At 42.3% G+C, this 71,650-nt stretch overlaps 2 protein-coding genes across 2 annotated transcripts; both read right to left on the reverse strand.

Moving 5' to 3' along the window:
• Positions 1 to 8,475: 8,475 nt before the first annotated feature.
• On the reverse strand, positions 8,476 to 24,035 carry LOC122731806 (membrane-spanning 4-domains subfamily A member 15-like). The gene is made up of 6 exons (XM_043972078.1): positions 23,877 to 24,035; positions 18,486 to 18,623; positions 17,401 to 17,454; positions 14,967 to 15,119; positions 9,216 to 9,371; positions 8,476 to 8,532 (listed from the first exon to the last, which is right to left on the reverse strand). The coding sequence occupies exons 1-6, from the start codon at positions 24,033 to 24,035 to the stop codon at positions 8,476 to 8,478; spliced, it is 717 nt and encodes a 238-aa protein (XP_043828013.1).
• An 18,203-nt stretch (positions 24,036 to 42,238) lies between these two features.
• On the reverse strand, positions 42,239 to 58,082 carry LOC122731807 (membrane-spanning 4-domains subfamily A member 14-like). Its single transcript, XM_043972079.1, has 6 exons — positions 57,939 to 58,082; positions 55,463 to 55,597; positions 54,536 to 54,589; positions 48,239 to 48,391; positions 45,266 to 45,367; positions 42,239 to 42,382 (listed from the first exon to the last, which is right to left on the reverse strand). Exons 1-6 carry the CDS (start codon positions 58,080 to 58,082, stop codon positions 42,239 to 42,241), a joined length of 732 nt encoding a protein of 243 aa, XP_043828014.1.
• Positions 58,083 to 71,650: the final 13,568 nt, after the last annotated feature.

Genomic DNA, 71,650 nt, shown 5'->3' on the forward strand with positions numbered 1-71,650 from the left:
GGATCTCGTTTCAATTCTCCGGATTGAGTTGAGCTGAAGACAGACAGAACTTCTTTCGAGTCATTCACTAAAACTATTTCACATATAGAAGGAATTTGGATAGCTTTATTTGAAAAACCTCTCTCAACACAAGGAGCCTGCACAGCTTTGTTTTCTGAAATTAGGCTATATGAAGAATGAGCCCCTATGAATTCTTTTGATAAAACTGGAATAGAGGGAGGATGATCCTTTTTTATTTTTAACCCTGAATTTGATCTGGACAAAGGTGGACTTTCTATGTGTTCTTTGGCTAAACTTGGAACTAAGAAAGAAGGGACTTGTGAAGATTTGCTTATTGTAATAGGTCCAGAAAAAGGAATATTTATGGGTTTCCTTGATGAACTTGAGCCAGGGGAAAAGGGACCTATCACCAATTCACTTGCTGGAATAGAATCTGAGAAAGAAGGGAATTGTATAGATTTATTTGCAGAAATTAGAACTTTTGTGGATTCCCTTGATGAACTTAGTGCAGAGAAAGAGGGAACTTCAGTGACAGCTATTGTTGCATTTGGGCCTGGGAAAGAGGGAAAATGCACAGATTTGCTCAAGACAATTGGGACTGAGGGAATGGGAGCTTCCATAGACTCCTTGGGTGAACTTGATTTGGAAAGAGAAGGGAGAATTTCTTTGATTTCATTTGATTTACTTGGCCCTGAGAAAGAGGGAAATTGCACAGATTTATTTAGGGCAAGTGGGGCTGAAATTGTTGCTTCTTCCATAGATTGAATCTTTGAACTTAAATTGGATGGAAGAGGATTTCCTGAGACTTCCGTTGAGGTAGCCGAGCCTGAGATAGAAGGAAATTGCACAGATTTGGTCAGCACATGTGGACTCGAAGGTGTGGCATCTTCCATAGATTGAGTCATTGAACTTAAATTGGATGGAGGAGGATTTCCTGAGGCTTCTGTTGAGGTAGCCGAGCCTGAGATAGAAGGAAATTGCACAGATTTGGTCAGCACATGTGGACTTGAAGGTGTGGCATCTTCCATAGATTGAGTCATTAAACTTACATTGGATGGAGGAGGATTTCCTGAGACTTCTGTTGAAGCAGCCGAGCCTGAGATAGAAGGAAATTGCACAGATTTGGTCAGCAAATGTGGGCTTGAAGTTGTGGCATCTTCCATAGATTGAGTCATTGAATTGAGATTGGATGGAGGATTTTCTGAGACTTCTGTTGAGGTAGGTGTGCCTGAGATAGAAGGAAATTGTATAGCTTTGGTTAATGAAAGTGGGTCTGGAGACATGGTATCTTCGATGCATTGAGTCATTGAACTGATACTGGATGGAGGAGGATTTCCTGGGATTTCTGTTGAGGTAGCTGTGCCGGAGATAGAAGGAAACTGCATAGATTTGCTCAGCGACAGTGGGCCTGAAGACGTGGTATCTTCTATGTGTTGAGTTATTGAACTGAAATTTGATGGAGGATTATTTTCTGAGACTTCTGTTGAGGTAGCTGTGCCTGAGATAGAAGGAAATTGCACAGATTTAGTCAGTAAAAATGGACTGGAAGGTGTGTCAACTTCAATATATTCAGTCTCTGGACTTAAATTGGATGAAGGGATATTTTCTGAAACTTCTGTTAGTGTAGTCAGGACAGAGGAACATGGAGATTGCACCAATGTGATCAGGTCAAATAAGTTAAAAGGTGTGGCAATTTCAGTAGATTGAGCTGATGAGCTTAAAATGGATGAATGAAGATTTTCTGTGACTTCTTTTGGAGTAGCTGGGGCAGAGGAAAATAGAGATTGCACAGATGTGGTCAGGTCAAGTAAGTTGGGAGGTGTGACATCTTCTATGCCTTGATTCACTGAACTCAGAGTGGATGCAGGATTTTCTGTGACTTCCCTTGCTGTGGCTGGGACAGAGGAAAATGGAGATTGCATAGGTGGGGTCAAGTTAAGTATGGCAAAAGGTGTGACATCTTCCATGTACTGAGTCATTGAACTGAAATTGGATAGAGTGTTTTCTGTAACTTCCATTGGTGTAGCCTGGGTAGAGGAATATGGAGATTGTGCAGATAGGGTCAGGTCAAGTAAGTGTAAAGGTGTAGCAATTTCAGTGGAATAAGTCACTGAACTTAAATTGGATGGAGGAAGATTTTGTGTTATTTCTCTTGGTGTAGCTGGGATAGAGGAAGATTGCACAGATGGGGTCAGGTCAAGTAAGCCAAAAGGTGTGGCATTTTTCAGAGATTGAGTCACTGAACTGACATTGGATGATGGAGGATTTTCTGTGATTTCTGTTGCTGTAACCCTTCGTGTAGGTGGGGCAGAGACAGATGGAGATCTCACAGATGTAATTCGGTCATGCAAGCTGCCAGGCAGGGCATCTTTCAGAGATTGAGTCACTGGAGTGACATTGGATGGTGGAAGATTTTCTATGATTTCTGCTGTAGCCCTTCGTGTAGGTGGGGCAGAGACAGATGGCGCTCTCACATATATAATTCGGTCAAGGAAGCCGAAAGGTGTGGCATCTTTTATAGATTGAATCACTGAACTAACATTGGATGAGGGAGGATTTTCTGTGATTTCTGCTATTGTAGCCCTTCGTGTAGATGGGACAGAGACAGATGGAGATGTCACAGATGCAATTCGGTCACGGAGGCTGCCAGGCAGGGCATCTTTCAGAGACTGAGTCACTGAAGTGACATTGGATGGTGGAAGATTTTCTGTGATTTCTGCTGTTGTAGTTCTTCTTGTAGATGGGACAGAGACAGATGGAGATGTCACAGATGTAATTCGGTCACGCAAGCTGCCAGGCAGGGCATCTTTCAGAGACTGAGTCACTAAACTGAAATTGGAGGGAGGAGGATTTTCTGTGATTTCTGCTATTGTAGTCCTTCTTGTAGATGGGACAGAGACAGGTGGAGATGTCACAGATGTAATTCGGTCACGCAAGCTGCCAGGCAGGGCATCTTTCAGAGACTGAGTCACTAAACTGAAATTGGAGGGAGGAGGATTTTCTGTGATTTCTGCTGTTGTAGTTCTTCTTGTAGATGGGACAGAGACAGATGGAGATGTCACAGATGCAATTCGGTCACGGAGGCTGCCAGGCAGGGCATCTTTCAGAGACTGAGTCACTGAAGTGATGTTGGAGGGAGGAGGATTTTCTGTGATTTCTGCTGTTGTAGTTCTTCTTGTAGATGGGACAGAGACAGGTGGAGATGTCACAGATGCAATTCGGTCACGGAGGCTGCCAGGCAGGGCATCTTTCAGAGACTGAGTCACTGAAGTGATGTTGGAGGGAGGAGGATTTTCTGTGATTTCTGCTGTTGTAGTTCTTCTTGTAGATGGGACAGAGACAGGTGGAGATGTCACAGATGCAATTCGGTCACGGAGGCTGCCAGGCAGGGCATCTTTCAGAGACTGAGTCACTGAAGTGATGTTGGAGGGAGGAGGATTTTCTGTGATTTCTGCTGTTGTAGTTCTTCTTGTAGATGGGACAGAGACAGGTGGAGATGTCACAGATGCAATTCGGTCACGGAGGCTGCCAGGCAGGGCATCTTTCAGAGACTGAGTCACTGAAGTGATGTTGGATGGTGGAAGATTTTCTGTGATTTCTGCTCTTGTAGTCCTTCTTGTGGATGGGACAGAGACAGGTGGAGATGTCACAGATGTAATTCGGTCACGCAAGCTGCCAGGCAGGGCATCTTTCAGAGACTGAGTCACTAAACTGAAATTGGAGGGAGGAGGATTTTCTGTGATTTCTGCTATTGTAGTCCTTCTTGTAGATGGGACAGAGACAGGTGGAGATGTCACAGATGTAATTCGGTCACGCAAGCTGCCAGGCAGGGCATCTTTCAGAGACTGAGTCACTAAACTGAAATTGGAGGGAGGAGGATTTTCTGTGATTTCTGCTGTTGTAGTTCTTCTTGTAGATGGGACAGAGACAGATGGAGATGTCACAGATGCAATTCGGTCACGGAGGCTGCCAGGCAGGGCATCTTTCAGAGACTGAGTCACTGAAGTGATGTTGGAGGGAGGAGGATTTTCTGTGATTTCTGCTGTTGTAGTTCTTCTTGTAGATGGGACAGAGACAGGTGGAGATGTCACAGATGCAATTCGGTCACGGAGGCTGCCAGGCAGGGCATCTTTCAGAGACTGAGTCACTGAAGTGATGTTGGATGGTGGAAGATTTTCTGTGATTTCTGCTCTTGTAGTCCTTCTTGTGGATGGGACAGAGACAGATGGAGATGTCACAGATGTAATTCGGTCACGGAGGCTGCCAGGCAGGGCATCTTTCAGAGACTGAGTCACTAAACTGAAATTGGAGGGAGGAGGATTTTCTGTGATTTCTGCTGTTGTAGTCCTTCTTGTGGATGGGACAGAGACAGATGGAGATGTCACAGATGTAATTCGGTCACGCAAGCTGCCAGGCAGGGCATCTTTCAGAGACTGAGTCACTAAACTGAAATTGGAGGGAGGAGGATTTTCTGTGATTTCTGCTGTTGTAGTCCTTCTTGTGGATGGGACAGAGACAGATGGAGATGTCACAGATGTAATTCGGTCACGGAAGCTGCCAGGCAGGGCATCTTTCAGAGACTGAGTCACTGAAGTGATGTTGGATGGTGGAAGATTTTCTGTGATTTCTGCTCTTGTAGTCCTTCTTGTGGATGGGACAGAGACAGATGGAGATGTCACAGATATAATTAGGTCATGTAAGTTGCCAGGAAGGGCATCTTTCTTAGACTGAGTCACTGAAGTGACATTGGATGGTGGAAGATTTTCTGTGATTTCTGCTCTCGTAGTCCTTCTTGTGGATGGGACAGAGACAGATGGAGATGTCACAGATGTAATTCGGTCACGGAAGCTGCCAGGCAGGGCATCTTTCAGAGACTGAGTCACTGAAGTGATGTTGGAGGGAGGAGGATTTTCTGTGATTTCTGCTATTGTAGTCCTTCTTGTAGATGGGACAGAGACAGATGGAGATGTCACAGATGCAATTCGGTCACGGAGGCTGCCAGGCAGGGCATCTTTCAGAGACTGAGTCACTAAACTGAAATTGGAGGGAGGAGGATTTTCTGTGATTTCTGCTGTTGTAGTCCTTCTTGTGGATGGGACAGAAACAGATGGAGATGTCACAGATGTAATTCGGTCACGGAAGCTGCCAGGCAGGGCATCTTTCAGAGACTGAGTCACTGAAGTGATGTTGGAGGGAGGAGGATTTTCTGTGATTTCTGCTGTTGTAGTTCTTCTTGTAGATGGGACAGAGACAGATGGAGATGTCACAGATGCAATTCGGTCACGGAGGCTGCCAGGCAGGGCATCTTTCATAGACTGAGTCACTGAAGTCACATTGGATGGTGGAAGATTTTCTGTGATTTCTGCTCTTGTAGTCCTTCTTGTGGATGGGACAGAGACAGATGGAGATGTCACAGATGTAATTCGGTCACGCAAGCTGCCAGGCAGGGCATCTTTCAGAGACTGAGTCACTGAACTGAAATTGGAGGGAGGAGGATTTTCTGTGATTTCTGCTGTTGTAGTCCTTCTTGTGGATGGGACAGAGACAGATGGAGATGTCACAGATGTAATTCGGTCACGCAAGCTGCCAGGCAGGGCATCTTTCAGAGACTGAGTCACTAAACTGAAATTGGAGGGAGGAGGATTTTCTGTGATTTCTGCTATTGTAGTCCTTCTTGTAGATGGGACAGAGACAGATGGAGATGTCACAGATGTAATTCGGTCACGTAAGCTGATAGGTAGGGTATCTTTCATAGATTGAGTCACTGAAGTGATGTTGGAGGGAGGAGGATTTTCTGGGACTTCTGATGGTGTAGGCATGCCTGAGATAGAAGGAAATTGCACAGATTTGGACAGTACAAATAGGCCTGAAGCTATGGAATCTTCCATGGATGGATTTTCTGGGACTTCTGGTGTAGCCATGCCTGAGATAGAAGGATATTGGATAGACTTGTTCAGTGCAAAGAGGCCTGAAGGTGTGGAATCTTCCATGGATTGATTTTCTGAGACTTCTGATGGTGTAGCCATGACTGAGATAGAAGGATATTGAATAGACTTGGTCAGTGCAAGGAGACCTGAAATTGTGGCATCTTCTATGGATTGATTTTCTGGGACTTCTGATGGTGTAGGTGTGACTGAGATAGAAGGATATTGCACAGATTTGTTCAGTGCAAAGAGGCCTGAAGGTGTGGCATCTTCCATGGATTGATTTTCTGGGACTTCTGATGGTGTAGGCATGACTGAGATAGAAGGATATTGAATAGACTTGTTCAGTGCAAAGAGGCCTGAAGATATGGCATCTGTGACTTCTATTGATGTAGCTGTGCCTGAGACAGAGGGAAATTGTATAGATTTGGTCAGTGCAGCATGGCTTGAAGGTATGGAGTCTTCTATATGTTGATTTTCTAGGACTTCTGTTGGTGTAATCATGCTTGAGATAGAAGGAAATTGCGTATACTTGGTCAGTACAAATAGGCCTGAAGTTGTTGTGTCTTCCATGGACTGATTTTCTGGGACTTCTGTTGGTGTAGCCATGCCCGAGATAGAAGGAAATTGCACAGCTTTGGTCAGTGAAAAAAGACTTGAGGATGTGGCATCTATGACTTCTATGGATGTAGCTGTGCCTGAGACAGAAGGATATTGTATAGATTTGTTCAGTTCAAGGAGGTCTGAAAGTGTGGCATCTTCCATGGATTGACTTTCTGTTGCTTCTGTTTGTGTAGCTGTTCCTGAGATAGAAGGATATTGCACAGATTTGGTCAGTGCAAAGAGGCCTGAAGTAGTGGCATCTGTGACTTCTGCTGATGTAGCCGTGCATGAGACAGAAGGAAACTGCACAGATTTGGTCAGTGCAAAGAGGCCTGAAGTAGAGGCATCTGTGACTTCTGCTGATGTAGCCGTGCATGAGACAGAAGGAAATTGCACAGCTACGCTCATCGCTGCTAGTTTGGAAGAAATGGGATCTTCTGAGCTGGAGGTAGAGAGGCATTTTGTGGATTCGCTAACTGAGCTTGTGCTGGAGGAAGGAGGAAATTCTGTCAATTCTCCTCCTGAACTTAGGTCTGAATATGAGGAAACTTGCACAGATTTGTCCATTGAAAATGGTTCTAAGAAAGATGATCCTTGTGTCAATGCATTTGATGAACTTGGGGTAGAGAAATATGAAACCTGCATGGATTCACTTGGGGAAGTTGGAGTATTGCATCGTGGACCTTGTATTGAAACTGAAAATTGAATCATTTCTTCTGGCACTTTTGGGGAAGGTGGAGGAGGAGGAGGAGGAGGAGGAGGAGGGGGAGGGGGTGGAGGAGGGGGAGGGGGAGGAGGGGAAGAAGTAGGAGGTGGGTGGGTTACAGGACTTCCTAAAGGTCTTAGTTTAAAGAACGTGTAGCTCCTAATTAAGGAGGCCGATGTTTTTTCCTCATTTTTGTCTGAAGGATTTTTCTCAATCTGGATCTGCAACTGGTTTTCCATATTCTCTGTTTGTTTGGGCTCCTTGACTTCAGAAGACCAGCAATCCTCATTCTATAAAGCCAACCAGAAATGATAGATATTAATCTCTCCATAGTCACTTCCTGTGAGAATTATCTTCTTTCCCACATTTCCGCCTCAAAGCCATCTACCTCTTTCTAAGGATTCCCAACCTTCCCTAAGGTGCTCTGTCATCATCATTAAATCTCCCTCTCCCTCCGTTCTTCTTGAGGCATTTCTACTGCCTACTCTGATCATATTTCATCCTATTTCCTGTCCTAACCATAGGGTAAAATACATTGCTCAATAGGGGATTCAGGAAGTGACCATTATGTACTTACTCTACTAGGAAAACAAAAAAAAAAACCCAAAATTAAATCTAGCAAAGTAAAACAATACATCCATTCTCTCAAACAGCTTAAACTCTAATTGTTTTAGAGTAACCCAAAGGAAGAAATGGCTACCTCTCCTCTCACCAAGGCAGAAATTGTTTTGGTGCTACAAATCAAAGTGTAACTTAGGGCTGTATTAGTGAATGATACATAGTTTCTTCAGGAGAATGTGCTGTTTCTATGGGTTTAATATGTATTTTTTTTTGCAGGCAATAGGGGGTTAAGTGACTTGCCCAGGGTCACACAGCTAGTAAGTGTCAAGTGTCTGAGGCCGGATTTGAACTCAGGTCCTCCTGAATCCAGGGCCGGTGCTTTAATCACTGCACCATCTAGCTGCCCCCTGGTTTAATATGTATTTTTAAACAGAACAACAAATAAAATACAACCAGACAGCTGGTGTTGATCATTTTTATTCCTTCCTATGGCACCCTTGGATGGGAGTGTCTCAGAAGGAAGTGATATTGGACTTAAGAGGGACTCAGTGGATGTGGGTTGCCCTTAATATAGAATGATAGAATGTGGCCAGTACTCTACTAGTCCTGTAAATCTTTCCCAGAGACACAAATGACCCAGCTTTTCAAAGGTTAGACCAATGGTATGTAACGTACAGCTGTTTATGCCATGCTGGAAAAGATCCCTTGTGAAGCTGAGCTATCTAGGAACTGGTGCAGCTGAAGGGACAGGGGGCCATTAAAGGGATGAATTTCTTGGGCAATGCTCATGTCAAAATATTTTCTCATTTACCTTTCAACTCCTATTTATCTTTTAGGAGGATTGTGATCTTATGTGTACAGAATAATTGAATCCTTAGGTAGTAATTACGAATGTTCAGTTAGCATTTCAAACAAGTATCCAGACATCTCAAGGGAAGTGTGAGATTTTTCCCTTCCCTGAAAGATCAAGGTTGCAATAATATTGGGCACTCATCTTGTCCTTTGTTTTATAGGGGGCTTTGTCTATATTATACTGCTTGCACACACACATACACACAAGACAAGCCCTCTGAAGTATGTCCAAGAAAATCTCACCTGGTTCTCCACCACCCAAGTTGCATAAAGGATATTCAGGCAAGTTCAATGATGTGTCCATGGTCACAAAGCCATGACTCTCATAATGCCAAGCTTAGGCCTAAAACCTTAGGGTTTTTAGTGGCAAGTAGGGATGGGGGCTCAGCCCAGTAAAAGAAGCACAGAAGGAGCAGAGACCTTTATAGACATTGTAAGGACGAGGGCATCTCTGAGCCCCAGAAGGCGGGGAATTTCTTCTTGGTGGAAAGTGACTGACTACTTACTCAATTCACCCAATTAACCCACTGCCCCCAGTCCCTCCCTCTCCTCCTCAAAGCGTCACTCACCTTCCAGGATGTCGCAGTCTGCCTCGGTTCTCCTGGTGGTGTTGAGCGCACCTCAGCTGCAGGGCCTTCTCCTGTTCTTTTACACTTCAAGGCTAAGGTGATTGCAGTGATGGAGAATTGGGTGATGGTGAGGATCAGCAAGATGGACAGAATACCCTGCAAGAGACAGAGGTGAACAAAGAGTGGAGCTGCCCAAATTTCAGAAGGCTTGAGGTGATGGGAACCCGAAGCAAACAGTCTGGATGCTGTCAGCGGGGTCATGAAGCAGGGCAGGGACCCCACCCTTCACATGCTTCTGCAGTCATGAGATACGGTACATTACAGCTTGGTATCACATCATCATCACTGTAACAACAACGATGACGACTAGAATCCAGGCAGCATTTTCAAGGTTCACAAAGCACTTACCATTTATTATCTCAGTTGAAACACACAACAAGCCTATGAGGTAGATGCCATTTTTATGGATGAGGAAACTGAAGATAAGAGAGGTTAACTGACTTGTATAAGACTCTTAAGAGGTTAAGACACAGTTTGAGGTGTCCAAGGTAGAATTCGAACTCAGGCCCTTCTACTCCACCACTTAGCTGCCTCTAAGCCAATTTAATTTTGCAATTAGGCTTTTTTTGTGTGCCATGGACCTCTGGCATTTTGGTGAAATCCTGTGGACTCCTTCTCAGAATAATGTTTTCACATGTGTAAAATAAAATATGTAATTTTAAAAAGGCAACCAATTCTTTTGAAGTACATATAGTTATAAAAAAAGTTGCCAGAGCCCAAGTTAAGAGCTGCTGCCAGCAGGCAGCATCACAGGTTCATCACTGCAAAGGAAATGCCACGGGTGGTTTTGGTCTCTTCCCACTCAAACCCGTTCTGGGGTTGGAATATGACTGGATTTCTATGGAGTCCGTCTTTGGAGGAACCTCCTGGGAATGACTATGAATGGGGAGATAAGATTTGTGGGAACAGTTCCTGGTTCTCCCCTAGAATTCCGATACGGCATCTAGGATAGCAGGTCAGCAGGGAGGGAATGGAAGTATGGGGAGTTGAAGAGAAGGACTCCTTGTTTGTTGTCTTTGCAGGTCATTAACTAGGCTTCCTATACCTGGATTCTCTGCCACAGAGAGCAACAAAGCAAGTACTGCTTCTTTCACATTTCCCTATCCTGGTGAAATTCCTTTCTGGCATATACTAACACTGAGTACTGTAGACTATGGGAGTCCATCTCCCAAGGCAGTACATTTCATTGTTATTTACCTCTAAGTATTAGAACTTCTTTTATTGGGGCAGCTAGGTGGCGCAGTAGATAGACCACCGGCCCTGGATTCAGGAGGACCTGAGTTCAAATCCGGCCTCAGACACTTAAGCTGTGTGACTGTGGGCAAGTCACTTAACCCCAATTGCCCTGCAAAAAAAAATGGAAAAAAAAATAGAACTTCTTTTATTAAAGAATATCTTTTGAATTCTCTTGGCTCTAATCTCTTCCAGGTGAGAACACTTCAGGTAATCTGAAGAAAGCAATCCTGGCTGCCCCTTGTTTTCTCCTGTCCAGGATAAACATCCCCAATTTTTTCAACTTTTTCTTATCATATTAGGTTTTGAGTTCTCTCGTTGCCTTGGTTCTTCAATTCCTGAAGTATCTCTGGTTTGTCAGTGACAAACCTTTTAAAACGTCACGCTCAGTGGAGCACAGTTGTCTACATATGGTCTATAGGCTGACCAGACCATGAACCTTTCCTTTTTCCTAGAATCTCCACTTCTATCAATGACCACCTATGACCATTCTAGCTCTTTTAACATCAGCATTCCTATTTTTGATGGAGGTTGCAATGAACCAAAATCCCAAGTCTTTGTTATGAAAGACAAGACAGGGGGGCAGTTAGGTGGCGCAGTGGATAGAGCACCAGCCCTGGAGTCAGGAGTACCTGAGTTCAAATCCTGCATCAGACACTTAATACTTACTAGCTGTGTGACCCTGGGCAAGTCACTTAACCCCAATTGCCTCACTAAAAAAAAAAAAAGAAAAGAAAAAGAAAGACAAGACAGGCCTTCCCCAGCAAATCTTTGTTCAGTGGACTTTTTAAAAACACGACTTTAAACAGATTCTTAAAATTTGGTCAAGTTGCCTTCATTTCCAAGTATGTCCCTCCTTTCCCCTCCACTCTCAAAAGAGCCATCCCTCATAACAAAGAATAAAAAAGAGACATATAAAAAAAGACATTCCCCAAAAGTAACCAGTATATTAACCAAGTGTGACAATATATGTGATGTTTCCATCCATAGTCTTTTTCTTTTGCAGACAAGAAAAGGAGGTACCTTTTCTCATCCCCTTTTAGGGGTCAAGCTTGTTAATTACTATTATTCAGGGTTATGTAGACATTCTTTTCGATTATTGTTAAATTCTTATGATGTAATTTGGCTTCCTTCAAATCCTCTTCCAAGTTATTCAAATACAATTATTGAGTCAAACTGTCCCCAGAACCAACCTCTGAGGGACCTGCATTTTCAGAAAAATGTCCATTTAATCTCATACTTTCTTTCCTGCCTTCCAACTAGTTCTCAAACCTTGAAAACAGTTTTCATCAGATAGTGACTAAACTATTGGTTTCACTGGTACAGGAATCTCCCGGTGAGAAGATTCCCTCTACCAATACAGTTTGGCAGCTTTGTTGCAACTTATGGTCTTAGAGAGTTGTTTATAGTACTGAGGGCTTAAGTGATGAATCAGGCATAGCCCAAGGACTGAGATAAATAAAGTCACTGAGGCAATAAGACAAACCCTTAATATCTATGATGCATGGACCTAGAATTGAAACAGATCTCAGCTCATTTCCAAAGAGAGGGATTATCCTATGCGCTCAAGCCATACCGACTGCACTGGATGTCCCAAGGTGGTTCCATGATAATTTTTCCCCTCAAGAATTAGTGTTTGGGGTGGGTCCCCTTGATGCTATTTAGGAAGCATTATGGCAAAGAGGTTATTAACTCACAAAGGGTTTAGAGTCAGGAAGACTTGCTTTAGAGCCTGCTTCTCACCCTTAGAAGTCCTCACTTTATTTCTATGTAAATCAGCCTTCTATTAAGTCACAGGAAGGTTGAGGTTAGGATAGAAGTGGTTTCCCAGACTCAGTCATAAAATTGAGGACCCTCTGGTTTTCCTCTGGTAACCTCTGAACTAGGGCTTTGACGAGCCACAGAACTCAATCAATTCAGTTATTTGACTAAATAACATGTAACTTTTTGCTGCATAGACATTTGTTTGATGGAGAAAAGCAAGAATTTTTTTTTTTTCCACTCATACTGTGGGTCAGTGAAAATAGAAGAAACTGACATCTCCTGGTGCATACTGAGTTACCTCAGTTTCTTTCCTTCTTCCAATTCAAAAAAGGTTAAGTCTGAGGAACTGAGATCCATGGGCAGAATCATGAAGTATTAGTCAGTGGCAACTGGAGCCCTGGAAAACTTCGTCTCATCTTAGGGAGTTGGTAGAATGGAGAGTAGGAGGCATTTCTGAATGAGTAAAACTTTGGAAAGATTCTAGAACTTAGAGGCAGAAGGAATCTTAAAGGCAGTTTGGCTTTATCAATGCATTGCTGGCTTTGGAATCAGGAAGACCCACCTCTGAAGTCAGACCAGACCCTGCCTAGCTCGGGGGCCCCCAGGCCAGCCATCTAACATCCTGACATCTCACTTCCTATGTATAAAATGTGGGCGATACTAGCACCTTCTGTACATGGGATTATCAGGAGGATCGCACGTAACCATGTCAGTAAACCAGAGTTCTATTGTTGACACCATTTAGTCCAAATCCCTAATTTTACAGATAAGCCATGGAAAGAGACTTGCCGGATTGCAGAGGTTGTTAGACTACTTTTGCATCCAGCCTCTCATTTGTTTCTCACAAATGCCCTGGGGTATAAACAGTGAGGATATTGTTATTTCTATTTTATAGATTTAAGAACTGAGGTTCAGAGAAGAAAAGGACTCTAAGGTCACAAAGCCAGAATTGAAGTTCCAGCCTCTTGCCTTTGCGTGCCAAGTTCAGGATGCTGCCCTGGGCTCCTCCAGTGTCAGAACCATCCGGGTCTGCTTGAATCATTAGGTAACACAAATCTGGAACCTATACCATTTACATGACAGTGATCGATATTCTCAAGTCTTTCGAGTTTATTCTCCGAAGTCACTTCAAGATTGTCTTGGTGACCTAGGCCATCTCATTGACTCCCTCATGTTGCTTAGGAAAACCTGTTATTTTTGAGAGGTGTTGCAGAGCCGACCTTCAGTCCAGTCTTCCCCCATAGCATTTCTCAGACCTATTGTCTGCTTTCCCCTCACCCTCATGCAGTCCCCACCATCTTCACTGAATCCCTAATCTCATGGACTCTCCCCTGGACTATTACGACAGCTTCCTCATTGGGCCTCCAGGCGTCTGACCTCTTTTCTGTCTAGTTCATCTTTTACAAAGCTACCTTAATCGGCTTCCTGAACCTCAAGTTTTATGATAGTGCTCTTCTATTCAAGAATCTTCTATGGCCTTCTTTTATATGTAGGATGAGATGTTGTTCAGATGTTTTTCAGTCCTATCTGACTCTTCATGATACCATTTGGGATTTTCTTGGCAAAGATACTGGAGCGGTTTGCCACTTCCTTCTCCAGCTCATTTTGCAGATGAGAAAACTGAGGCCAGCAGGGTTAGGTGACTTGCCCAGGGTCACCCAGCTAGTAAGTGTCTGAGGCTGGATTTGAACTTAGGAAGATGAGCCTGACTCCAGGAGAGATGCTCTGTGTACTATGGTGCCCCTTAGCAGCGCTGGAAGAAATTTATCCCCCTTCCCCCTGGCTTACATTCCCAGTCCTATTTCATATTCTTTCCCTTCATTTCTGTGTTCTGGCCCAAACAGCCTTTGAACACGCCCCCTGGTTGCCTCCCATGCCTGGACAACCCTCTCTGCTCACCTCCACTCTTTACAATCCCTGGCTTCCCTTCAGGGAGCTAGGGACCATGTTCTCTGGGAAGTCATTTCTGATCCCTTCAAGATAGGGGCATTTTCCTCCCTCCTCCAAGGGCCACATCTGTCTGTTTAGACATTATCTCCTCCCAGCTGAGGAGAAGTGTCTCAAGAGCAGGGGCCCTGTTGCCTTTTGCCTTTGCATTTCCAGTCAGATTGGATTGGAAAGAAAGAGCAGCCACAATGAGGAACATTTCTAGAGTACTTGAAGGATTTCTGAATTGTATGTTGTCTCATTGGAGCCGCATCACAGCCCTGTGATACGTGCTAGGCTGTCCTCATTTTAGAGATAAAGTCACTGAGGCTGATCGAAGTTAATAATGGTCTGAGGCAGGTCCTCCTGACTCCAAGTCCAGTGGTCTATCCGTGTTATCACCTGGTTGCCTCAGAACACACATTCTGAATCGCTGGGGTGTTCATTTTGTTATGTTTTATTCAATGGTGAGGAGCACAATGCACAGAGAGAGCACTGGGCCTAGAATCAGAAATCATCTTCCTGAGTTCAAATCCAGCTTCAGACACTTAGCTGTGTGACCCTGGGCAAGTCCCTTCGTCCTGTTTGCCTCAGTTTCCTCATCTGTAAAATGAGTTGGAGAAGGAAATGGCAAGTTCTTTCAGTATCTCTGCCAAGAAGACACCAAATGGGGTTGCAGAGTTGGTCATGACTGAAAAATGACTGAATATCTATGATGTAATTCAGGCCATGCTAAGACATTTCAATATATGGAATAACATTGCTTACATGAAGAAGGATTTCACTCATGATACATGTACTGCCAGCAGAAGGGCGAACACATTGAAGAAACTGATGAACGGATAAGCTATAGAAGAGGACACCGATTCCCGATGCAGAGACCATGGCGCCGAGAACACCCGTGTAAAGACTCACGCGGTCCTGAAAGAGAAGAATGGCAGATGCTCAGCTTCTGGTTCTTTCCCAGGGCACCGGGGCTTCTGTGGCACCCAAGGGCAGGGAAGCGCAGGCCTGCTACCCAGGCACAGCAAAGACGAGATGCTGCCTCCAGCCGCCTGGGAAGGGCAGCACTGGTGTCCCCGGCAGGCTCCAGCCTCATCAGGGCTCCAAATTAGTTTAGAGAAGGAGTCCTTGGGGCACTGTTGGAGACTGACCTTCAACAAGTGATGCAAGGGGCTGGGGGAGTCCGGAACTCTGAATGAGAGTGTTTATTTGACAGGCAGAATAACAGCAGGGGCAGGGAGCCAGAAAACTGGACTCTGACGGTGCCACAGTAGCAATGTGCCAGCTCTCTAGGTAGTTAAACCTTCACATACATGTATTTTGGGGGCTGGGACCAAACTAATCAAGACTGATTTCGCTGCCTTGCAGCTTGATTAGTCCATCTTTACAGAGTGCCAGTGAAGTTAGATTAGCTCTAGATCTGACCCCAATTATTTGGCAGAGATAGAAACTCACTGGGGGAAGTGGAAGGGGTAAGGAAATAAGCATTTTATAGTGCTCACCACATTGCCAGACACCCGGTTACTACTTTACAAATATTATCTTAACCTTACAACAACCCTAGAAGATGGATGATATTATCCCCATTTTACAGTTAAGGAAACTGAAGCAAGCAGAGGACAAGTGACTTTCCCAGGGTCATACAGCTAGTACGTATCTGAGGTCAAAGTTGACCTCATGTCCTCCAGACTCCAGGCCCAGCTCTCTATCCATCGTACCACCTACAGTACCTCTAGAAATAAAGTTGGTGAGGTTGGAAGAAGATGAAGGTGGAGAAATAAAAATAAGAACCCTTAAGTGATGCTAAGGCTGGTGTCCTTTTTATACTGAAAAATTTCCCATTTCTCATTCCAAGAAAACCTCTTGGTTATCATCAAATGCCTTCTCTCAACCCAGCTCTGCTTTTCCAGCAAAATCCAATTTTTATTCCAAATACAATGTTTTTCAGATGGCACATCTGTGTCCACCTAGATACGGGTGACCCAAGTTAGGTCCTATGTCCCAACTGTTTCTTATATCTATTTTGTATTGGTGACCAGATTAATTTCAAAACTTGGGGTTGTCATTTCAATAAGAATTTTCCAAATTGAAGCTTCTTGTTTGGTTCTTGGAGAGTCAGGGATATCTCTGTCTAATATTGAAAATGGGTATAGAAAATCCATGGATTTATTTTAAAATGAGAGCAAATCCAGGAAGGACACAGTGGGGGTATTTGGAATTCTCTGAAAGGCTATGTGAATAGCTCTAAACAGACAGACAGACAAAGAGGAGAGGCAGGGAGGGAAAGAACGAGAGAGTGAATAAAGGGCCTTACTGCCCCTTACCCCCCATTCCTTCTCTAAGAAAATATGAGACTCTTGAGGGCCATATTTGTTTCTATCCCTCACATCAAGCACAGCATCTTGTAAGAAGCCAACAGTGTAATCATCTTTTTCTGGATTGCATTGGTTTTCTGAACTGATATTTAGGGCATCTTTGATCTCTGGACCAATAAAAACCCAAACAGTTGAATCATGGGTAAGGATCAAAGGGTTTAAAGCTTATAGGGATCTTAGAGAATATCTAATCCAATCCCCTTAATTTAGAGATGAGAAAGCTGAGAGGGAATGTGACATGTACCAAGTGACACAAATCAGACATTAGACCAGACATTGGAATAGTTTGCTTTCTGTAAGACAATTCATTGACTATGTATTTACTCATTGCAACAGAGAAAGATTAATTCTCTGCTCCCTCCTCCCATACCCCTGCAAAGAGTTCACCATAGAAGGAGCCTATACCCCCATGCTGTGACCTAAATCTTGCCCTTAGGAAAATTTAGAAATCAATGTTGTCCTGTTTCTTCTTTCATGACATTTTAATTGGTATGTCTTTTCATAGACTGGGTTTCCTGAAGGCAAATGCTCTAGTTTTATTAACCCAGAGATATGGGGTTTAGGCCCCTGTCCTTAGAAATCTTTAACCAATGGCTGAAGAACACCTTAAGTAGAGGTTAGCAAAGATGACCTGTGAGGTCCCTTTCAACTCTCAAATTTTGTGATTCTGTGGGACATTAGCAGGAAGCCGAGAAGTTAGTGATATTGGTAAATAAAAATGGCATGATTTTTCATTTCATGTGTCATAGAGAATGATCATGTTGCCAGTTATTTGGACATACATTTTATTTGGATAAAACCATCTGAATCAAATCTGTTCTTACCTGACTTTCATATTTCACACCATTAAGAATGGTAAAGACTCCTGTGATGGTATACTGTGAAGAAGAGAGTAAACTTGTTAGTGGATCGCAGGTTACTTCCAGAGGCTGCACAGCTATTGATTTATAACATCACCAAACCCTCAGGACATCAGCAGAGTAGCTCAAAGTAGCAGAGAGTATAGTGGGTTCAAAGAGAGGTACAATATAAGTCACAATATTATAGGGACAAAAAAGAAATCCAGGCAGAGTTCTAGGAGAAATTTCAGGTGAGAGAGATAATTTTCAGTTGAGGGAATCAGAGAAGTTTTCATGGTTTTCAACCGGTCTCAAAGATGGGAGAGGACACTCCAGGCCTGGTACAGAGAGGGTCAGGCATCAAACCTCAGAAATACAAAAGGGCAAGGTTATGATAAGTAACCAATGGACAGTAGTAGCCCACTTGCCTTAGAAGGTTAAGTATGTAACAAATGATAGCATGCTTTCAGAGTGTGAAGGGCTCAGAATACCAAGATAAGCAAGGGTTGGATATCTTAGTAGGTAGGCATTGAGAATGCCATGAAGGCCTTTGTGTAAAGTAGTAGTGGTGCCTGGAAAAGTATGAATGGATTAGAAATGGGAAGGGAAAGCAGTGAAGAGCACTTAAAGTATAGAGCTCTACCAGTCCTTGATCTCATTCTTCTCAACATTGGCTTCCAAATAGTCACCTCTTCCTGATGACTTTGGTTATTTACCCAATTTTCCAAGGGGAAGAAGAACTCCCTTTATTTCCCATAAAGCCAAGTTTATGCCTTAATATAGGGGTGGTTTCTACTGTTCATGGTAGATCTAATAATTACTGGAAAATGAGACAGGTGACTGGCCAAAGAATACAAGCTAAGCACCACCAACTAATCCCTGGCTATCCTGTTCGTCCCCAGCATGGGATGAGAGAGGCAGGCTTTCTCATCCTCTTACAATCCTTTGCAAAATTGGATAAGCCTGGCATCTTACTTACATGGATGGAATCAGGTTCCTGGACACTACAAGAAATTTTAGAATGGCTTTTTCAGTCTGGCATCCAAAATTATTTTGTTCAATATACTCACACATGCTCCTGTCCAGAATGGATACCTTGTGATAAAGAAACGAGGAATACTTGACTTTGAAAGGCCAATTTTGTTGGTATTGGAAAATAAAAAGGCTCCAAATGAAGTGATGATTAGGCCTATCAGGATCTGGAGAACCTGTGTTTAAAAAATGAAAAGAAGAGTGGATTTATTTTTAAACAAATGAATCCTAATCCAGGTTTGGGAGCTCAGGAAGGGGATCCCTCTATTCTTTCATAAGTGGAGGGAGGGAGAAGCCGTGATAAACAAGACCCTGTTACCACCAAGCTTCTATTCTCTTTCCAATCAAGTTCTTACCCTGATTAGAAAGGAGAATCCTTGACCTCAAATGGATAAGGGTGCCAGAGGAAAGGTAAAGAGAGTCCTACCTTAAGGTGACATTTCTATTCAATGAAAGTCACCAAACACTAAGGACTCAATATGTGCAAGGTACTGTGCTCAATTCTGGGGACACAAAGACAAGGAAAGGAAACTGTCCCTGCCCTCTGGTAGATAGAATACTGGGCCAGGAGTCAGGAAAACATGAGTTTAATATAGCCTCAAATACTAGCTATGTAACCATGGGGGCAAATAAATTAACTAAGCTTCAAAGAAGAAAAATGCTAGTTGGATCCAAACACAAGTAGAATTCCTGGAACTTTAAAGAAAGAGTGGTAGAGGAAAACTTGGGAAAAGAAATGAGAGTGATGCAAGAAAATTATTAAGATAATTAATGGCTTGGTAAAAGAGGCACAAAAATTGCTAAAGAAAATAATACCTTAAAAACAGAATTGGCCAGATGGTAAAAGAGGCACAAAAATCCACTGAAGAGAACTCCTTAAAAGGCAGAAAAGGCGAAATTGAAAAGGAGTTACAAAAGTTCACTGAAGAAAATGATGCATTAAAAATTAGAGTTGGACAAGTAGAAGCTAATGACTCCATGACATAAATAGCAAGAAACAAAACAAAGTCAAAAGTATGCAAAAATAGGGAAAAGTGTGAAATTTCTCATTAGAAAAATAACTGACCTAGAAAATAGAATGAGGAAAGCTAATTTAAGAATTATTGGACTACCTGAAAATCTTGATCAATGAAAGAGCTTATTTCAAGAAACTACCAAGGAAAATTTCCATGACATCTTAGATACAGAAGTTAAAATAGAAATTAAAGAATTCACTGATCGCCTCCTGAAAGAGATCTCAAAATAAAAACTCCCGGGAATATTATAGCCAAGTCTGAGAGTTCCCAGGTCAAAGAAGTAAAAAAGAAACAATTCAAGTATCATAGAGCCACAGTCGGGGTCACACGAGATTTATCAGCTTCTATATTAAAAGAGCAGAGGAATTAGAATTTGATATTCTGGAAAGCAAAGGAGCTAGGAATACAACCAAGAGTAACCTACCTAACAAAACTGAGTGTAATCTTTTGGAGGGGACAGAATAGATATTTAATGAAATAGAGGATTTTCAGGCATTCCCATGAAAAGACCAGAACTGAATAGAAAATTTGATATTCAAATACAAGACTCAAGAGAAGCATAAGCAAGAATCATGAAAGAGTAATCATAAGGGACTCAATAAAGTTAAACTGTTTACATTCCTATATGGGAAGATAATGCATGTGACTTCTGAGAACTTTATTGTTATTAGGGACATAGAGAGAGGGCATGGGTATGAGTCAATTATGTTGAAATAATCTCCAAAAAATGAAGGTGTGAGGAAGAGGGGTGCCCTGGAAGAAGAGGAAGGGAAAGGTAGAATGGGGAAATTTTTTTTCACATAAAAAGGGAGTAGAAGGAAGAACTTTTACAATGAAGGAGAAAATGGAGGGGGTGGTGAGCAATGCTTGAAGCTTACTCTCATTGGAATTGGTTTAAAGAGAAAAGACTATATATATATATGTATATGTATATATGTATATATATATACATACATAAATACATAAAATACATACACATACATACACATATGCTATAATATGTGTATATATACGTTTATGTACAGGGGAAAGGGATAAAGGGGGGGCAATGATAAAAGGGAGAGCAGATTAAAGGAGGCAGTGGTTTGAAGCAAAATAGACTTTTTAGGAGAGGGAGGGAGAGAAGAAAATGGCACGAAGGGAAATACATAGTAATCATATTTGTGAATGAGATGAGCTCACCCATAAAACAGAAGCAAAAAGAAGAATAGATTAGAAACTAGAATGCAACAATATGTTGTTCACAAAAGACACTCTTGAAACAGAAACACACACAGCGTTAAAATAAGGGCCTGGAGCAAAAATCTAACATGCTTCATTCAGCTGAAGTAAAAAAATATTTAGGGGTAGCAATCATGATCTCAGACAAAGCAAAAGCAAAAATAGAACTAATTAAAAGAGATAAGGGAAACTACAAAATGTTTACAGCAAGTTTCTCTAACATAGGTGTCATTTCTCAAATATATACTAAGTCTAGAACTGATTCAAATTTATAAAAATAACAGGTATTCTCCAATTAATAAATGGTCAAAAGATATAAACAGGCAGTTTTCAAAAGAAGAGATCAAAGCTATCTATAGTCATATTAAAAATGCTCAAAATCGGGGCAGCTAGGTGGCACAGTGGATAGAGCACCGGCCCTGGAGTCAGGAGTAGCTGAGCTCAAATCCGGCCTCAGACACTTAACACTTACTAGCTGTGTGACCCTGGGCAAGTCACTTAACCCCAATTGCCTCACTAAAAAAACAAACCAAAACAAAACAAAAAACAAAAAACAAAATGCTCTAAATCACTATTGATCAGAGAAATGCAAATTAAAACAACTGTGAGGTGCCACCTCTTATCAAAAATAACAAATGTTGGAGAAGATGAAGGGAAGAAAAGGTACACTAATGAACTTCTGGTGGACTAGTGAACTGGTCCACCCATTCTGGAGAATAATTTGGAACTAGGCCCCAAGGGCTATAAAACTGTCCCTACCTTTTGGCCTATCAATACCACTACTAAATCCGTATCCTAAAGAGATCAAAGGAAAAGGAAAATGACCTATATGTGAAAAAATATTTATAGCAGCCCTTTCTGTGTTGGCAAGGAATCAGAAATGTAAGGAATACCCATCAATTGGGGAATAGCTGAATGAGTTGTGGCGTATGATTGAGCTGGAGTACTATTGTGTTATAAGAAATGATGAGGTTTCAGATGGTTTCAGAAAAAAACATGTCAAGACCTATATGAACTAATGTAAAGTTAAGTGAGAACCAAGAAATCATTGTGGACAATATCAACAATATTGTAACAAGGACCAACTGTGAAAGACTTGGCTGCTTTGATCAATATAATGATCAAAGACAATTCCAAAGGATCCACAATAAAAAATTGCCGTCCACCTCCAGAGAGAGAACTGATGAACTCTGAGGGCAAGTTGAAGTATAATTTTCTCACTTTATTTTTCTTGCTTTTTTTTTTGAAAGATGACTAATATGGAAATATGTTTTGTATTCTGTAAGTGATATCATGGCTTGCCTTCTCAGCAGATGAGGGAGAGATGGGATGGAGGGAGAGAATTTGGAACTCAAAATTTAAAAAGAAAAGAATGTTTTAAACAAATAATAAAGAAAATGTAACAAAAATAAGAATTGATACTAGGCACCAGAAAAAAATCACCTGGAAAAAATTGGTAATGTGGACCTGAACTCCTGTGGGGGTGCTTTGTGTAGAAGGGACCTAAATTATATGGTCAGTTAAGAAATGGCAATACTTGGCAGCTGATTGGATACTTCTACCTTTCATAACCACTCTTTCCACTATGGCCAGCTTTTCCTTTACCTTTGGATTGTGTCCCCGGACTAGGGTTATGGAAACCTTGAATAGTTGTGTTCCATGTAATAACAGAGGAGCTTATGAGGGAGGGAGAAGAAGAGAGCACAGCATAGGGGTAGGACCATCTGATTCTTCCTTCTGAGTAAGGTTGATGCAAGTATACTCATGTATCTCTTGGGTTAAACATTTGAAATACCTTTTCTAAGAACCAAATGCTTCTAATTAAACGGTTTTGTTTGGCATCCTCAGATTAAGGTTTGTCTACCATTGTGGATTGACTAATTTCCACTGGGAAAATAAGATTATTCCCTTCCCCCACCCCATTTCTAGCCCATTCGTGGACAATTCTGAAGAGCATCCTTATTACTGCATATCATCCAATCACTGGCCAGGTCTTTTCATTTCTTTCCCCAGGGCATCTCTCATATTCTCTCTTCACTCTACTTATGCAGCCTCCACACTAGTCCTGGCCTTCTCACATATCGCTTGTACCATTTCAATGACCTCCTTTTGAATCATCCTACCTTAAGTCTCTCCCTCTTTCCCTCATTCTTACTCCCCTCTACTTACCTCCGAAGTGATTTTTATAAATTGAAGGTCTGATCATATCACCCCCAGCTTTATAAATTTAAGTGAACCCTTGTTATCTTTGGGTCAAATATGTTTTGTTTTTATTGAAACACTCCTCAGCAAGACCCCTTCCTTCTTTGACAGTCTCGCTAGACATTTTTCTTTCCTATATGTTGAATGATCCAGGCACACTGGCCTGCTCAAGTTTTTTCTCACACATGCCATTCCATCTTCTCTATCTATTCCTTTGCACTGGGCTCTTCTTCCTTCTTAAAACATTCTCCCACTTCATCTCTACCTTGTAGAATTCCTGGCTTCTTTTAAAAGTCAACTAAAATTTAACCTACCCGAGGTCTTAACTGATCTCTTCCCCAAGCTGCTAGTGCCCTCCTTCCCCGAGAAAACTTGTATTCTGTAAATACTTAGGGATATGTTATTTCCCCCTGTCAATTTTAAGTTCCTACAGGGGAGAAACTTTTGTTTTTGTGTTCTCAGAGTTTAGCACATTGTCTGGTATATAGTAGGTACTTAATAAATACTTTGGACTGATTATATAACTCCCCTTCCTCCCACCCAAAGGAGCAGGATTTGAGGTTGGGTCTCAGTGGACTACACCACAAAGGCATTCGGTCTCTGTACAGAGATACAGCTGTCTTCTTCCTTTAGAGCTCCACCTGTCTTAGAGAGTCTGTTCCCATGCAAGAAGAGGTCCTCTAACTCAGGCAGGTTTTTTTTTTATTATAAATTGTTTGTTTTTAGTCATCTTGTATGTCAATGACACTGGCTTTTTTTTTTAACCAGTTAACTGCCTGATAGAAAATTGAATTAAGGTTAGAAAACAGAAGAGTAGGGTTTGAATGTGTCTTATGGATAGTCTGTGATGAGATTTTTTAAACTGTTATACTTAGACTTCTCTGTGATCCTGCTGCCTGCCAGTCTGAATACCCAATATGCAGTCATACAGACCTAAAAGACCAAAAGGAGTGATCAGGTTTTTTAATATATGGGACAGATCTGACTTACCCCCATCATCTTTGACTTCCCTTTAAGCAAACTTGGCATGAAATCTTGACATTTATAAGGAGCTGCAGTCATTTTTAGCTTCCCTCTACGGCGAGGATTTAGAAACCTCTTCATCTTTTCTTTGGGTCTTGGTTTTGCCTCCTTGATGTTGGAATTCATTCTGGGGCAGAAATCTGCTCAGAATTGAAGCAGATGAACCTCTCTGCCCACGTCACATTCTGCTTCTCCTCTGGGCTGCTCAGCTAGTCCTCCGCTTTCTATTGGAATCCTAAAATCCTGGAATCCTGGAGTCATAGAGTCATGGAACTCCAGAGTCATAGAGCCATGGGCTTGGGAGGGACTTTCAGGCTTCACCTCTTGACAGTCATTTATTTTAAAATATTTTGTCTTATGAATATGGCTATCATCAAAAGACATGAAACATTTCTATATAAAAAGAACACAAAAGAGGATTGCATGTGAACTCATGAATTTCTTGCCTGTGTAGTTTGTTATTTTTTAAAGCACATATTAAATTTAACTAGAAAAGAGCTGTGTCACAAAAACCCAGAGAAAAGACAGCATGAATCAACAGTATCAACAGTTATAGAGAGGTCGAGAAGGATAAAGAGTGAGAAAAGGCTACTAGATTTGAAAACTAAGAGATCATTAGTCACATTGGAGAGAATAGCTTTAGTTGAATCATGAGATCAGAAGACATTGTGTAGAGTTAAGAAGAAAGTGAGAAGAAAGGGAATAGTGGCCTTCTCACAAGGTTTAGTTACAGAAGGAAGGAGCAATATGGGACAGTAGCTAGCAGGGGCGGATGGGTAGTGTTTGGTAAAGGATCAATGAAATAAGAAATAGAAGATTAGCCTTAGGGGGGCTATTCTCCGGGCTTACTGATATGGTGTTTAAAAAGGTTCAAGAGACATAATTTTGGGATAATTTAATCATTTTATTAATAATGCCAGCACTTTAATAAGAGGATGACAATTTGGCTGTCTCTCTCTTAAACCAAGGGCAGTCATGGCAGGGGGCACAGTTTATGTTGCCTTTTTGGAAGAGGAGAGTTCTTGAGGGTGGCAAACAATTCTGATTGGTTAAGAATTAATGAGAGAATGGATATTACAATGAGGGGATGGACCTCTTAAGTTAGCCCTAGACCTGGCAAATCTGTTCAAAGAATTTATTTCCACCCAAAGCTGAGTATTATATAATGGCTGCCCCACTGGGCCAGTGTCTGGATAGAGGAGAAGCCTAGCTCAACCTTCAGAGACTGAGGTCTTGAAATGAGGAGAAAAGAAAAAAAAAGAAATCTGTATCTTTCCAAATCATTGGTTATTAATAATCATTTTTCTTACCAAACTGCTGGAGGAATTCATTGTAAGTTTTTAAAAGACACCACAATGCTGACCCAAAGATAAGATACATTTGGTACAGAGGAAATCCACTACCTAGTTCTTTTCTGCCAATGTCTCTAAAAAAAAAAAGCAGTTAGTGTAGTCTTATACCTTGTTTAGAATTTCATCTTTCAGTTGATGAAGGACAGAACCAGAGGTATTATAATTTTGACCCTGATTATGATGATTTTGACCTTGAAAGATGAGTTTGCCATTGTAGAATTTGTGATAGCCAATGAGGGGAATCACATCGATGGTTACTTATTTCCTTTTTTGACAGGGTTATTAGCTAATAGATGAAGGGAATATTGTGGATATATTTTACCTAGATTTAAACATTTTTTATTAATAAACATTTTTATTTAAAGTTTTGAGTTCCAAATTCTATCCCTCCATCCCTCCCTTCCTCCCTCCCTGGGGTAGTAAGCGATCAGATATAGGTTATATATGTGTGATTATGTAAAACATTTCCATATTAGTAATTTTGTATAAGAAGACTCAAATAAAAGAAAAAAAATGAAAGAAAGAAAACAATAGCCTGCTTCAGTCTGTGTTCAATCAATACCAGTTCTTTCTCTGGAGGTGGAGAGTATGCTTCATCACTAGTCCTTTGTGATTGTCTTGGCATCATATTGCTGAGACTACCTAAGTCATTCCCTGTTCTTCATTGAACAATACTGCTGTTACTGTGTACAGTGTTCTAGTTCTGTTCACTTCACAATACATAAGTTCATGTAAGTCCAGGTTTTTCTGAAATCATCTTGCTTGTCATTTCTTATAGCACAATAATATTTTATTACATTCATATACCACAGCTTGTTTAACCATTCCCCAGTTGATGGGCATCCCTTTGATTTCCAATTCTTAGCCACCACAAAAAGAGCTGCTAGAAATATTGTTGTACAAATGAGTCCTTTTCTCTTTTTTGGGGATGTCTTTGGGATATAAACCTAACAATAGTTTACCTAGACTTTTAATAAACCTTTTGATAAAACATTTTGTAGTAGACTTGTAGAGAACATCAAGAGATAAGAATGAAACAATAATAAAGTCAGATCAAGGTGGTTTTGCTGATTGTCTAGATTAAAGACCCATATTTTTAGTCTCTTTTTGTCACTGAACTGCTTGTGAAGGCCCGCTACAGGAAACACCTCTATTTCCTTTCCTCTCATCTTCTTAACTCCACAGACTGGCTTCTGACCTCATCATTCAACTGAAACTGTTCTCTCCAAAGTGAATGATTCCAAATCTAATGGCCTTTTTCTTAGTTCTCATCTTCAGGATCATCATGTCAAGAGGTCTCTAGTAGAGTCCTCAGGGATCTGTGCTTGGTCCTGAACTATTTTATATTTTTGTCAATGACTTGGATAAAGACATAGGTATTCTACCCATCCAATTTGCAGATGGCACAGAGCTGGGAGAGATTGCTAACATACTAGCTGAAAGCACCAGGATCCCAAAGCACCTTGACAGGTAAGAGCATTGGGCTGAATCTAGTCAGATGAAGTCTAATAGGGACAACTGTCAAGTCAAGTACTTGGGTATCAAAAAATGAATTTCCTACGTGTACTATAGGGAAGTCACTGATCTGGTGTTCACAAAGTGATTTATATTTATTAGCTCATGTAAGCCTCATTTGTTCTTAAAGCACTATACAAATGCCACAAATTATCATAATAACAATTATGATAAGGAGGATACTAACTTATAGCCAGTAGGCCTCCTGCCATCTATACTAAGGCCCTCTACAACTTTGGCCCCTTTCACCATCCATTTCCTCGTCTCAAGTGCAGATGCTCAAGCAGTGCCAGGTAGTTTGCCCCAGCTTCCCTTCACAGATGGATGTTATGGTACACTGGCTACCTCGCCACTCCCATCATCCTGTGCCATCCCTGGCTCTCCCTGCTTCATTATTAGTCCTTTGGGATTGACTTGTAAGGTGCTAAAATTCTAGCTAGTCTGTCTAAAATATCTAATGAGTGGTCACTAATAAATTATAAGCTTAGCAAGAGTTAGACTTTTAAGCATTTATTAAGAAGAATAAGAATTTGATGAAAAGAAAGAGAAAGGCATAGATTTATCTATCTATTAAAGAGAGAGCACATTCCTAGCTCTGCTCTCCGCCAGAGTCCACATGAAAAAACCCAGAGCGTCCACCTCGCCCCCTCTTCCTCCCACAAGCAAAAGTCACTTCCTGACGCTAAAGAAATGCCGCATGCCCTTGCCCTCAGAGGCCTTCTCCTCATGGTGGAGCTTTCCTACAGTAAGTCTCCAACAGGTGGTGTTACTGTAGTGCAATTTGTACCTATTCAATTGCACTGATCCACCTCTGTTTCTTAGCCAGTACCAGATTGTTTTGATAATTACCGCTTCATAATACAGTTTGAAATCTGGTACTGCTAGACCACCTTCTTTCCCATTTTTTCACTGATTCCATTGATATCCTTGAGTTTTTATTTTTCCAGATGAATTTTATTATTTTTTTTCTAGATCTATAAAATATTTGTGATAGTCTTATTGGTGTGGTATTGTCATTTTTATTATATTAGCTTGGTCTACCCATAAGCAATGAATATTTTTCCAATTATATAGATCTGACTTTATTTTTGTGAAAAGTGTTTTATATTTCATTTCATATAGTTCCTGGGTTTGTCTTGGCAGGTAAATCCCTAAGCATTTTTTGTTGTCTACAGTTATTTTAAATGGAATTTCTCTTTTTAACTGTTGTTGCTGGACTTTGCTGGTAATATATAGAAATGCTGGTGATTTCTGTGGGTTTATTTTGTATCCTGCAACTTTGCTAAATTTGTTAATAACTTCAAGTAGCAGGGGCAGCTAGGTGGCGCAGAGGATAAAGCACCAGCCCTGGATTCAGGAGGACCTGAGTTCAAATCCAGCCTCAAACACTTGACATTTACTAGCTGTGTGACCCTGGGCAAGTCACTTAACCCTCATTGCCCCACAAAAAAATAAATAAAATAAAATAAATAATTTTAAATAGCTTTTTCTAGGATTTTCTAAGAATAACATATTATCTGCAAAGAGTGATAGTTTTGTTTCATCACAACCTATTCTTTTAAGTTTTCTTCTCTTATTGCTATAACTAACATTTCTAATACAATATTAAATAAATAAAATTAAATATTAAATTAATTAATAGAGGTGATAATAGGCATCCTTGCTTCACCCCTGACTGTATTTGGAAGGCTTCGAGCTTATACCCATTATAGATAATGCTCAATGATGGTTTTAGATAAATATCACTTATCATTTTAAGGTAAGCTCCATTTATTCCTATGGTCTCTAGTGTTTTGTTTTGTTTTTTTTTTAGCGAGGCAATTGGGGGTTAAATGACTTGCCCAGGGTCACACAGCTAGTAAGTGTTAAGTGTTTGAGGCCAGATTTGAACTCAGGTACTCCTGACTCCAGGGCCGGTGCTCTATCCACTGTGCCACCTAGCTGCCCCCTCTAGTGTTTTTAATAAGAATAGGTGCTGTATTTTGTCAAACAAGTTAAACTAAGTGCATGTATTGGAGCTTCCATGACACCAGGCTATTTTAGGAGGGAGAGAGGAAGAAACTGGACTATATCCAGCAATTGTGGTCTACATAGTTGCCATCATAAGCAAACCATGGACTTATGTGTACCTGTCTCTCTTCCTGTTGTACATATATTCTCTCCAGGGCCTGCATCAAGCTCATTTCAAGAGCAATTAGTCTCTGAAATGATAAGTTTCCATAATTCATAAGTCTCATATTAATTTCACCAAAGACAATATGATGGTAAAAATGTGTGTTATGCTGCATAACTGAGGACATATTTGTAATATATACAATAATTTCAAACCATACCCAGAGTATACATAGTCACAATGACATATAAATGATAAATAAATATAAATGGCTGATAATATTAAACATTATTACATAATCTTCTTTGAGCAAGTAAACCACATCATCTTGTACACGAATTCTCTATCTAGTATGACAATAACAGATACTGAAAGTAATAATCAATTTATCAGAAAGAAATAAAAGTTCAATTAGCAAGACTCAATATTCAATATGTTCATTGATAAACCAAGTAATAGGGTTCAATAACCCTTTTTTAAAACATAATCCTGTAAACAAACTCATTAAATCCATGGTTCTTTTAAAAAAAAATGTGATAGCTTCTACTTCTGAGGCCCAGTGGCCCCATAGCATATACTTTAAATGTCTTTGAAAATTTACTCAGTTTATAAAATTGAGTTAAAAAGAAAGCAAAAGAAACAAAAGTCAAAAGCAAAACAAAACAAAACAAAAAAACCCCAAAACAAAAAAGCAAAACGTTTGCTAAGCACCTTTTTGTGTTCATGAGGAACTTAAGTATGTGGTGAATTCCAGGCCTTTTCTTTTTTTATGTTTTGAATAGAATTCTATTTTTTTATTTTTTTAAATAAAATGATTTTATTATTTATTATTATTTTTCTCCCCCCCTTCCCTAGACAGCAGGCAATCTGACATAGGTTATATATACATAATAACATTAAACATATTTCTGCATTAGTCATGTTATACAAGAAGGATCAGAGCACAAAGGAAAAACCTCAAATTAGAAAACCAACAGCATCAAAACCAAAAGAAATAGTATGGTCCAATCAGCATCCATATTCCACAGTTCCTTTTTTTTTTTCTGGATTTGGAGAGCCTTTTCCATCATGAGTCAGTCCTTTGGAACTTTCTTGTTCCATTCGATTGGTGAGAAGAATCTAGTCTCTCACAGTTGATCAACACATAATGTTGATGATACTGTGTATAATGTTCTTCTGGTTCTGCTCATCTCACTCATCATCAGTTCATGCAAGTCCTTCCAGGCTTCTCTGAATTCCACCTGCTCATCGTTTCTTACAGCACAATAGAATTCCATTACATTCATATACCACAACTTGTTCAGCCATTCCCCAATTGATGGACAACCCCATAATTTCTAATTCCTTGCCACCACAAAAAGAGCAGCTATAAATATTTTTGTACATGTGGGTCCTTTTCCCTTTTTTATGATCTCTTTGGGAAAAAGACCCAAGAGTGCTATTGCTGGGTCAAAGGGTATACACAGCTTTATAGCTCTTTGGGCATAGTTCCAAACTGCTCTCCAGAATGGTTGGATGAGTTCATAGCTCCACCAACAATGCATTAGTGTTCCAATTTTTCCACAGCTTCTCCAACATTTATTATTTTCCTTTTTTGTCATATTAGCCCATTTGATAGGTGTCAGTTTGTACCTCAGAGTTGTTTTAATTTGCATCTCTCTAATCAATAGTGATTTAGATCATTTTTTCATATGGCAATAAATAGCTTTAATTTCTTTGTCAGAAAACTGCCTGTTCATATCCTTTGACCATTTCTCAATCGGGGAATGACTTGGATCCTTATAAATTTGATTTAGTTCTCTATATATTTTAGAAATGAGGCCTTTATCAGAGGTACTGGCCATAAAAATTGTTTCCCAGCTATCTGCATCCCTTCTAATTTTGGATGCATTGCTTCTTTTTGTACAAAACCTTTTTAATTTAATGTAATCAAAGTTATCCATTTTGCATTTCATAATATTCTCTATCTCTTGTTTGGTCATAAACTCCTCTCCTTTCCAAAGATCTGAAAGGTGGACTGTTCCTTTTTCTCCTAATTTACCTATGGTATCACCTCTTATGTCTAAATCATGTACCCATTTTGACCTTATTTTAGTATAAGGTGTCAGATGTTGGTCTAAGCCTAATTTCTGCCATACTATCTTCCAGTTTTCCTAGCAATTTTTGTCAAATACTGAATTCCTATCTCAGAAGCTGGGGTCTTTGGGTTTATCAAACAGTACATTACTAATGTCATTTACTACTGTGTCTCCTGTGCCTAGCCTATTCCATTGGTCCTCCACTCTATTTCTTAGCCAGTACCAGATAGTTTTGATGACTACAGCTTTATAGTAGAGCTCCAGATTTGGTACAGCTAACCCACCTTCCTGTGCATTTTTTTCATTATTTCCCTTGATATTCTTGACTTTTTGTTTTTCCAGACGAATTTTGTTATTATTTTTTCTAGCTCTATAAAATAATTTTTAGGTAGTCTGATTGGTAGTCTGAATAAGTACATTAATTTAGGTAGAACTGTCATCCCACTCCCTTCCCATGGCATTTACTCTATTTTCTTTTCTTTTTTTTTTTTTAGTGAGGCAATTGGGGTTAAGTGACTTGCCCAGGGTCTCACAGCTAGTAAGTGTTAAGTGTCTGAGGCCAGATTTGAACTCAGGTACTCCTGACTCCAGGGCCAGTGCTCTATCCACTGTACCACCTAGCTGCCCCTCTATTTTCTTTTTACCTATTCCTCCTCAAAAGTGTTTTAATTATGACTATCCTCTCCCTGACTCTGCACTCCCTTTTTTTACCCTTCCTTATCCTCCTCCCCTCCTACTTTCCTGCAGAGTTCAATAGATTACTCCTCCCATTTGGGTATGAAAGCTATTCCCTCCATGAGCCCACTCCAATGAGATCAAGGTCCCTGAGTTAATTCTGTGTTATAAATTTTTCTTCCTCCCTCCCTCCCTCATCAGCCCTCCCTATGAGATCAAGCAATTCAATATGTCATACTTGTGCAGTAATGCAGAACATCTTCATTTTCCTTGACAGTGTTTTGCTTTTTACTACTCTCTCCCCCAATCTTCTTCCCCCCACTCCTTATCTCCCTCCCCTCCCTCAGGGCAAAAATATATTACTATATCTACTTGAGTATGTATGTTAGTCCTTTTTTGAGCCAATTCTGATGATATTAAGGTCCACTCACTCCCCAACTCCTTCCCTCTCTTCTCCTCCCCTCCATAAGCTTTTTTTTCTTGTTTCCTTCATGTGAACTACCTCTCCCCAGACCATCTCTCCCCTTTTCCCTCCCCCAGTCTATTCCTCCTACACCTCAACCTTATTTTAAAGATGTCATCATGGGTTAGTTAGGTGGCACAGTGGACAAAGCACCAGCCCTGGACCCAGAAGGCCCCAAGCCCAAATCCGGCCGCAGACATAAGAGACCCCACCCTGTCTGCCCCACAAAGAACAAAACATAAATGCTTTACAGATATCATCCTTTCATATTCATTTCAGACCTGTGTCTTCTGTGAATTCCTTACTGAGATAGTTTTTATGAGTTCAAAGTATTATTTTCCCATGTAGGAATCTAAACAGTTTGATCTTTTAATATCCCTCATGAAGTCTTTTTTCCTGTTTACCTTTTTATGCTTCTCTAGGGTCTTGTATTTAAAAGTCAAATTTTCTATTCAGTTCAGGTCTTTTCATCACAAATGCCTGAAAGTCCTCTTTCTTACTGAAATCCCATTTTTTCCTCTGAAAGATGACGCTAAGTTTTGCTGGGTACGTGATTTTTGGCTGTAGTCCCAGTTCCTTTGCCCTCTGAAATACCATATTCCATGCCCATCATTCCTTTAATGTAGAAGCTGCTAGATCTTGCTTTATCCTTACTGGAGCTCCACAGTGTTTGAATTCCTTTTTTCTAGCTGCTTGCAATATTTTCTCCTTGACCCGTGAGTTCTGGAATTTGGCTATAATATTTCTGGAGGTTTTCCTTTTGGGATCTTTCAAGAGGTGATCTGTGAATTGTTTCGATTTATATTTTAGCTTCTGCTTTTAGAATATCAGGGCAATTTTCCCTTACAATCTCTTGGAGGATGGTGTCTTAAGCTTTTGTTTTGGTCATGGTTTTCAGGTAGTCCAATGATTTTCAAATTGTCTCTCCTAGATTTATTTTTCAGGTCAGCTGTTTTTCCAAGGAGATATTTCACATTGCCCTCTATTTTTTCATTCAGTTGGATTTGCTTTACTGTGTCTTGGTTTCTCATGAGGTCACTAGCTTCCATTTGTTCAATCCTAGTTCTTAGGCAGTTATTTTCATCAGACAGTTTTTTAATCTCCTTTTCCATTTGGCTTTTCAAACTGTTGACTTTTTTTCTCATGACTCTCCTGTATTGCTCTCATTTCTCTTTCCATTCTTTCCTCCCTTTCTCTACATCTTCCTTCTATTTCTCCTACTTTCTCTTCAAAGTCCCTTTTGAGAGCTTCCATGGCCTGAGACCAGTTCATATTTTTCCTGGGAGCTTTGGATGTTGGAGCTTTGACCCTGTTGTTATGTTCTTCTTCTGATGTTTCATTGTGGTCTACCTTTCCCCGAAAGAAGTTTTCAGTGGTCTTCTGATTTCTTTGCCTACTCATCCTGGCTTACTATTTCTTGGCTTTTACCTCCTTCTTAAAGTGTGGTGCTACTTCCAGGACACACTGTTTGAGCTACAGCGTGACCCAGGGGATGAGTGGACTTCTTCTCAGCCTGTCTGGCCTCACTTTTATTTGATTTTTTTTTTTTTTTTGCTGGGCAATGAGGGTTAAGTGACTCGCCCAGGGTCACACAGCTAGTAAGTGTTAAGTGTCTGAGGCCAAATTTGAACTCAGGTCCTCCTGAATCCAGGGCCGGTACTTTATCCACTGTGCCACCTAGCTGCCCCCACTTTTATTTGATTTTAAACTCTCCACTGGATGGGGGGGGGTGCTGCTTCTCGGCTTTGCTCCTATTCCCAGCTTCAGAGGGTCCCAGGTATTTTGGTTTGGGGGGGGTAGGTTTTAATTTCACCTGGCCTGTTCTCTGGCCCAGAGATAACCTCAAGCCTACTTACTAAAAAATCAACCAGCAAAGCTTTCAGTGGTGTGGTTCTTAGCTTTGAGGAGCCTGTTCCCCTGCTCCCCTTCCCGACCTTGGCCTCCCGTCACTCAGGATTTCTTTCTGGTTCCCCGCTGGGGTGGGACAGTTGTTAAGGGCTAAAATTCTAGCTAGTCTGTCTAAAATATCTAATGAGTGGTCGCCAATAAATTATAAGCTTTAGCAAGAGTTAGGTTTTTAAGTATTTATTAAGGAGAATAAGAATTTGGTAAAGAGAGAGAGAAAGGCCTAGATTCCTATCTATTAAAGGGAGAGCACATTTCTAGCTCCCTTCTCCGCCAGCGTCCTCAGGAAAGAGAGCGAGACTGAGCGCCAGTCTCTTCCTTCCTCCTCCCACTAGCCCGCGTCACTTCCTGACTCCTGGTCTTGCCCTCAAAGACCTTCCCTTCATGGGCAGAACTCTTCTACAGTAAGTATCCAGCAGGTGGCGTCATTCCAATCGTTACAGTCCCCCCTGTTGTTCCTCAAGAAACAAAATGTTTCCTTGATGGAACAGTAAAAACAATATAATAACTATTGCTAACTAATAATATGTGAACAACAGTATAGAAAAGGAAGAGAGGAAAGTTTTGTCCAGAGGGACGATTTTTTTTTTGTCCTCATGAACCGACGCTTTGACATTAGTCTTGCAAAGGGAGGGCCTCTGCAGAGAGTACATGTTACAGATGGTGTATATTATAACAGAAAGAGAAAAAAAAACAACAAAAACAACAAATCAAAACTGTTCATTTAAAGTCTCTGAAAGTCTTTTCTCAGATGTCCTCTAGGTGTAGTCGTGGAATGGAAGTCTTTTCAGGGGTTGATGTGTAGATGCTGGTAATCAGCCAGGAAAATTTCCTACAAAATTGAGCTTAACACAACTTTAAAATAGCTTTGTCAATAATCAAAATCAAACAATGAAAGTTCTCAAAAACATGTCTAAGGGAATTCAGAATCTTAGTTGTTACACATGAAACATATAATAAAACAAAAATTGAACCATTCTTTAAAATTATATTATTATTATAGTCCCCCCTTATGGAGGGTAATTAAGAAGACAATTGCTGCAATATTAATTAATAAAAATAATTTTTATCTTTGTTTTATCACTTTTTGCATCATCTGCCTAATTATCCTCATGCCATTATGAGAAATTAAAAAATCTAATATAATTGGTAACAGGTGTCAAGGCCAAATTCAACACTGTATTTATCATGACACCTGAGATAATTATGGGGGTTACCATAAAAGAACAGAGAAATGATGGGATATGAGCATTCCCACACTTGAGCAATATGTACTGTCCATGCAGTATGCCAGGCTTAAAATAGGTGGATGGAATATATGTCCATGCCACCGAACATATTGGAGGAAACTGAGTCAGACTTAATCAGATGCATGGGACTGAGATGTCCATGGCATCAGGCATATAGGAGGGAGCATGGAAGCCAGGTGTAGAAGTGAGATGGGTGGGATGAATACTTCCAGCCATCTGTACAATATTGTGGGGAAAAATAAAATAAAATATTAAACCAAGAGAATCCAACCTCAACATTTGTCAAAAGCCGTTCCCTCGGCCATACCTTGACTTCATGCATGTCTCCCCTCATGTGACAGTTCAGTGTCTGCTCTTGCATGTATTCCTCTTGTGATTGGATGGCATCTTGGCCAACTGGCATCTGATAACTCAGAATAAAGGCAATTAATGTCTTAAATGATAAGTTCCCATAATCCAAGTCTCATATGGATTTAAAAATTGAGGATAATAAATGATTGCAAAAAATGTGAATACATCTTGACTCAGAACACAATATATAATTATGCAACAATTTCAAATAATACCCCCTTTTTTTTAACTTAGTATACAATTACTTTTTTGAAAAATCTGAACATATTTAAATAAAAGTTAAAGCACAACACAATCTCAAAGAAAACTTTTACAAATGTTCCCCTCTTTTTTTTTTTGGAATATGCTTATCAAAAATAATACTTCTAGAATCAATTTACACTTGCCATAGCAAACAATTTGCCAGGGAAATGCTTTAAAGAGTTTGATCAAATAATCAGTTGAGAAAAAATAACAAAAACAAACAACTCAGAATATGGGAGCACAATACTCCTAGAATTAACATTGTATTATGAAATCAAAACCATGTTTCAAAATTAGATAGATGAATGAATAGAAGAAAATACACGTGGAACAATAAAAGACAGTGAAATTTAAACTAAGGAAATCTAAATGAATATGAACTTAATATTAACAAGAGTATTATAAAATATAAACCTGATCACATGACTATAAAAAGCTTTTACAAATATTCTCCTTGTTTTAAAAACTAAGTATAAAACACAATCTCAAAAGCAGGAAAATCTCTACGAAAATAAACCCATACCATTAATTTCAAAATGTATATGTAATAGCATAGAAGTCCTATGTAACCTCTGAACTGACATTAATACTCTGAATGAATTCAGAACACTTTTGATTCCGATATCTAAAATCCCCAATACTCATATCAATACCTTGCTGCTTACTTCTACATTTCTGTAAAATATATACCCTTCCATGGCAAAAGAAGCAGAGTCTTGAACTATGTTGATTGTCATTCTTATTCAGCTTAAGTTTTTCTTCTTTAACCCCTCTATATTGTCTTTCGGGCTTTTCACCATACAAATGCTTTATAAGATTACTAATTAAAGACAAAAGCAGGTTAGCAAAATTATGAACAAAACGAGCATATCTGGAATTTAAAGAGTTTTCTAAGATTGTCTCAAAAGCACAGCCAGGCCAGGGAAGGGCTGAGCCTGAAGCTGCAAATGTAGTTAGAGAAAGTTGAGCATGCGCATCAATTCTCTGGACTTCCCAGGCAGGGGAAGCAATGGGCTTGGCCATGGGAGGAGTAGAGGGTGGGGTTTGGAGAGGAGGGGAGGGACCAGCGCAATTTGAATCAGACTTGATTTTGAACTCAGGCCTGGATTCCTCTTCCCCCACTTTGCCTCCAGGAGTTAGGGGATTAAAAGCTTCTAGAGGGTGGGTCATTGCCTCCAGGCATGCAAAATTAAAGCAACAATTACTGTTAGAACTGGGAAAAGCTGCGGGAATCTCTTCAGGTTTCTCTGAAAAAGCATGGTTGGGAGAGGGAGAGATATTTCCTTGTGTGAGTAAGTTGCTGGCTCTTTTAACAAAAATAAAAAGAAAAATAGAAAATCCACAAAAACAAAGCATTAACATGATCTTATCTCCCATTTGTCTGGTTAAACAGACTAAAATCAAAAATAGGGTAATTAGGGAGTTTAAAAGGTCCATTTGAAAAAACTTAAAGGGAAAACACAGCCAGTGCGCCAGTACTTAGCAGTTTAAAGGGTAGGGGAAATTTCTTACCCAACCAGAAGATCAGAAGACTGAGGTTTAGCTTTCCTCTTCGTGGTCAGCCATCTGTTAAGGGCTAAAATTCTAGCTAGTCTGTCTAAAATATCTAATGAGTGGTCGCCAATAAATTATAAGCTTTAGCAAGAGTTAGGTTTTTAAGTATTTATTAAGGAGAATAAGAATTTGGTAAAGAGAGAGAGAAAGGCCTAGATTCCTATCTATTAAAGGGAGAGCACATTTCTAGCTCCCTTCTCCGCCAGCGTCCTCAGGAAAGAGAGCGAGACTGAGCGCCAGTCTCTTCCTTCCTCCTCCCACTAGCCCGCGTCACTTCCTGACTCCTGGTCTTGCCCTCAAAGACCTTCCCTTCATGGGCAGAACTCTTCTACAGTAGGTATCCAGCAGGTGGCGTCATTCCAATCGTTACACAGTTGAGTCCTTCCCCCCAGTCCACTGGTACCCCTGCACTTACCCCCTCCCCCCAAACCCCCGGCCAGCCGTTTAACCCGACCGCGCAATCGGTTCCAGAAGACTCCGGTGCTGCAGCCTATTCAGAGGCACTGGGGAAATTCCTCAGGCGGGTGTCTGGTGTGTCGGCCTGATTGCGGGGTTAGGCTTTATTTGTGGCCCAGCATGGCTCCCTGAAATCTACCTATAGCTTGAGAAAACTCTCAGCCTGTATTTTTGTGTGTTTTTCTGCTCCAAGGGTTCTTTTATTGATATTTTTGGGGTGATTGTATCAGGAGCCCTGTGGGTTTAATGTCTTTCTTCCACCATCTTGGCTCTGCCCCTCCAGGCCTTTTCAATGCCTTTCAAAAAACAAACAAAAAAAAGAGATGGTTTTAAGGAATAAGGGTTAAGTAGGGGGAAGGGAAAGGGCTGAGGGAGGTAGGCCAGAAAACAAGGCCATTTGCTTCTGTGGTTACCTGTAGTAGAAGGAAAAGCTTATTAAAGTTAAATTATTATGCTGCTAGAGTTTGGGGTCTACCACATCATTTTAACTGGTTCCCCAATTCTCTGAACGCCAAAGTGGCAGGGATTTCTGAATTATCATTGATTTTTCTAATGCTGTCATAATGTTCTCTGTGGTAGAAAATGTGGAGTTCTTTAGCATTGGCTTTGTCTGCACCACAAATTTGCCATAGGGGCTTATTCAACTGATGAATGATTACATTCAGCTGGTTATGTTTTGCAAAGGCTACAATCATATCATTGTCAGTCCAGGTACTAGGTTTTTTCAAATCAGCAACATATTCTTCAAAGGGAGTACTATCCTTTCTAAAAGCCTCAAAGTCTGTTCTGTGATTGAGCATATAATCAACAGTTTCTTGTCTGTGTCTAAGATGATTTCTAGAGTGACCTGCTAATTGATCTCCCAGGACCCTAAAGAGGCAATTTCCATCTCCTAATACCTTATGGAGACTGAGTTCCAGAGCATGTAACTGATTTGTAAGATTATCAAATGGGAACTGCCTATTGCCTCTGCACCCTGTTAGGGTTCTTTGTTCTTTAGCAGCTGCGATTGTTAGGGTTTTTTGCTCTCTAGCATCTGTTTGAGTTTTATTTGAAATTTCTTTACCTATAAATGGTTCAGGCTTTGCATGAGGATATATTCCAAGCCCTATGGTTCTTTAATGTGGAAGCTGCCAAATCCTGTGTAATTCTGACGGTAGCTCCACAATATTTGAAGGTTTTTTTTGGCTGCTTGCAATACTTTTTCCTTGATCTGTGAGCTTTGAAATTTTTCTATGATATTCCTGGGAGTTTTCATTTTGAGATCTCTTTCAGGTTGTGATTGGTGGATTCTTTCCATTTCTATTTTGCCCTCTGGTTCTAATATATCAGGGCAGTTTTCTTTGATAATTTCTTGATCTTGTTGAGACTTTTTTTTTTGATTATGGCTTTCAGATAGTCCAGTAATTCTTATATTATGTTTCCTGGATCTATTTGTTAGGTCAGTTATTTTTCCAATGAGAAATTTCACATTTTCTTCTTTTACATTTTTGATTTTTGTTTTATTGTATCTTGATGTCTCATAGAGTCATTAGTTTCCATTTGTTCAAGTCTGATTTTTAAAGAATTTTCTTTAGTGGCCTTTTGTACTTCCTTTTCCGTTTGGCTAATTTTGTTTTTTAGGGAGTTATTTTCCTCAATAAATTTTTGTATCTCTTTTCCCATGGTATTGACTCTTTTTTTCATGATTCTCTTGCATTGCTCTAATTTCTTTCCCCAATTTTTCTTCTAGTTCTCTAATTTGATTTTTAAAGTCCTTTTGAAGCTCTTCCAGGAATTCTTTTTGGGATTACATTTGTCTTTGAAGCTTCACCTGTAGCCATTTGGGCACTATTGTCCTTCTCTAGGTTTATGCCCTGATCTTCCCTATCACCATGGTAACTTTCTGTAGTCGAGCCTTTTGTTGGTGGTGGCTTTTTGCTCATTTTTGTACCTTTTTTGTGACTTGGTGTTTGCATGGGAGAGTCGGGCTGTAGTCCCGCACCGTCCCAAGCTTTTGTGCTGAGGCTCTGGGTCTTACTGGTGGCTCTCACTGGACTTCAGCACTTCCAGCTTGCTTTCTCTGTAGTGTGAGCTTCCCTTCTGACTGGTATTAGGGGCCTCCCCTGGGCGTGGGCTGGCCTTCTCCAGGGGTGGGGCCCTGCTGCTGGGTTGCTATGGCAACAGAGTCACTCCGCTAACAGGCCCCAGGGGCAGGATCTTGCCACTGGACAGCCTGTGGTCCCCAGTGGGGTCAAGGCCTCCCTAGAGGTCTGTGCTAGCTATAGGGTGCCTGGTGAGGGTCCCAGCTATGCCGCCCAGACTGCTCACCTGCCCAGGCAGGGGACTGCGGGTTTGCAGGAGGGTGGGGCCTCACTGGTGGATTGTCCCAGGCTCAGAGCCCTGCCTCAGGCCCCCTGCTGTGGACCCAGAGGCTGCTGCTGCCTTCCCTCCTCCACTCTATCCCTCTCCCCATCTTCGCTTCCTCCCCCCTTCCCTGCTCCTGGAACGATTCAGGGGCAGTTTTATGTTGGTTTGGAGGGGAAGTCTGTGAGAGCTCCAGAGGGCTCCTTCCTCCCTGGGCCAGCTTGGCTCCATACGCTGAGGCCTGATGTGCACATGAAGATGAGCCTTCCTGCCTCAGAGCCCAGCACTCTGGCGCCCCCTAGTGCCCTCCAGAAGCTGTGTGGACCATGCAGAATTTTGACCTCATTTCCTTTCCTCCCCTTCGACCTGAGAAAGGGCACTGTGCTGGGCCTTGGCCTCTGCGGGGGTCCCCCCCACCCCCGTGCCTGGAATGTACCTTCTCTTCACCTTCCTTCAAATTCCAGTGCCTTTCAAGGCTTATATTATACCGCCCCCTACAAAAATTATTTCCTTAACACCTTCCCCAGTCAAGCCAATGATTTTCTCAAAGTTACTTTTTATTCTGTCTTTCGTTGTGTGGTTCCCTTTCCCTAACAGAGTAGATTGGAGGCTCTCCGAGGGCACGGACTGGTTTTGACTGTGTATCCCTAGTGCCTACCATAGTGTCTGTGAGATTATACATTCATGCACACCTACACACATACATACATGCATGCTTGTTGCTTTGAATTTGTGTCCTCATACTCCTTAGAGTTGCGAAGGGAGAACTGGAGAACGGAAGGAGACAGAAATTTAGACAAAAGATGTATTTGCAAAAGTAATTGTTCAAAATCAGGGACTCATGCTGGGGATGCTGGGGAGCAGGGAGGATTGTAGAGTTGTTAAAAGCACTCAGGGGAAAGACAAACATTCCTCCCAATACAGAGGAGCCTGGTTTGGCTGGGTTTCATGTTCCTCTCTGTGTGTTACTTAGAGGTTCTCCTCTCTGAAGGACTCATTCCTTGAACACCTCAGGTGACTCCTTAAGCCTTTCATACTGATTTCTCTGCCGGCCCATTTCTGGTACTTGGAGATTTGAAAGCAGGAAAAACAAAACAAAACATTGGTTTATTAAAACCTACCAGAGTACCAGAACCTTCTTCCGTCTTCTTCTATCCAATTCCTCATTGGGGTCATCTTGTGTGTAAGACAACTATGCTTTCTCTATTGCCAGGGTTAACCCTTTATCATGGGAAGGGCCCAAGTCCACCCTCATCACTTTGATAGCACTTAGGCAATGCCAAGGTTTTCCATTTCATTGGAACCTGGGCCGAAGACAGAAAATGTGAACCAGTTCCTTTGTGGGGTGGGGGGAGGTCTTCATGTCCTTTAGCTTTGGTTTGGGATTTTTTCCCACCTAGTCACTAAAAGTGGGTATTGCAGTGAATGAATCAAACTGAAATGGTTAAAATCTGTTTTCTATGCTATGTGACTCGGTGTCTTTAGAGTACAAAGCTAGAGGAACTTGAGTGTATTCTATCCATCACCTTGGTCCAGAGGAAAGGGGGAAGGGAGAACTGTGGATACTCTCAGTGACCTAGAGTTGGAAAAACTATGTACTAGGGATTCTTTCCTTGACCTTGACCTGGAGAAAGCTGGAATTGGGAAGACTACTCCCTTTGAACTTGGGCTGGAGAAAGTAGGACTCAGAAGAATTCTCTTAGGGAACTTGGGCCAGAAGGTGATAGAACTTCATTACATTCTTTCAATGATCTTGGAACAAAGAAAGGAGGAATGTATACATTGTTTTGTTAAAACTGACCTGGGGAAAGGTGACTTAGAATGGATTCTCTGAGTGAACTTCTGCTGTCAGAAGGAGGAACTTTTGTAAATTCTCCAAGTGAATTTAATTTGTAGAGACTGACTTTCTCTGGGTTCTTCTAATTTGGGGGGAGGGGAGGAAAAGAGAAAGGGGAAAAGAGGCAAATGAGATGGGGAAGAAGGGAGGGAGGGGATGGAGGGCTACAGGGCCTCTTGTCGCTCTTAGCTTTAAAAAGTATAGTCCCCGATTAAGGAGACAGAGAGCTCCTTCTCATTTTGACCAGCAGGATTTGCCTGAATCTGGAACTGGAACTGTCTTTCCTCTTCACGACTTCCAGGTTCCTTGCCTTCAGAAGGTAAGAAAAACACAACCTATAAAACCAACCAGAAACAGGACCCATTAAACTCACCACAATCCCCTTCTTGTATCATCTTCCTTCCCATTGTCCCTCTAAGGAGCTTTCTGCATCTTTCTAGTCATTGCCAAGTGTCTTTTTGTTTGTTTTTGTTTTTGTTTGGTTTTTGTTTGGTTTTGGTGGGGCAATGAGGGTTAAGTGACTTACCCAGGGTCACACAGCTAGTAAGTGTCAAGTGTCTGAGGCCTATTTTGAACTCAGGTTCTCCTGAATCCAGGGCCAGTGCTTTATCCACTGCGCCACCTAGCTGTCCCCACTGCTAAGTATGTTTCCATCCTTCCTGCCTTCTCATCAGTTGCCTCAGCAGAAAGATGCCAGAGTGTAGTGTTAGAGGAGCTGTATTTATGGATTCTAGCCATTCACTCACTACTGGTGTGATGTTGCCAAGACCTGTCACCACCATGGCTTCCCCTACATTACCTGTGCCGTGAGATGGACAAGTGGGGACTGACGGCCTCAAATGAGGCCCTTTTCAGCTCTGAGTCTGTGACCCGATGGTCTTCCATTCTTTATATCTCTTTTCAGGGTGCTGTTACTAGCCACCTTTCTCATCTCTGCCATCTTAACTGCCTTTATTACTGGGCTAACCAGGAAGGTGACAGAGGCATTTATTAAGTGATCACTATGTGCCCAGAAGTGAGCTGGGTGCTGAGAAGAATAGAAATATGAGACTTAGATAGGAGCTTCAAGGGGCTTTGACTCTACTTGGTCCAGAGTCATCTATAAGAAAAAGATGGATGATATGTGGCCTGTCTACCCCAGGTTCAGATTAATGTAAGAGAAACCCAGAGTTGGAAGGATTATCCGAGGGCATCCAACCCAACTTGTACCTGATTCTCTTCTCCAACATAACCAATAGGCAGCTAGGTGCCACAATGGATACCAGTGCTGGGACTGGATTCAGGAAGACCTAAGTTCACATCTGGATTCAGACACTTACTAACTACCTGGGCAAGTCACTTGACTGCTGAGTGCCTCAGTTTCCTCAAGTATAAAATGGGGATAATAATAGCACCTACCCCACAGGGGCATTGAGGATCAATTGAGATAATTATAAAGCACTTACCACAGTGCCTGCCACATGGGAGGGACTAAATAAATGCTTCTCTCCCTCCCTTCCACAAGGTCTCTAAGAAGATGGAATTTAGACTGAATTGAATGCCAGGGCATTCATGATCAAATCCTGGCTCATGTGTGACATTAGGCACCTCTCTAGGCCATGGTAAGAGAAGGGCACGGGCACCTGACTAGGTGAACTCCAAGGTCTCTTCCAGGACTAATCGCTTCAGACTTCCTGTCCAGCACAGGATTACTCTAAAATGTGTCTTTTGGCACAAGGCCAAGCAGAGCCAACCCAACTTCTTAATATGACCCTTGTCAGTACCTGAAGACGTCCTTACTAAACTATGCTAGGCAGAAGGGAATACATTATTCTATAGAATAATAAGGAGGGAGGTGATCATTGTCCTATGAGTTGGAACACAAAGTTCTTTTTTTTTTTTTTTTTAGTGAGGCAATTGGGGTTAAGTAACTTGCCCAGGGTCACACAGCTGGTAAGTGTTAAGTGTCTGAGGCCAGATTTGAACTCAGGTCCTCCTGAATCCATGGCTGGTGCTCTATCCACTGCGCCATCTAGCTGCCCGAACACAAAATTTAAAAAAAATTGATGATAAAATTTTGTTTTTACATATATTTTGGAAAATAAGATTCTATTTAAAAAAAAGGAATGAGACTGGCTCTGCATGGCCCCCCAGGGTCAGAACTAAAAGCAATGTGGCAACGAGTAGAAGTTGCCAAGGAACAGATTTAGGAATGGCATCAGGAAAATCTCCTTAAGCCTCAGAGCTGTCCAGTTGTGGAGGGGTCTGCCTCGAGAGGTGATAGGCTGGGTGGGGCTCTCGACATTGGAGGTTTTCAGGCAGTGCCCACAGGATCACTTGTCAGGAAGGGCATGGAGATTCTTGTTCAGATGCAGAGTGGACTGGATGACCTCTGAGCACTTTCTACACTCAAATTCTGGGACCCTGTGTGTCCCACTGACTGCCCCACTGGGGAGTTTTCAGTGTGCTGCCGGAGGGATATATATGTGGACGAAAGAATGAACGGGAAGTGGAAAACACAAGGGAGGTTTTGGCCAATGGGGTTGCAGAAGTTGGAGTCCTATCTTCCTAAATGAAAATGCTCCCACCTCTTACCCCTTCAACTGGCCTATCCTAGTGCCAGGATTATATAACATTTCTGCTAAAGGCCACTAGATGGTGCCAGAGTGGATAGAATGGTATGGAGTCAGTATGGAATTATTTTATTTATTTATTTATCTATCTATCTATCTATCTATCTATCTATCTATCTATCTATCTATCTAGATATTTATTTATTTATTTATTTATTTATTTATTTTGGCGGGGCAATGAGGGTTAAGTGACTTGCCCAGGGTCACACAGCTAGTAAGTGTCAAGTGTCTGAGGCCAGATTTGAACTCAGGTACTCCTGAATCCAGGGCCGGTGCTTTACCACTGCGCCATCTAGCTGCCCGTCAGTATGGAATTCAAATCCAGCCCTAGACACTTATCTGTGTGACCTTGGTCAAGTCATTTATAACCTCTCTCTGCCATCGTTTCCTCAACTCTAGATGAGGACAGCAATGGCACCTACTTCCCAGGGTTATTTTGAGGATTGAACGAGATAATATCTGTCAAGTACTTAGCACAGTGCCTGGCACATAGTAAGTGCCAGATAAATATCAGCTATTTATCGTGATTATTTCTAGGAATTCCTAAAAGTAGTCACCACCCGTGATAGTCGCAAGAAGACAACTCGGAGCTTCTCCTTCTCCCACCTCTTTGGCATTTCTCCATATCACGTTGGTTTTAAAGGCTAAGACTGTTACAGTGATGCACAATTCAGCAATAGTGAGGACAAGAGTCAGAGCCAGCACTCCCTACAACACAAGACAAACAACAAGGCACAGTGAGCAGTTGGGAAGAATGAGGGCTTCCTTGGGCTTACCAGATAAAGCCATGTCCAAAGAAAAGCAGAGGCCAATTAGGGAACACGTATGGCGACACTGTAATGTCTGGGCCACTTAGAGTTTGCTTTCCGTATCTCCTAGAAGACGCTCCCCACACTTTAGATGTTCGGATCTTATTTCCCAAATAGGCTAGAGATGCCTCGGTGCCTTTGGCTCCTGGGCTTAGTGGGGTGCTTCTTTGCCTCCAGGGGGTACCATAGCTCGGGTGTTTTCTGTGCACCTCCCACCCTCTGCCATGCTTGGCTTTTAGAATACCCTGCGATTTCTGGTGCTGGACACTCCCTGCCAGCCTAGCTTTGGAAAAGGGATGAAATGGATGGTAGCAGCCCCCTGTTCTGATGCAGAAGTCTATAGGTCACAGTGGGGTTTCCTGAAAGTAGAGGATGGAACCAAGGAGAAGTAGCTTCTGGTGTATCTGGGGAGGAATCCATAGTCCAAAGCCACCTGAACTTGGAGCATCTGTGAGATTTCTTCTCATGCAGTAGAAAGAGAACATGGATGACCTTATTCAAGCAAGCCCTTGAAGCTCGATGGCCCTCAATTTCCTCATTGTAAAAGGGAGGGAAGGGTGGCTGAGAGCGCCTCGGAGGACTTTCTAGTTTTGTAACTCATTCTGTCATCTGTCATCCCAGATAGATTCACTGGAGTGTGTCTATACTTTGCAATGGTAAAGATAAGACTCTCCCACCACCAAGTCTACACTGTCCTAGGATTTTTTCTTGACACATACCAGAATGAAGACAGGTGGTTCCTGAATGCATTGGCCCTGGGGCTGAATCTCACCACTTACACTCTCTTACTCTGGCATATGGGGACCTCTCTGAACCTCAGTTTCCTCATCTGTGAAAGGGGGAATAATAATAATTCCTACCTCACAGGGCTGTTGTACATAGCAATTATTTAGAAAACCTAGAAGCCCTAATACTATTAACCAAATATTTCAAAGAGCAACCAGATCAGACTTTGGGGCTATGTTTAGTCTTGTATTCCACCTCAGACTGAGGCACCAAAGCATTTATGGAAAAAGGTTCTTCTAGCCTTGCTGATGTTATACAAAAAGGTTGTAGACCATGATCTAAACTCCCTTTCTTGCTTTTACCGACTCACTGGCTCTGGCAGCCATTACTTTATCATAGCAGCTTCTAATCTATTTTTTTCCTACCTGGAATGTCATAAAGCAAAGTGTTTTTCAAGCTTGCTATTTCCTTTGTGAAGCAGCACTTCTCTTTTCAAATGCGAGCTGACTTATCTTAGGACTTAATGGCTCCCTCCAAATCCTGACATTTCAGTGTTTTGACCTCATCTGGACCATTCAGGAATTCATAGATTTTTGATCCTAGATTCCAACTTTATGAATGTTCCCTTTTCAGTCGTTGCTCTCTCAAGCACACATTGTTATCTATTACTACCGCTATGCCTCAGCCTTTGTCAGTCATTGAGCCAGGCTCTCTGCCAGGGAGATATGAAGACAACAATGATACGGGGCTTCCCATAAAGGAGCTTGCCTTTATCAGAGAAGACACCACATATGTATATTAGCACATCCTCCATCTATACAAAATAGATACAAGTTCATTGGTGGGGGAGGCTATTGGCTTTCATCCATTGGTTGTGATTCTGCCTCGTGCAGTGAGTCCAAGGATTGTTCCTGATGGAGAAACCTTTTAAATACAGGAAGACAGCTAGAATGTGTGGCCTCCATCTTCTCTGTGGTCCAGCTCTGCTGGCTTGGTGTTCGTCATATGATTCTTTCTCCCACCACCATGTTTTTGCCCTGGCTGTGCCCCATGCCTGTGAGTGCAGGAGAGTAGAAAGTCTAGGCTTGGTGTCAGAAGACGGGGTGGGGGAGTGGGGGTGGTGGGGGTGGGGACTTACCCTTTGTGACCTTGGGTGAGTTACTCCTAACCTTTCCATGGCATTGGCTGCTTGAGGGGCCCTTTCTGACTCTAAGTCTTAGATTCCCTAGCCAATGGTAACATTTTAATTTTCTTTTAGTGACCAAGTCTGTCAGAGATATTTTGGTTAAGATTCCATTGACAAGTGGTTTTAGATGTCAGAAATTCACTTCTTCCTCATTTTCTGTCGTGGAATCCCAGGGCTACCCTCCATAAGGCTTTCCTGATCACCCCCCCCAAAAAAAAACCCCAACCATACACACACATAGTTATTAGCGCGCTCTCTCTAATTTCTTTGTATTAAGTTCCTTGTCTGCTTGTCCTTCTACTCCAGGGGAATGAAAAGCTCTTTCGGGCAGGAATTGTGTCACTTTTTCATTTGTATCCCCACTCTAGACAATAGAAGGGATTAAGGATGGGGACTTGGTCTATTTCTCCCAGTGCAGGTCAGCACCATCTCTGCAATGTAGTCTTTTTTTTTTAGTGAGGCAGTTGGGGTTAAGTGACTTGCCCAGGGTCACACAGCTAGTAAGTGTTAAGTGTCTGAGGCCAGATTTGAACTCGGGTACTCCTGACTCCAGGGCCAGTGCTCCATCCACTGCACCACCTAGCTGCCCCTACAATGTAGAGTCTTGACAGTTATATGGAGCACCAAGTGAGGTGACCTGTCCAGGGTCACGTGACCAAGTGTGTGTCAGAGGCAAGATTTGAACCCAGACCTTCCTTCCTTCAGGGTCAGCTCTCTACCACACCACACTCCACCTGGTAGTCATCCAATGACTGTTTGTTGAAATGAATTGAAATCAGAACTTCTGGGGGCTTGAGTGAATGAGGCCATGTAATTGGTCTAGCACTGTGGTTTATTATATAGAACAGAACCACTTACTAGAAAGAGTGTCCTCCCAATAGCGCATATGCCAGACTTCATAGGAATCCGGCAATGGAAATAATTGTCTTCATGGAAGCTGTAAAGAATGATAGCAATCCCTGCTGCAGCCACTAGGGTGCTCACCACGCCCAAGTATAGACTGAAGCGCATCTGTAAGAGAAGTAGAACACTCAGGGGTGAGGCACTTCACCCCCAACTCTCCCCCCCCCCGCCCCCAACCCCGGCAGGAAGATAGCTTCCACCTGGACAAGGTGGCTGGATCCTGATTTAGTAGAGATAGGAACAAGCCCATAGACTAAGTGGGGCTGAGAGGCTATGGAGGTGAGGGAATGGAGAGGGGGTGGGGGCAACACAGACTGAGAAATGCTTGACTCCCCCATTGATTCTGGCATGGAAGGGTATGGACGCCCCTTTGGGAATGTTCAGTGTGAGCATTTACACCCCAGGAATAAGCAAACGATACAAATCAGGGTTGTTGTTTTATTGATTTCTAGAGTATAGACTTAAGAAAGCAATGGATAAAATGTGAATAATGAAAGTGTTAAGTTGTTTTTTCAGTTATGTCCCACTTTCCCTGAACCCGTGTGGGGTTTTCTTGGCAGAAATAATTAAGTGGTTTGTCATTTGCTTCTCCAGCTCATTTTACATATGAGGAAATTGAGGCAAACTGGGTGAAGTGACTTGCCCAGGGTCATATAGCTAGTAAGTGATTGAGGTCAGATTTGAACTCACAAAGAAGAATCTTCCTGACTTCAGGAAGTCACTTAAAAATGTGTCCTGAGTCCATTTTTTCCCACCCAAAGAGCTGGTTGTTAAACATTTACTGGCATATCATTGTTTAAAATGGTTCTGACATAAAACTATTTGCCTTCAACTAAAGATCCCAAAGAAAAGATTGGTTGAAGGGTCCTAGATTTAGCCTGGAGAATGGAGAGGGGGGAAGTTGGGTGGGGGGTAGGCCATGATGGTTTCTTTTGCGTTTTTGCAGGGCACCACATGGAGTCTGAGAATCCCAGAATTGGAAGGGCGTCGGAAGCCACCTGGTCCCCACCTGAACAAATGTTTCTCTACAACATCCTAGAAGGGCGATCGTCCCACCTTGGCTTGAAGATTTACCCTGAGGAGGAATGGACCTTTTGCCAAGTCAGTCTCTACTTATGGATGGCCCCAGTGATTAGGAAGGCCTAACTCTGCCCCCTATGCCTCTGCAAGTATCATCTCTTTCCACTTGATGGTCTTCTAGATACCTAGAGACAAGTCTGGTGTCTCGTGGCATCTTCTCTTCTCCAGTCTAAACAGCCCCCGTTCCTTTTATCAGGCCTCATATGAGGCCATCTCCAGTACTTTTCCATCCGTTTTAAGTCAGCACATCTGTCTTTGAACCCAAACTCAGCTTCTGACCCTGGGGGTGACCTTTGCTAAACCCTTTACTCTCTCCTAGCCTCATTTTCCTCAAGTGTGAACTGAGGGAGTTAGGCTGGATGATCTTTGAATTTCCTTGGGCTTTTTTCATAATATAGAAGCCAGACCAAAGACCCCAAAGAAATGAGGTCCAGGAGGAAGAGATGGCACAAAAGAAGCAAAGCACTGGAGGAGGAGGAGGAAGAAGGAGGAAGGAGGGGGAACTGGGCTCAAGGAGAAGGTAGTTGTAAGTACCACGTAGCCAAAACAACCAAATCCCTAATGAGTGGGAGATGTTAATGAGATAAATCATTTGGGAGTGGCTCTTAAAGGTGGTAAGGGGAGCTAAAGAGAGGAAAGTTCAATAGGCAGTTCTATAGGGGAACACCAGCAGGCAGACTAAGGGTCTCATTTTTAGGCACTATGAATAGCCACATCCACACTGGGTGCCATGTCTATAAGTCTTCCCTGGCTGAATGATTGGGTTCTGCACTCCAGAATCCTTGGAGAGGTGAAGGGCCCAGGTGACATCGCTTCCAATTCTGGGATGCTTAGACCAAGTGTGTTGCCCTACAATTCCTTTCCCTCTTCTAGGTTATCAGAGACAGTGATGTGTTCCTAAAGCAAAGTAAAGCAAGACAAACAATCCAGGAGGGCTTTAGGGTGAGGAAACAAGCACACTGAAAAGGTTCCCACCAATTCAATCCCAAAATATAAAAAGAAGGTGGTGGGTGGAGAAGTGCCAAAGGCATGAGGAAGGACACCTAGAGGTGAAACCAAAAGAAACCCTAGGAACCTCTTCCCAAAGAGGAGAGAACAATGCGCTCCCAAGAAGCAGCAGCCACCTGTCCTTCTAGGGATGAGAAATGAGCACCCCAGGTACTATCAGGTAATAGGCAATCCCAGAAAGGGGCAGAGGACAAAGACATGAGCAGTAGCATTGGGGACTCCTGTTTGGGGGACACCGATGGAGTTCACCACCAGAGAGTTCTGTTGTCTTCCCTATTCATGTATCCAAGGCATGGCAGAGATTCACCTAAGAATTGTGAAAATCGACAACTCCTGCCTGCTTTTGATTTGTTTGGGCATGAATGATGTTGGGAGAAATGATTACCAAAGATTAGGAAGTCTTGAGCAAGAAGGAGGAGACCTCTGTGGGCACAGGTTTTGTTTTCATCACTATTAACCATTCAAAGCAAGGAAGGAGTTCAGAAGAGAAAAGAGATTAGGGAGATGTAAATATATGGTTAAAAAAGATCAGAGAATCAGATTCAGATCCCTGTACTCCCCCTTAAAATAGAGGAGGGACAGAGTCCTGGCTGAAGAGAGAGTATACCTAATATGGGATATCACCAATTTATTTGCCTCCATACTTATAGATCTAATCAAAAGTTCCTTTAACAAAAAAGAAAGGAGAAAGGGGAAATGGCTCGTGTATACCCACCAGGGTCCAACAGTAAGTGTCTGAGGCTAGATTTAAACTCATGAAGCTGAGTCTTCCTGTCTCCAGAGCCACCACTTTGCAACATAGGTCACAGTGCAGCTAATACACCCAGGAGATCATTAGAGACAAATTTCAAGAAAAGAAACAGGAATTAGAGCTTTGTTTTTATCATTGATGTTTATCCTCAAATGCATATAATGTAGGTAATAAACTTGAAGAGCCAAAGATAGAGAGGTCAGGAGGTAAATTTGACCGAATAGTATTTCTGAGTCTTGATTAGACTTGTTACTGGAATATGGCTTTAGAATTAATACCTTATTTAAGAGAGATGGGATGATGGTGGTTGGCCTTCCTTCCGGAGGAAGACCAAAATGACATCACTGTGTCGGAGTCAACGTACAATGCGTCTGACTGTGACTGATCAGACCAGTCTGGGCTTGGGATTCTCTATTACAGGTCAGGCACAAATAGTCCGTGTGAACATTTGGCTTGGATTCTTTAAATGTGTGCATCTCACATTTCTTTTGAGCTACTTCAATTCTGCTTTGCTTATAGAGCACAGCCCCTTCTCTGATGCGGGCACACCATACTAGGCACAGCCTGTGGTCGGTGCAGCAGTGGGAGGGTGAGGAGCCAAGATCTAGGAAGGCCCTGAATAGTGACAAGCAATACGAAAGAAAAACAAGACCCAAAGATCATAAAGAAAAGCTGAACTAAAAACAACAGCAGAAGCAACAACAAACCCTAGTTCCTAAGCACTAACCAATATAGGTCATAAAACCAGAAGGATGAATGAGCACAATCTCAAAAATAAACCAGGGGCAGCTGGGTGGCGCAGTGGGTAGCGCACCGGCCCTGGAGTCAGGAGGGCTTGAGTTCAAATCCGGCCTCAGACACTTAACACTTACTAGCTGTGTGACCCTGGGCAAGTCACTTAACCCCAATGGCCTCACTAAAAAAAAATAAATAAATAAACCAAATCCTTTTGAATCAGCCATGTGACTGAGAACTACTACCAGATCAAAGAGGGACTCCCCAGAGATCATGGAACAACAGCAAGGAATTCCAGAATGGTTTTCAAGAGAAATAAAACCACCCTTAAAGAAGAATCTAGGAAAGTCTCTATGTCACAAATCCGAGCTCTCAATGCAAAATTAAAAGGCTTGGCACTAAGGCTGGCAAAAATGTAGAAGGAAATAAGGCTGGTAACAAAATGAAAGACAATGGAGAGTCATTTTGTTTTGTTTTGTTCTTTAAATCTGTATTGAAGGAAAGTGTTGGACCAAATAATGAATGATAATATGCTCAGAGTGAGCAGAAGCTCAGGTTAGGTGGGACAATGATAACTAAAAGGTAGGCTTGCTCCATTATTATTTTGATTCCTTTTTCATTGCCAAAGAAAATACCCTTTGGATTTGAAAAGACAAGGACTAATATGGCTAATAAGCTATTGATGCTGATGATAAGTAATGAGATTGAAAGGGAGTACCTAATTTTCCGTAATTCCAAGTTACCAGGATCTGATGAATTCCTTTCTACAGAACTAAAAGAGTGGACAGATGTTGTTCAGTGACTCAGAGATTTTTGAAAGATTGTGGAGAAGGGGACATTAAAGGTTGGAAGAAGGGGGAATTATTGCCTCAATTTTTAAAAAAAGGGGGGGAGTAAAGAATAAAGTCTTCAAACTGGAAGCCAGTGAACTTGACTTTAATTCCTGATAGTATTCTAGAACATTCTATCAAAATGATAGCAACATTCTAGAAAAGGTAGTTGTGATCACTGAAAGTCAGCCTAACATCATTAAGATGATGTCAGGACAATCTTATTCTCTCCCCCACCCTCCCCTCCCCTCCTTTTTATTTATTTAGTTTTTAAGCACGGCTACTAAATTAGTAGAACAAAGAAATGTAGACATGCTTTAACTAGACTTTGGCAAAGCATCTGAGAAGGACTCTGCTACTGCCCTTGTTAAAAAGGTGGACGGGGTGGTCTGGGTGATGATGTCACTAGCAGGATTCAGAACTGGTGGCTTGGCCAAAGCTCCAGTCATCATTATTCGTTTGATGTCAGCTTGGAAGTTGATGTCCATTGGAGAGTCCCAGAGATTTAGGCTTTGCCTTACATTGTTTTACATGTTTGTCAATGACTTGGATGAAAACAAGGGTACGAATTTTGGGAATGACACAAAGCTGGGATGGACAGCTAACGCATCAGATCGCAGCGTCAGAATTAAACATTGGCCTGAATAGACTATGATGATATGTAGGGATGGGGTCTTGGACGTGTGATTCCACTGACAGAGGGAATTTCCACACTTGGTGATCCTTCTACCGATGCAGGTTGGCAACTTCTCTGCAACTTATTGTCATAGGGATTACTGAGAAGGTGAGTGATTTGCCTAAGGTCACACATCCAATATGCATCAAAAGTGGGGCTTGAACCCAGTAATTGAGGCCAGCTTTCTGTCCACTCCCACATGCTTGTCTTTTCAAGGTCCAACACAAAGAGTTACCCAGAGGTCCGAATAATTAACATGATAATTACAAGATGGGATGAATGAGAAACATATGATCTGAAGCAGCTCAGGGGTGGGGGTGGGGTCTTAGTGGGCATACAATCCCAATATGAATCAACACTGTCACATGGCCTGCTACATTGATGGGCAGTGTTGGCTCCCCTCTCTATGGACTGTTCAGGGAGGGGAGACCATTTAAGGAAGGCCCCTGGGAGCATAGTCACAATAGTAAAGATCTGCCTTTCATACCACATAATAATTATTTGAAGGAAGTATGAGTTGTAAGCCTACAGAGGCTTACCAAAGGTGTGTTCAAGTCTGTGCCTGGCTGCTGGATCATGTGAGAGTAGGCTTGTGAGAGTGTCCCCAGTTCCAGGGGACGGAACTAAAAACAGAGGGAAATGAGGGGTTGGGGTCCAGGGGAAAAGAGGTAGATTTAGTTTTGATGTCAGGGAAAACATCCTAATAATTAGAAATATACTAATTCCTTCTCACTGGAGATCTGCAAACAGAGACTGAATAACCATTTCTCACCTCAGAGAGAATTTCTTTTCAGCTCTAATACTGAGTGGGCTAGATAGTAGCACAGCCAGGTGACTCAGTGAATAGAGCACTGGACCTGGAATCAGGAAGACCTGAGTTCAAATGCAGCTGCAGACACTTATTGGCCATGTGACCCTGGGCAAGTCACTGAACCTCTTTTTAAGGCTCACCACAGCAGTTATTTGGAGATCAATATTTTAGTTTATTTGAAAAGGAACCCCAAACATGTAGAAACTCTATAATGATGTCGGGAATTGGTGCATTAACAAAGAGGAAGTGTGATTTCCATTTGGATAGGCCATGGGAAATCTCTATGGGCCTGATGATTTCTGAAAACTTTGGAGCTATGAAACCACATGGAAACTTTGAAAGGTCAAGAGAATGTTCTTACCCAGCGAGGATGTTTTACTTCATTAAGAATTGTGAAGTATCCTGTAATAATATACTGTTGAGAGAATACATCTGTTAGTGTACCCTCAAGGTGGCCCATGTATATCTTCATGTGCTTAAGAAAGACTTGCACTGACATCCCCTCCCCAACCAGTCACTCTGGCTTCAGGACAGAGTCACGTATCCCCATAGAGAGGATAAATACTGTTAGAGCAGGTGGGCTCTGGGTCAGCTGTATGCCCAACATCCGCAAGAGCTTCTTCTGAAATCCTAGGTCTAGATCTACACGGACCCCCAAGGCCATCTAAGCTTACAGGATTGCAGCTGGAGTGTTGGGGGCGCGGCTTCTGACTGGGGTGGTTTATCTGTGGAGATGTCCGACCTCCAGCCTGACCCCAGAGCTGGCTGTCTGACCAGGGACAGCCACATCCTTCCTCCCTTTCCCTCCCACCGTCTTCAGTAGCTAAGCCTTCTAAGGCCAGGCTCCTCCACTCTCCTTCAAGAGAGTGTCATTTGTCCAGTGGAAATGAGAACAAACAGGGACCCCCCGGGAGAATGGTAGCCTCTTTCACAGAAGTCCACAACTTGCCATACCCCTCACCCTGGGAGAAGAGGAGCTGGGCCCACCCTCTCTGCCAAGCAAGCGTCTGCCTGGAACCACAGAAAGTTTCTGTCACCATTAGTGGTTTCAGAGAGATGGGTGAATGCCAAGAGTGTGAGGTGGCACCACCCAGTGGGGGCGTGGCAGTGGGATGGCTAGGCCCTGATTCTATGTCTCTCTGGCCTGTGGATGCTGTGGGGATGCCCCTTTTCCTCTTTAGGTCATCTGCAAGCCCAGCCTCTCACCCTTATTCTACCATCAGGCTCATAGAAACGTCCAGGAGTTTTGAGCGTCCTCCACTTTGTCTCTGCCGTTTGCTATACTCACGCATGCTCCTGCCCAGAATGGGTACCCTGTGACAAAGATAACAGGATGGTTCTTTTGGAGGTGCAGTCTGCTGACACTGTGCCATAAAATGTAGCCCATGGCGGTGATAATGAGGCCCAATAAAATCTGGAAGACCTGCATAGAGAGAAGTGGGTCAAGGCGAGGAGTTGGCTCTAGGAGGGGGCTGCTTCAGAGAGAAATCCGGCCCCATCTTCCTTTGGGAGCCCAGGAAGGGCCTCTCCCAGCCGGGCCAGGGACGAATGTGGAATGCTCTGGGCGGCCCCCCAGGATTGTTTCTTCTTCTCCGTGAGGACATTAGATTGTAGGCTCCTTGAAGGCAGGGACTGACCTTGGCCTCTTTTTGTATGCTCAGTACTTAGCACAGTGCCTGGCAGGTAGCAGGGGCTTAATTTACATTTATTGACTGATAGGTTTTCACTTGGCTGGAGATGAGAGTTGTCTGTCCTTCATTCTAGGATACTTGCAGTGAATTGGATTTAAGAGTGTGTGTGTGGGTGGGGGAGCTGGGCAAGGTCCCTAACCTCACTCTCTCCTCCAGAGCCATCTGGGTCCAGTGGCAGATAGACATCAAGAGGACCAGAGATGGCCCCGGATGTTTGAGGCAGTTGGGGTTAAATGACTTGCCCAGGGTCCCACAGCGAGTGTCTGAGGTGAGATTGGAACTCAGGTCCTGCCAACTTAAGGGCCAGTGCTCTCTCCACTGGGCCACCTGGCTGTCCCATGGATTGGGGAAGATTTGGGTGAATGTCTGCATTGGCCCTAGCTGTGACTCAGTGCTGTCCCCACAAAGAATCTTTTTGAGGTCAGTGGGCATCCAGGTTATAATAGTTTAAGGGGAGGAGTAAAGTACAAGTAATACAATACAATTATTTCCATTCATTCAATGAGCATTAATAAGTAGATGCTGTGGGAAGAGCATTGCCAGGGGAGGGGCTACAAATGGGGCCCCCCAATAGGGGGGCGAGGGCTCCAGACTCCACCCCATGGGCCCACCATCCCCTGTCAAGTCCGTTAGAAGGTTCCAGACCAAGGATTTCAGGTAGAATAAGGTCTGAAGAGGAAGGCCATTCATGACAAAGGGAACAGGGGAGTCTTCATGTCCAGTCAATGATTCTCTCTGTTCTGTTTGAGCATGGATGTTTCTGATGAGTCACATCATGTGCATTATGTCTCAGTGAGGCTTTGGGGGGGGAGTCATTGCCCAAACCAGGCTTGTACCTTTTACTTAAACAAACATTTATTAAGCAGCTACTTTGGGCAAGGCAATATGGGTTACCCAAGGCTAGCTCTCGGCAGCCCATCCCAATGTTAGTATTTCTTGTTTTTCCCTAGGAGGCAACACTCTTGACTCTCTGGACTTTGTTCCCCAAGTCCCCTGCGCCCCTGCTTCCTCCTATGTGTTGTTTTCTCCCATTAGGAGAAAACTTAGCTTCTAGAGGGCAGGGCTGTCTTTTTAACAAATACTGGTTGGAGGAGGTAGGGAAGAGAAGAAAAGGAAAAAAGAAATGGACATAATACTTTTGTTCTATATAGGAAAGGAATAGCAAGTTGTGCAGAGGAGATCTTCAGTTTCACATGCAATCTTTTTTATTGTACCATGTTATGGAAATGCTGGTTTTATTCCATAAATTAAAAATAAAATAATTTTTTGAAAAAGCGATATAGTTATCAAACTATTTAAAATAAAAACAAATAGACAGCAACTGACACATAGTGACAGTCGCTTCGATTGTTAAACATTCAATTAAGTGTTTCTTTTCTTTTCTTTTCTTTTTTTCTCTTCAATGCATTTTGATAGTTATTCTCAAGAATGGCGATCATCCCGAGAAGCGTTTCCAAATCACAAGACTAGTTCTTGTCTATAAACTTTCTCCTGCTTTATCTCATTGAAAGTATGGCTCTAGAAAGAAGGTCAGCCTTGGAATCATCTGCGTGTAATTGGGACAGAGTGATTCAGGAACAGTTTTCAAACATGGTGTCCTATTTCTTGCTTCTCCAATATACTGACCAACAATGACAAGATTGTTGTTTAGTCATTTTTCAGTTGTCAGACTCTTGGTGACCTCATTTGGGTTGGGTTTGTTTTTTTTTTTTTGGCAAAGATATTGGAGTGGTTTGCTCTTTCCTTCTCCAGCTCATTTTGCAGACAAGGAAACTGAGGCAAACAGTTTAAGTGACTTGCCCAGGGTCCCACAGCTAGTCTGAGGCTGAATTTGAACTCATGAAATTTGAGCTCTTCTTGACTCCAGGCCAGGCACTCTATCCACTGCTGCAGTTACACAGAAAGAAATAAAATGAAATCTCCTGGTGTCTATGTTCCCAGCACCAAACACAGGTCTTGGCACATAGTAGATGCTTAATAAATGCCCATTAAAAGAATGGATGAGTGACATGGCCCAGGCAGAGAGGAATTTCTCCCCCCTCCCAGCTCTATTTTAGAGGTGATCTGACTTACCCCCATCATCTTTGGCTCCCCCTTCAGGAAGTTCAGTAGGGTGTTAGGAGGCTTGTAGGGAAATGCAGTAATGACTATCTGATCTGTTTGGAGAGGATCCTTGGGAAGTTCCTGGGTCTCCACTACCCTGGGCTTTGGTGGCATGGTAAGGAAATGGGTTTTTTTGACAGGAATATGCTAAGCAAACAGGCTGGCCTCCATCACAGCCAAGGTCATGCTCTGCTCTTCTGCCAAGGTCAGCTGGGTAGCTTCACTGTTCCCGGATTAGGTATTAGAATCCTAGAGTCACAGGGCCATGGAGTCATAGTTCTAGAACCCTAGGGTCATAGAATCGAGGAGCTGGTAGGAGCCCAGAGAGCTCTCAGCTGCTCCCCTGGTCAATCAGGCGAAGGACTCGACTGCCTGGGAGCCTTGTCTCTGGGGTGAGGGACTTCTCAACTCCCCTAAGAGTCTGTAGTCTCATGACTAAGAAGCAATTGAAGGATCTCTCTCCCATTTCCTTCAAGTCTGCTTCTCTCTCTCTCTCTCTCTCTGGTGGACATGGAGAATGTTAGTTTAATATCACACTGGTAAAACCCTCTATATACTGTATCTGGTACCTTCTTAAGTTTCTCTTCCAGGCAAAGAAACTTCATTTCTCTTAAATTTTCATTAGAAGGCTTGTTTTCCATCCTTCAATCACCTTGTCTCTTTCCCCTTTTTTCAAAAGTACATTTTTCTGAACAGAAAAAAATCTACCTCTCTCCCCTCTCTCCCCTACTGCCCAGTGCCAATGAAATAAAAACAAAACCCCTGTTACAAACAGGAAAGTCAGGCATATATATATATATATGTATATATGCCAGTGACTATTTCCACTTTTTCTTCTGAAAGACTGAGGAAGTTTTCTTTTAAGATTTCTTGAAATATGATTACTAGGCTCTTTTTTTAAGTCATGGTGTTCAGGTAGACCAATGATTCTTAAGTATTTTCTCCTTGATATATTTTTCAGGTCAGTTGTTTTCTCCATGAGATACTTTACATTTGTTTATTTTTTAAGCCCTTTGACTTTGTTTTAATAATTCTTTTTGTCTCAAGGAGTCATTGGTTTCTATTTGATCCATTCTAATTTTCAAGGAATTTGTTGCTTAGGCAAGTTTTGTGCCTCTTGTACCAAGCTATTTATTTTCTTTCTGCTTCTCATTTCTCTTCCAATTTTTTCCTCTAGTCCCCTGATTTATAAAACATTTCAAAACTCTTTTTTGAACTCTATTTCTTCATCTCTGGCAGGAATTCTAGTTGAGTCTGTGCCCAGGCTGTGTTTCTCTATAAGACTTTACTTGGAGATGGTTTGGGGTCATTATCCTCTGTTGTGTCTTGAGCACCAGTGACCATAATAGCCTTTTATGGTGGGATTTCGTTTTATTTGTTTGCTCATTCTTCCAGCCTCCTGACTTCCGATTATGTTAGAGGTAGGCCTTTACACTTCTGGAGAGATCTGGCTTAGTTCTATTGCTGCTTTCTTCAGGGGATTGAGTGTTGTGTTATTACAGACCCTTAGGGACAGCTCAAGCTGAGGACCTGCAAGCTTTCAGTTTTTCCAATTTCTGATCACTACCCCTCTGCTCTGAGCTCTGCAAGCTCTTTACCTGTGCTTGAGTCTGAACCACAGTAGATGCTGCTGGACTCAGTCCCTTTGAGCCAGCTGGAAACTATATTAGTTCCGAATGACAAAACTGTAGGCTTCCCTTTGGTCTGGGAGTCCTGCTCCAATTATTCCTCTGCAGGGTTCATATTGGGCTAGAAGCTAGAATTAAGACTCTGTTCTGCTCCTGGAGTGTGAGCTATACCACTGCTGCTTGCTTCTGAACTTCTTCTTTTCTTAGTACACAGGCCAGAGGGCAATTGCTCCTCACCCCTGAGCACAGGCCCTGGAGATGTAGTCCAGAGTTGGGTAATGGGTGACAAAGCTGCCAGTCGGCACCTGTTTTCCCACTGCGTATGAGGCTGTGCCTTTATATGGGTCCGAAACCTCATCTTGCTCTTGGCATGATCTCTGGGTGCTGGTATTCTCCACAAGGCATGCTCCTGACCAGATTTCACCCCCAGTATTTACAGACTTCTCTATCTCCCTATGCTGACCTTGGCTGGAAAAATGACCGTGTGATTTTTTTTCCTTGGATTTTCCAAGCAAGATTAGCCCTAATGCATTTCACGGGAATGTTTGGGTGGAGGACAGCTGTACTACTTCTTGCTAGTCCCCTTTCTTGGCTCTGCCCCAGTGTCCATTCCCTTTGACTCTGATCCTTTCTTTTAACCATCTCTGGGTTCTACAGATATGTTAAAAAGCAGAACCTGTACAGCTTACAGTACCCCAATACGGTTCTATTTGGTATGTTACAGAGGACAGTGGCTCAGAAGCAGATGTCCAGGGTATGAATGGCTGCCTACAGCTGCTCCATGGAGGGGATAGTAGGGCTCACCTTTTCAAAAGCAAAAGCTCTTTGGCCACTTGTCAGGTATGTTGTAACAGTGATTCCTTTTCAGTGACAGGCTAGAGGCCCTTTTCACTTCATTGTGTGACATCCCCTGCCTGTTTGATCTTGAATCTTTAGCCATCCCAGAGGGGGAGGGAGGGGTTGGACTGGACAATGGTTAGAGTCCTTCACAAAACATTATAAGAAAGGAAGTCACCTTTGTGGGCTTTTTCCCCTAATAATACTACACTGATGATGTTTGTTAGCTGAGGGTCAACTAAGGGTCCTTTTCTGCTAATCCATATCTCACTAGTCTTTTCCCATTCAATTTATGTGCTGATGCTCTTTTGTGCTCTGGGATTTATCATCTCAGATTTCTCTGAACTGAATCTGATTGTGTTTTTCCAGAATTCTTTAATTCCAGGGACATGGTGGTGGTGCAGGTGCTTTGATTCTTTGCAGAGCCAGAGCCAGAGAGATGGAAAAGCAGACTAATAGAGGAGCCGGTAGACTATAGCTTTCTTTTCTGTTAACCAGAAGGGTTTTCTGTGCTATGAAAATGATAGAATATGGCACTTCAAGAATTGCGGGACCTCAGGATCCTCCTGGAGGGACAGCATAGTGTGATGGGAGGAACGCCAGGCCCACAGTCAGAAAATCTGGGTTTAAGCCATCACTCCCTTACTTATTAGTTGTTTAGTCCTGCCTGAGCAAAAATCTCTCTGAGCCTCAGTTTGTCATTCAGGGTAAATAGGAAGAAATGTGGTCTCAGATAAACTTTGGTAAGACAACTTCAGTTGAACCAAGGATTGTGGGAAGGGAACAAGAGTAGAGATCCTAGGGTCCCACAAGGCCAGTACTGAGAAAACTGCCGCTTGGAAAGGAGGTGAGCAGGGCAGGGCTAGGCAAGAGAGTTCCCCTGGGGTGGGTCATTGAGGAGAAGAAGCTGCCTCCAGGAGCCCAACATAGTTTCACAGAGCCAGCTTTAAGCTCTACTTTCAAGTCTGACTGTCTGTCTTGTTAAGGGCTAAAATTCTAGCTAAACTGTCTAAAATATCTAATGAGTGGTCGCCAATAAATTATAAGCTTTAGCAAGAGTTAAACTTTTAAGCATTTATTAAGGAGAATAAGAATTTGGTAAAGAGAGAGAAAAAGGCCTAGATTCCTATCTATTAAAGGGAGAGCACATTTCTAGCTCCGCTCTCCACCAGAGTCCAAAGGAAAAAGCGCCTCCGTCTCCTCCTTCCTCCTCCCACTAGTCCGCGTCACTTCCTGATACCAAAGACTCCTGGTCTTGCCCTCAAAGACCTTCGCTTCATGGGCAGAACTCTTCTACAGTTAGTATCCAGCAGGTGGCGTTATTCCAATCGTTACAGTCCCCCCTGTTGTTCCTCAAGAAACAAAATGTTTCCTTGACGGAACAGTAAAAAGAATATAATAACTATTGCTAACTAATAATATGTGAACAACAATATAGAAAAGGAAGAGAGGAAAGTTTTGTCCAGAGGGGCGATTTTTTTTTTTGTCCTCATGAACCGACGCTTTGACATTGGTCTTGCAAAGGGAGGGCCTCTGCAGAGAGTACATATTACAGATGGTGTATATTATAACCGAAAAAGAAAAGAGAAAAAAACAAAACAAAACTGTTCATTTAAAGTCTCTGAAAGTCTTTTCTCAGATGTCCTCTAGGTGTAGTCGTGGAATGGAAGTCTTTTCAGGGGTTGATGTGTGGATGCTGGTAATCAGCCAGGAAAATTTCCTACAAAATTGAGCTTAACACAACTTTAAAATAGCTTTGTCAATAATCAAATTAAACAATGAAAGTTCTCAAAAACATGTCTAAGGGAATTCAGAATCTTAGTTGTTACACATGAAACATATAATAAAACAAAAATTGAACCATTCTTTAAAATTATAATATTACTATAGTCCCCCCCTTATGGAGGGTAATTGAGAAGACAATTGCTGCGATATTAATTATTAAAAATAATTTTTATCTTTGTTTCATCACTTTTTGCATCATCTGCCTAATTATCCTCATGCCATTATGAGAAATTTTAAAATCTAATATAATTGGTAACAGGTGTTAAGGCCAAATTCAACACTGTATTTATCATGACACCTGAGATAATTATGGGGGTTACCATAAAAGAACAGAGAAATGATGGGATATGAGCATTCCCACACTGGAGGAAAATGTACTGCCCATACAGTATGCCAGGCTTAAAATAGGTGGATGGAATATATGTCCATGCCACCGAACATATTGGAGGAAACTGAGTCAGACTTAATCAGATGCATGGGATTGAGATGTCCATGGCATCAGGCATATAGGAGGGAGCATAGAAGCCAGGCGTAGAATAAGATGGGTGGGATGAATACTTCCAGCCATCTGTACAATATTGTGGGGAAAAATAAAATAAAATATTAAACCAAGAGAATCCAACCTCAACATTAGTCAAAAGCCGTTCCCTCGGCCATACCTTGACTTCATGCATGTCTCCCCTCATGTGACAATTCAGTGTCTGCTCTTGCATGTATTCCTCTTGTGATTGGATGGCATCTTGGCCAACTGGCATCTGATAACTCAGAATAAAGGCAATTAATGTCTTAAATGATAAGTTCCCATAATCCAAGTCTCATATGGATTTAAAAATTGAGGATAATAAATGATTGCAAAAAATGTGAATACATCTTGACTCAGAACACAATATATAATTATGCAACAATTTCAAATAATACCCCTTTTTTTTACTTAGTATACAATTACTTTTTTGAAAAATCTGAACATATTTAAATAAAAGTTAAAGCACAACACAATCTCAAAGACAACTTTTACAAATGTTCCCCTCTTTTTTTTTTTTTGGAATATGCTTATCAAAAATAATACTTATAGAATCAATTTACACTTGCCATGGCAACCAATTTGCCAGGGAAATGCTTTAAAGAGTTTGATCAAATAATCAGTTGAGAAAAAAAAAATAACAAAAACAAATAAATCAGAATATGGGAGCACAATACTCCTAGAATTAACATTGTATAATAAAATCAAAACCATCTTGCAATGTTTCAAAATTAGATAGACAAATGAATAGAAGAAAATACACATGGAACAATAAAAGACAATGAAATTCAAACTAAGGAAATCTAAATGAATATGAACTTAATATTAACAAGAGTATTATAAAATATAAACCTGATCACATGACTATAAAAAGCTTTTACAAATATTCTCCTTGTTTTAAAAACTAAGTATAAAACACAATCTCAAAAGCAGGAAAATCTCTACGAAAATAAACCCATACCATTAATTTCAAAATGTATATGTAATAGTATAGAAATCCTATGTAACCTCTGAACTGATACTATTAATAATCTGAGTGAATTTAGAACACTTTTGATTCCGATATCTAAAATCCCCAATACTCATATCAATACCTTGCTTCTTACTTCTACATTTCTGTAAAATATATATACTTCCATGGCAAAAGAAGCGGAGTCTTGAACTATGGTGATGATTGTCATTCTTATTCAGCTTAAGTTTTTCTTCTTTAACCCCTCTATATTGTCTGTCAGTCTTTTCACCATACAAATGCTTTATAAGATTACTAATTAAAGACAAAAGCAGGTTAGCAATATTATGAACAAAACGAGCATATCTGGAATTTAAAGGGTTTTCTAAAGTTGTCTCAGAAGCACAGCCAGGCTGGGGAAGGGCTGAGCCTGAAGCTGCAAATGTAGTTAGAGAAAGTTGAGCATGCGCATTAGATCTTTGGACTTCCCGGGCAGGGGAAGCAAAGGGCTTGGCCATGGGGGGAGTAGAGGGTGGGGTCTGGAGAGGAGGGGAGGGACCAGCACAATTTGAATCAGACTTGATTTTGAACTCTGGCCTGGATTCCTCTTCCCCCACTTTGCCTCCAGGTGCTAGGGGATTAAAAACTTCTAGAGGGTGGGTCATTGCCTCCAGGCATGCAAAATTAGAGCAACAATTAGTGTTAGAATTGGGAAAAGCTGCAGGAATCTCTTCAGGTTTCTCTGAAAAAGCATGGTTGGGAGAGGGAGTGATATTTCCTTGTGTGAGTAAGTTGCTGGCTCTTTTAACAAAAATAAAAAGAAAAATAGAAAATCCACAAAAACAAAGCATTAACATGATCTTATCCCCCATTTGTCTGGTTAAACAGACTAAAATCAAAAATAGGGTAATTAGGGAGTTTAAAAGGTCCATTCGAAAAAATTTAAAGGAAAACACAGCCAGTACACCAGTACTTAGCAGTTTAAAGGGTAGGGGAAATTTCTTACCCAACCGGAAGATCAGAAGTGAGGTTCAGCTTTCCTCTTCGTGGTCAGCCATCTGTTAAGGGCTAAAATTCTAGCTAAACTGTCTAAAATATCTAATGAGTGGTCGCCAATAAATTATAAGCTTTAGCAAGAGTTAAACTTTTAAGCATTTATTAAGGAGAATAAGAATTTGGTAAAGAGAGAGAAAAAGGCCTAGATTCCTATCTATTAAAGGGAGAGCACATTTCTAGCTCCGCTCTCCACCAGAGTCCAAAGGAAAAAGCGCCTCCGTCTCCTCCTTCCTCCTCCCACTAGTCCGCGTCACTTCCTGATACCAAAGACTCCTGGTCTTGCCCTCAAAGACCTTCGCTTCATGGGCAGAACTCTTCTACAGTTAGTATCCAGCAGGTGGCGTTATTCCAATCGTTACAGTCTACATGACCATGGGTCAGATATTTAACCTCTCGAAGCCTCAAGTTCCTTGTCTGCAAAATTAGGATGATCCTTTCTATGGTAACAAAATGTTGCGAACTGATAAGCTCAGTTTTTTTTAAACAACTGGAGTGTGAGAGCAACCGGAGTCCTCTAAATTTTGGTGACATGAGGTAAAATTCACATTTCTGACTCCTTGAGCTTCCTCTTGGCTAAACTGAGGCGATTGATGTTTTCAGTGCTTTTTCCTTACAGGATGTAAAGTGCTCTACGAATGGGAGCCACCCCTTTTCCATCCAACTCCTTCATGCTGCCCCCGGTAAGATTTTAAATCTGCCTTCCTTGTGTCTGACAGCCTGTCAGCAACTTGGTATCTTCCCTAGAGTACATGCGCCTTGCTTTGGAACACATGGGGTGCTCATCTTTCATCCCTTACTCTCCCTATACTCAGTGGCTCATCTCTTTTTCTGTTCTCACCTTTCTCTGATGAAATTCTTTACCGTGCTTCTCCTGTATAACTATTGTCCTGTCTTGCGGTCAGTAAATGAGTTTTTCATTTGTTCACCCCACCAAATGATTTCAAATGCACAGGTGTACAAATTAGGTATAATTAACTTTAAATTTAGTTAACTTTATTTTAAAAGAAAGTATGGGGGCAGCTAGGCGGTACAGTGGATAAAGCACGTACCCTGGATTTAGGAGGACCTGAGTTCAAATCCGGCCTCAGACACTTGACACTTACTAGCTGTGTGACCCTGGGCAAGTCACTTAACCCTCATTGCCCCACCCCCCTCCCCCCAAAAAAAGAAAAGAAAAGAAAGTATGGATTGATATATAGTAGTACTTAAACTATAAACTTATAGGGAGATGTCCTATTGTTTTCTCATTATTGTATGTTGTTCTAGATGAGTTGTTGGACAGTATGGGGCCAGAAATAGGGTAGAGAAGATTCCTGTTCATGTCATGGAAACTTTGCCTTGATCTCAAATCATTTCTTTGCTTTCTTTCCAGAAAAAGAGACCCCGAGTTGGTCCCCATGTTTCATTTCCCTTTGGGCATCTGTCTAATCACAAACCAGTATGCTGAGCAGTCATATGTCTTCCTGATGCCCATCAATACAACCCTGTGTGGTTCTCCTCCCTGGCTCACATCTGTGAAAAGTCTGGAATGCCCCATACTGCTTGTACTCCGCTCTAGAAAATAACAAAAGGGGTAGAAAGGAGGCAGAGAGGCTCAAACAGATATTTGTTTGTTTGTTTGTTTTGTTTTTTGGTGAGGCAATTGGGGTTAAGTGACTTGCCCAGGGTCACACAGCTAGTAAGTGTTAAGGGTCTGAGGATGGATTTGAACTCAGGTCCTCCTGAATCTAAGGCCAGTGCTCTATCCACTGTGCCACCTAGCTGCCCCTCAAACAGATATTTTTCTTGAAGATTAGTGACTCACTTGTGGGATACAGAGAGACCTCCCATTCTTTAACTCTGGTTAAAGGATGCAAAAATCCTGATATTAAGGAGAATTTCCTTTTGTCTTCTTAGATGTTCTTGGTAGAAGAGTCTTCTTTCTAAAAATTTAACACCTAGTGTGTGTTAGAATCATCAGCAAGGTTTTCATGTTCATTTGTCTCTTCTGTTTCCACTCTTTTTAGTAGTTGGGTATTTGAAGGCATGATGATCACAGACTATAAGACAGAGTAACCTCAGTGAATAATACCCAGATCTCCTCTATAGCATCCTTCTATGTGATTCTTTTTTTTTTTTTTTTTTTAGGCAATGGGGATTAAGTGACTTGCCCAGGGTCACACAGCTACTAAGTGTCAAATGTCTGAGGCCGGATTTGAACTCAGGTACTCCTGAATCCTGGGCCGGTGCTTTAACCACTGCGCCATCTAGCTGCCCCTATGTGATTCTTTATCAGGGTTATCTCTAGACTCTCCTCCCTTAGTGGGAATGTCTTCTCTTCCCTCTTGACTATTTTCGTTGCCACCTTGGCTATTTTTATTTGGAACAGAAGTATCTAAGTATTAACGTTCCAAAACTGAAGCCTCATCTCATTGGAACTAGGAGCTACAACAGGAAAGAAGACTCGGCTTCTCCAACAGGAGTTACGTCCTGGAGTTTAGCATTTCTTCACCCTTATGATTAATTTGGCTTTTGTAATTAGGGCATAGGTATTAGAGCCAGAAGGGATCCTGGAAATCCTAGTCCCTCCCCCTCCCCCCAACTCCCTCTCAATTTAGCAGATGATGATCCTAAAGCTTAGAGAAGGGAGAGGCTTGCCATATTTGCAAGAGAACTTGAGATCCGATCCTGCCACATCATCTTCAGTCCTACTTTGTTTAATGATTTCTTTGGAAGCTCTTGACCTTCTTTCCTCGCTATTAAAATTGGGTTAATTATTTTTTTCTAATTCTGTAAAGTATCCCCTATCTGGGTAGTATCTTTTTTGTTTGTTTGTGGGGCAATGAAGATTAAGTGACTTGCCCAGGGTCACACAGCTAGTAAGTGTCAAGTGTCTGAGGCCAAATTTGAACTCGGATCCTCCTCAATGCAGGGACAGTGCTTTATCCACTGTACCACCTAGCTGCCCTGCCCCCCTGGTAGCATCTTTGATATAGAACCAAATTTGTAATAGAATTCAGACATGAACATTAAATGGTGTTCCACTTATCTTGGTGGGCCTTTCTTTTCTGTGACGATAGATCTACCGTCATTCACAAGCACTATAATAATCTGTTTTGCTTAATTATATGCCTGATTCCAAAGGGCAGAACAAAGAACAGTAACGTCACAAGAGGAAGGTTTTATCTCAATATAAGGATAAGTTCCTTGATAATTAGTGTTCAAAAATGCAGTGACCTCCCTCAGGGACTAGTGAATCGTTCTAGGTTTGTCAGTCTTCTACTTGTTGGAGATAATGAGTTGGGTAAGAATGGGAATACAACACAACCCTTTACATTTCCTGACAGCGCTAGGGTTTGATGACTGTCTCCCAAAGTCTTTTACTAGCACATGCTCATGCTAGGATAACTAACTCACCGGAGGCTCAATATTGATGGCTTTGCATCCAGCATTTATGACTGGCACGACAATGCAGAATTCACTCAGGGAGAAGATGAACATCACTGATAAAATGACCTACGTTATAGGAGAAAACAAAGAGACAGTTGAGTGAGTACCCACATAAGGGGCACCATAGTGCACAGAACGCCAGGCCTGCAGTCAGGAAGACTCCTCTTCCCGAGTTCAACTCCAGACAGACACTTACTAGCTGTGTGACCCTGGGCAAGTCACTTAACCCTGTTTGCTTCCATGTCAGATGAGCAGAAGGAAATGACAAACCCATCCAATTCTTTGTCATGAAAACCCCAGATGGGGCCAAGTGCCCATTTTGAGCTCTGCCTCAGTAGCTGGGATCTTTGGGTTTATCAAATACTAGATTGCTGTGCTCATTTGTTTCTGTGTATTGTGCCCTAATCTGCTTTGATGATCAGCCATTCTATCCCTTATCCAGTCCCAGGCTGTTTTGGGGATTACTGCTTTGCTGTATGGTTTGAGATCTGGTCCCGCCAGCCCTTGCGGTTTCTGTCCCCACAGCCTTTGCTTACACAGATGCCTCCTTAGTTCCAGTCCTCCTCACACCTCCCCTGACCTCCTAACTTGTTCTCCCTGTGTGCTCTGCAAGTGTGTATGTGGATGCGTGCTGCTTGTCTGTCATGCATGTGTGTGCTGTGGACATGCCATGCCATGGAGGGAAGGGGTGTGTGGCATTGAACTCACAGCCTGCGTGCTTTTGCCCCAGGACTCCTCTGATTAGCATGCCCAGTGCATGTCCCACAGAGGACACTGCCCGCTGGCCAGGTCAGACTGTGCCAGGCTCAGGATCAGAGCCAGGTCTTCCTCTTGTCTCCCCAAGTTGAGCCTGGACAGGAAGGTGGTGGTGGCAGTGACATCATCATCCTCATCTCTGGGCATCTGGTTAGCCCAACATAGAAATGCTGAGTTTGCGCTCTTGGACAGATGCTAGGGCGGTGAGATGCACCTGCTGGTGCCCCTTGGTTTCTTTCAGGCTGAGCCAGGTATAAGCCCCAGAAACCGGGCAGTCAGTTACAGTGTGACCAGACAGCTCCATTCTCTTCCAAGACCCAGATCAAGCCCCCCTTCCCCAAGACCCAAGATCCCGATCCTCATCACAAAAATTTCTTCTGTGAGTTCATCTTGTCCCCTGTAGTAACCCTAAGCCTCCCCCAGCAGCACAGAGACCACAGTTGCCCTTGTTCACACCCTCTCCTACCTTCCATGACAGTGAACAAAGTGGCTGGCACAGGGTGAGCACTCAGTGAATGGCTGCTTAAGTGGGTGCAGATGGGCGGATGGGCGGATGGGTGGATGGATGGATGGATGGGTGGGTGGGTGGATGGATGGATGGATGGATGGGTGGATGGGTGGATGGGTGGATAGATGAATGAATGAATGAAGCACTCACTGAACACTCGCCCTGTGCCAAGCACTGGGGTAAACTGATGGAACAAATGGAAAAGTACAACAGGCCCTGCTCCTGGGATTCACATGGAACTGAAAAGCTGAGCAAGGGTGAAGGTGCCAAGGAAAATGATCACTCACCAGAATTTGTGTGCCTATTTTCCCAGCTGCTACTGAAAGGGATCCGGAAATCACAAACAGTAAAGAGGAAAATCTGTATGTTAATGACTGCAAGGGAGGCAGTGATGCCTCATGGATGGAGCACTGGAATTGGAGGAGTCAGCTGGTCCTGTAGAAGACCCTTACTAGTCCAGTGACTGTGGGTGAATTACTGGACGACTCTGGGCCTTCTCTTCCTTATTTATCAGAGGGAGATAACCTGGAACCCAGATCACTGGCCCTGTCACTTCACGCCTCTCTGTGCCTCAGTTTCCTCCATTGTAAAGTGAAGGGGTGGGACTGGATGACCTTTGGAGTCTCCTGAGGCTCTAAATCAATGAGTCTATGACTCATATTGAGGAGAGTTCTTTACTAATTGCTGTAGAAATGGGAATTGTAATTTGGTGGAGTCCAGCCATCCTACCTCAAGTTTCTATAACTCTTAACCAGCACAGAGCAGGGGCCCTGGTACAAGTAACAGCATGCCCATTTTATAGATAAGGATCCTGAGGTCCAGGGGGTTCAATGTCTTGCCCACGGTTACCTGGGAGCCTGGAGTTGCTCCCAGGGCTCTTGTCTTAAAATCCATCTCTTCCCCCTAGATCCCACGATGACCTGCCCTCCCCCTGTCCACTGCCCTACCCACACCCCCATTCTGTTTGGCCTTATCTACATCCCATCCTTTAGTTCTGAGGATGCAGCTGGACTTGAGAATAACCGGTAGGGGGAACAGGGTACAGACACAGCACCATGTCCCCCCAAAAAAAACACAGGGGGATGGGCAGAAACATTCTTTGTGATTCCACAGCTGGGTTAGGACTAGGCTAAGGGAAACACTAACAGCTCCAAAGAAGGACCCCCCACCCCGACCCCAGAACTCTATAGGAGTTATAGACAGTGTCATTGCAGAGACTCCAGAAATGGGGTCAGAGGGGGTGGGAAGTTGGAAGCTCCCCCATAACTGGGGTGTTTCTTGGTTCTCGTGTGCCTAGCAGACACAGGCTAGATGTGGTCCCTGATGCTTAGTGTGTTTGCTTTTGTCAGGAGTTATGGGTCCTTCACATGCCTTCCTCTCCCCACCTCCCACTTTCCCAGGTAGAAGTCCTTCTGGTGGACTGGCCAAGGCCAGAGAATCAGAGGCAAAGTGATTCAGCCACAGACATGCAGCTCACGAGGGCCAGAGCTAATGATTCAACCCAGGCCCACTGACTACAGTTCTTGTGTCCCAAAGAGGCCCAATTGACTGTCCAGCCTGCATCTGAGCTGTGCTTGTGGAGGGGTGTGCACGTGTGCACACGTGTGTATGGTGTGCTCATGTGCATCTGTGCATGTGCACACGTGTGTGTGTGTGTGTGTGTGTGTGTGTGTGTGTGTGTGTGTGTGTGTGAAGGAGTGGGTCCAGCTGCCACTTTCCAGACTTTAATTAGGGGACCTTGTTAGCATGTGCTTTCTGCCAATCTGGTCTGGCCCTGGCTCCCAGGCTACGTGTGGATATTGCTCCGCTTCCCTTTGGATACCTCACGTGCAGTAGCAGCAGCCACCTGGACACAGGCATCCTCGGTTTTGCGTGCTGCTGAGAGCTTTAGCCCTGCTCTATCTCTTCTCCTCTGGCTTAGTCGGGGTGGATGGGTGGGGCTATGAACTCTGACCCTGCTGACATGTCCAGAAGAGCAGTGTTGGTGGAGAAGAAGCCTGAGAGCTGGAGAGGCAGAGGAGCCAGCCTGGCTTATACTCATCAGCAAGGATCCCCAGGAGGGGTACGTGTTGAATAGGATAAAGATGATCTGACACAGTATGAGGGGCAGTTATTCCGAGGCAGAAGATTGTCACACTGAACAGGATCTGGATGACCTGTGAACAGAGGCAGGGTCTTGGTGAGCAGATGTGGGGCCCTCGTTGGCTCCTGTTT

The sequence above is a fragment of the Dromiciops gliroides genome, chromosome 6 (assembly GCF_019393635.1).
Source record: "Dromiciops gliroides isolate mDroGli1 chromosome 6, mDroGli1.pri, whole genome shotgun sequence".
NCBI lineage: Eukaryota > Metazoa > Chordata > Mammalia > Microbiotheria > Microbiotheriidae > Dromiciops > Dromiciops gliroides.

What these genes read in the sequence shown, in the direction of transcription:
- LOC122731807 (XM_043972079.1), bottom strand. Translation starts at nt 58,082, where the DNA reads ATGCCACCAAAGCCCAGGGTAGTGGAGACCCAGGAACTTCCCAAGGAT. An exon ending in CATTCTGGGCAGGAGCATGC is followed by an intron (nt 54,590 to 55,462) that starts GTGAGTATAGCA and finishes TTCTCTCAACAG; the next exon opens with TATATTATTACAGGATACTT. An exon ending in TTGGGAGGACACTCTTTCTA is followed by an intron (nt 45,368 to 48,238) that starts GTAAGTGGTTCT and finishes CTTGTGTTGTAG; the next exon opens with GGAGTGCTGGCTCTGACTCT.
- LOC122731806 (XM_043972078.1), bottom strand. Translation starts at nt 24,035, where the DNA reads ATGAATTCCAACATCAAGGAGGCAAAACCAAGACCCAAAGAAAAGATG. An exon ending in GGAAGTCAAAGATGATGGGG is followed by an intron (nt 18,624 to 23,876) that starts GTAAGTCAGATC and finishes TTTTAAACACAG; the next exon opens with GTTCTCCAGATCCTGATAGG. An exon ending in AGACTGCGACATCCTGGAAG is followed by an intron (nt 8,533 to 9,215) that starts GTGAGTGACGCT and finishes CTGTCCCTTCAG; the next exon opens with CTGCACCAGTTCCTAGATAG.